Source organism: Carassius carassius, chromosome 22 (assembly GCF_963082965.1).
Source record: "Carassius carassius chromosome 22, fCarCar2.1, whole genome shotgun sequence".
Lineage (NCBI taxonomy): Eukaryota > Metazoa > Chordata > Actinopteri > Cypriniformes > Cyprinidae > Carassius > Carassius carassius.
The window spans coordinates 1,378,079-1,441,373 of record NC_081776.1 but is presented as its reverse complement, the minus strand read 5'-3'; the positions used below and the strand labels follow the sequence as shown (position 1 = coordinate 1,441,373).

At 36.1% G+C, this 63,295-nt stretch overlaps 3 protein-coding genes across 5 annotated transcripts; 2 read left to right on the top strand and 1 right to left on the bottom strand.

Annotated features, from left to right (window-relative positions):
• Nucleotides 1-2,999: 2,999 nt before the first annotated feature.
• Nucleotides 3,000-8,418, top strand: LOC132098303 (KRR1 small subunit processome component homolog). The gene is made up of 10 exons (XM_059504445.1): nt 3,000-3,145; nt 3,538-3,710; nt 3,806-3,940; nt 4,430-4,555; nt 5,349-5,432; nt 5,531-5,587; nt 6,194-6,364; nt 7,407-7,484; nt 7,582-7,675; nt 8,214-8,418. The coding sequence occupies exons 1-10, from the start codon at nt 3,076-3,078 to the stop codon at nt 8,351-8,353; spliced, it is 1,128 nt and encodes a 375-aa protein (XP_059360428.1). The 5' UTR covers nt 3,000-3,075; the 3' UTR covers nt 8,354-8,418.
• A 4,247-nt stretch (nt 8,419-12,665) lies between these two features.
• LOC132098643 (cytidine monophosphate-N-acetylneuraminic acid hydroxylase) lies at nt 12,666-46,126 on the bottom strand. 3 transcript variants are annotated; one of them, XM_059504718.1, is made up of 17 exons: nt 42,558-42,714; nt 31,822-31,976; nt 27,375-27,543; nt 26,790-27,007; nt 25,646-25,737; nt 24,891-25,003; nt 22,152-22,342; nt 21,990-22,070; nt 18,854-18,920; nt 18,697-18,778; nt 17,389-17,526; nt 17,132-17,267; nt 16,341-16,484; nt 15,343-15,517; nt 15,087-15,203; nt 14,897-15,012; nt 12,666-13,251 (listed from the first exon to the last, which is right to left on the bottom strand). In XM_059504718.1, exons 4-17 carry the CDS (start codon nt 26,993-26,995, stop codon nt 13,149-13,151), a joined length of 1,761 nt encoding a protein of 586 aa, XP_059360701.1. In that variant the 5' UTR covers nt 26,996-27,007; nt 27,375-27,543; nt 31,822-31,976; nt 42,558-42,714; the 3' UTR covers nt 12,666-13,148. The 3 variants fall into 3 exon arrangements, with proteins under 3 accessions (XP_059360701.1, XP_059360700.1, XP_059360699.1); XM_059504717.1 differs by lacking the exons at nt 31,822-31,976; nt 42,558-42,714 and adding an exon at nt 46,004-46,126; XM_059504716.1 differs by lacking the exon at nt 31,822-31,976 and having other exon boundaries at nt 42,558-42,715.
• A 7,160-nt stretch (nt 46,127-53,286) lies between these two features.
• On the top strand, nt 53,287-59,727 carry LOC132098642 (uncharacterized). The gene is made up of 6 exons (XM_059504715.1): nt 53,287-53,568; nt 53,859-54,091; nt 54,787-54,859; nt 54,950-55,040; nt 55,257-55,366; nt 57,732-59,727. Exons 1-6 carry the CDS (start codon nt 53,409-53,411, stop codon nt 58,052-58,054), a joined length of 990 nt encoding a protein of 329 aa, XP_059360698.1. The 5' UTR covers nt 53,287-53,408; the 3' UTR covers nt 58,055-59,727.
• Nucleotides 59,728-63,295: the final 3,568 nt, after the last annotated feature.

Sequence of the window (63,295 nt, the reverse complement as noted above, 5' to 3'; positions counted from 1 at the left end):
ATATACAACAATAAAATTTATTTAATCTTATAAAATAAAATCTTAGAAAGACAAATATTGTTTTGATTTGGAATAACATGCACTGGAAAAATATTAATGATTTTTAAATAATTTATATTATATTATTATTTGTTAATTAACTTGTTAATTAAATAAAATTGTTTTAAATAACTTATATTTATAATAATTTATATTGTTTATATTAATTATTATTATATTATTTATATTAATTATTTATTAATATTTAATTAATTAAATGCTCAATACATCATAATATTGGGTAACAAATGTTTTGAATAAACATAAAAAAATGCTTATATTATTATTATTTTTTTATAATAACTTACATCAATAAGATTTGTATTTTTTTTGGCACCAATATAGCAATGAATAATATTGGTTGCCCAACTTTTTATTTTATTTTACCTAAACGTTTAAATACATAAAATATATATGTTTTTTTAATAATAACTTATTATATATATTTTTTTAAATACATAGTAATATTAGTAATGTACCAATATAATAAATACATAGTTTTAACATTTATTATAATTTATATATATGTTTTAAATGCACCACTATAACAATACACAGTATGGCTAAAAAGTGTTTAACCAAAACATTTTAATGAATGGAAAAAAAAGATTAAATTTTTTATAATATTGTATAATCTATGTGTTAACTGTCTGATTTTATCTACTACTAATGTAACTATTAAATATGTAATGAAATTCATAAATGTACATAAATTAAATAAGTTATAAGATTCTTCTTTATATGCTGTGATCTGTGCGCAATAACAACAACAACAATAATAACAACAATACAAATAATAATAGTTATAATAAAAGTTATTAAAATAATAATAGTTAAATAATATTGTTTATTTGAAAAAGAAATCTTTATAGATTAGAAAATATAAATAAATTATACATTAAAACTAAATATAGAAATATGAAATAATTGTAAAACGTAATAAAAAAATCTATAAATAAACATACATTTTTAAAATATATACGAATAAATTCTATGACAGTGTATAAATAATACCAAAATATCACAGCTGGGTAAAAGGCTGAAGTATTTAAGGACGGCATTTATTTAAAATACTAAACTGTATAATTGATAAAATATTAATAAATGAGTAAATGTACATTCATTAAAAACTCAAATAATATTACAAATAATATTAAAAATATTAAATACATATTTAAAAATAACATATAAATCCATATAAATTTTTTAATGAATTTTAATAGTATATAAATAATGCTAAAATATCACTGCAGGATAAAATGCTGCAGCATTTAGTCTAGAGAGAGAAAGTCACTGTGAGTTTGTGTTTAAAGTGATCCACGTCTGTGTGTGTGTGATGAGTGTTTAGTAACCTGGTAACAGACAGAGATACTTAACCCCCAGCAACACGATGCAAAGCTCTAAGGTGGGTTGTGGTGACCTCTGACCTCTCGGTGAACTCTACAGAGTGGCAGTGAGTGAATACGTTTTTAATTGTGCCAGATGATAAATCTCAACACACACAGAGTGACAGCGCCGTCTTGTGGACAGAAGAGAAGCAGAATGATTTAAAGTCTGTGATGCAATAATAAATAAATGTTCTGAGTTTGTCACACCACAGACCAAACCCAGCCAAATTTAAATGATTAAAAAATCTGCCAAGTAAATAAAATAAGGTATCAAACTTTTGTATTTTATTGTATTTTTATTATCAATTATAATCATCATTAACATTAACTTTTTTTTTTTTTTTGGCAATTACTGTCACAATGCAAAAACTCAAAATTCCAGGAATAGCTTTATTTTTAAAGCAGATATGTAAAAATATATATCATTTTTTTGTTAATATGTTATAATTACTATTTTGCGTAAAGAAATAACTTTTTGCATTATAATTAAATGAGAATTATATGCAGGTAATAATCATAGTAATAATAAATATTGTATATAATAGGTATAGGTGATATATATATATGCAATATTTGAAAATAAATATAATTATAATATAATATAATTATATAAATATAAATATAATAACATAATTATATAATTAATAATAATGCATTATTAGGAGAAGATCTGAATTTGATCTCTGCAGTCATGAGAAAAAAAACACCAAAAAATTATTTATTGTTTGTTTGTAATTAAGTTGTTAACATTATTTTGTATGAGGAAAATGTGGATATTTTTTAACATTGTTTATATATATATATATATATATATATATATATATATATTACATTTTTACATTAAAGATGCTTAAAGCATGTTTTCAAAAATAAAATTCCTATTTAATATTATTATTTTTTTGTTTCATTGAAATTATTGAAAATTTGGGGAATGGAATAACTGAAGGAATATAAAATGTATTCATTAATTTATTATTTAGTTAACTTACCAGTTTATTTTTAATATTTTAATGTTTTAATCTTAATGTTTAAAATAATAACAATAATAAAGATAATATAATTAGAAGATATACATTAAATGAACATATAAATAAAATATTTGTTATTATATTATTTCATATATATATAAAATATTTTATAATAATAATAATAAGTTTTAAAATTATTTTAAAATGTATTTATTTTAATTATAATTTAATTTAAATATAATTATCATGTATTATTTCTTTAAAATTATAATTTAAAATAATAATAATTATTATTATTATTAATATACAAGTAAATTATGACATTAAAGATATTATTAATTGTAATCAAATTTTAAATAAAGTAAAAACCAAAATACATTAGTTATTGTATTATAATTCTACATTTGAAAAATATAATATTCGAATTTATTCGAATTTAAATGAATATTTATAATAGTAATAGTAATAACACATTTTAAGAAAAAAAAATATGACTTTTTGTGAAAGGGGATATCATGAAATGTTTTAAACAATAATTGTACTTTCAATTCATAGACTCAGTTAATTAATGCGGTTAATTGAGTTGTTTCATGTTTCCTCCACGCCACTAGGCGGCAAGACTCACGCTGTTCGCACATGACGAGTAGACGCAGCGTCTGACGTCACTGCCCACAGCAGCAATGGCGGCTCCCACAGAATCCACGAGTGAAACGCTAACAATCAAAAATCTGAAAAAGAGCAAAAACACAGGTACAGTTACACTTACAAACCATCAAATATGCTAAATGTGATCCTCAGGGATCAAAAATATCCGTGTTATTGACTTCAAACGAGATGTTTATGTTTGACGCCGCTGTTATGTTTCTTTTAGCAACAATGCTGCAGTTTTGTTTTACAATCTTTTAGAAATTAATTTATTGTGTATTTGTTGAATTGTCCAATTCTCCAAAACACACCAGAGTACTAAAAGATTAACATTATCATTATAATACAGTATTTAATTGGTACATATTTAGCAGATTTTAGTAATCACACACTGATGGTGAAGCTCAGGTTGAGAGGATTGTGTCTGTGTTATGTGTAACACTGCAAGTCATTTCAGATCAAATCCTAACTAAACTCTGTTTTTTTGTGTTAAACAGATGAGACTGAGCTGCAGACGGTTCCAGACGGCTGGAAGGAGCCTAAGTTCACTCGGGTGGACAATCCCAAAGGTCTTCTGGAGGAGAGCAGCTTCGCCACGCTTTTCCCCAAATACAGAGAGGTGTATCTGAAGGAGTGCTGGCCGCTGGTGCAGAAGGCTCTGGGAGACGTCGTGAGTGTGCTCAAACTCAAACTGCTTTCTGAACGCTCATCAGCTCTTTGAATTGGTTTGTGTGATTTCTTTAACTCTGTGCTGCTGCTCTGTAGTTCATCAATGCCACACTGGACTTGATTGAAGGCAGCATGACGGTGCACACGACGAAGAAAACATTCGACCCCTACGCCATCCTCCGAGCGAGGGATCTCATCAAGTTACTTGCGAGAAGTGTGCCTTTTGAACAGGTGTGGGCTCATCAGTGTTCATGTTTTATAAATTAATTATTTATAGATTTGAACGAGTTCAGTTATAATTAAATATTGTACTTCATTCATCGGTAAAATACATTTATTCAAAAATAGATTTTTTTTCAAATATTATTATAAATACAAAATATTGTATATATATATATATATATACATATACATGAATTTATATATGAATTATTAAATCATATAACTTTTATTAAAATACCAATTATATGTTAAAAAAAGTGGAAGATTCAGCTTTGCATCACAAGAATAATGTACATTTTACAATATATAGTTAAATAATAAACGGCTATTTTACATTTTAATTATATTTTATAAAACCATTTTTTACTGTTTTATTTTTATTAAATTAATTCAGCCTTTTTGAACATAAGAGAATTATTTAAAAAAAAAAATCTTATTCCAAATTTAATCTGTAAATTCAGCCTCAAATCTCCTGTTAAACTGTTTTATTGACTTCAGGCTGTGAGGATACTAGAAGACGACGTGGCATGTGACATCATTAAAATTGGGACGCTTGTCCGCAACCGCGAGCGTTTTGTGAAGAGACGACAGAGACTGATCGGCCCCAAGGGCTCCACGCTGAAGGTGAGCAAAGACAGCCTTCGCTCTTATTATAATCTACTTGTCATTGTGTTTTAATCACATGCAGCGAGCTCAAAAATTATGATGTGTACATAACATAAGAATTTAATCATATATCACATTTTATAATTGTAGTGATTTCTAAAAATGTAATTTTTTATTTATTTCTAAAGACTAAAAAAATAATTGATAAAACTAAAAAAAGGCACATTTAGACTTTGGGTCTATAGAGGGATTATTTTATTTTTTTGCTTTGCGAGATGAAGAAAGTTGTTTTAATGTTTGATGGCTCAGATTGTGATTTGATTTAGTTTTATATGTCAGGCGTGTCTTCATTTATTGATTCTTCTAAATATGCTGTATGTATTTAATTCAATTAATGAATGTTGTATCATATAAAATCTCAATATAATTTATATTTTTTATATCAAAGTATTAAAAATTTTGTTTGCAGTTGTTACTTTACTAATAACTAATAATTTTATTCAGCAAGGATGCATTAAATTGATTAAAAGTGACAGTAAAGACAAAAATTTTTAATTTATAAATTGTAAATAAAAATAATTTACAGTTTTTTTTTTATTTATAAACTAAAAAGTAATAATTTATAATAAAATAAAATAAAAACTAATAAATTTCACTGATGATCTTTAGGTTTCTAGAGAGACTTTATTCTTTTCTCTCATTTTGAAGAAGCTCTGTTGGAGTGTATGGTGTGTTTTGAGTTTGTTTCATTGCTTTCTGAGCTTGTCATCTGATGCTGTGATTAAATGTGATCTCTTCCACATTGTTTCAGGCTCTGGAGCTGCTGACCAGCTGTTATGTGATGGTTCAGGGAAACACTGTTTCTGCTCTCGGCCCGTACAGCGGTCTCAAGGAGGTGATGCCTTTAGCTGCTCGATGCCTTTAATAATCCAAACCCTGAAAAAAATGAGTGATGTAGAGGAATGAGCTGGTGTTTCTCGTTTGTTTCTGCAGGTACGGAAAGTGGTCTTGGACACAATGAAGAATATTCACCCCATTTACAACATAAAGGTACATAATGCTGTTGAAAATAAGACTGTCATTCTGTGTAAACGAACCACATTTCAGAAGCTTCTCATCGGTCAACGTTTTTATTTTTTGGAAGAATTAAAATATTAAACGTCATAATGCATATTAAAGTGAGTAATCCAAATAACAGTCGAGTCAAACTGGCTTGAGAACGACTGCAGCAGCATTGCTCGTAGGTCTTTTAGTAAAATCTGTTGACTTTAGCAATCTGTGTTGCATTATACAGTGACAGTTCAGAAATGGGGAAAGAGCACTTCAGGCTTTTTTTTTTTGCATGCCTGAAACTCAAGTGTGCACGCCTGAAACTCAAGTGTGCACGCCTGAAACTCAAGTGTGCACGCCTGAAACTCAAGAAGTATTAAAGATATCTTACTGTCCTTTTGTATTTTATTTCTTTCTTCGGGTATCTTAATTTTTTAGGACCTCTAACATTAATTTCCAGAGATGCATGGATTTCAGTATGGCTCCTTGAGTGAATTATACACATTATCAGTGGTCAAAAACCAAATATGGGTCACTTTGCATATGCATGATATTTAGTTTGTATTGTGGATGGTTAATTGTGTGTGTGATTCGATCTCTTTCTAGACGTTGATGATCAAGCGAGAGCTGGCGAGCGACCCCGAGCTGCGCACTCAGAGCTGGGAGAGATTCCTGCCCAACTTCAGACATAAGAGTCTCTCCAAACGCAAGCAGCCCAAGAAGAAGACTATGAAGAAGGAGTACACGCCGTTCCCCCCGCCGCAGCCCGAGAGCAAGGTACGAGTCCACAGATCAAGTGCTTTATGAGCAATGAGGCGCCACAGGGATTTGACCCCATAGACACAATGGACAATATCATAAAAGATACATATCGAATGTAAATAATTATTTAGCCAATAAAAAATATATTTTTTTATTTTTTTATGAAGCATATTTAATGTGCAAAACTCAATACAAGAGAAACATTCATTAAAATATTAGTCAGGTGTAAAAAAAAAAAAAATCTGGAAACTTGAGCTGAGCAACTGCTTAGTTAACTGTATTTATTTAATAATTATTTATAAAATTATTACATTTTATTAACATTTAATGTCGCATCATGAATCATAAATAATAAATTAATTTATGTGTGTATATATATGTATGTGTGTGTGTGTGTGTATAAATATATCAATTTGTTGATTTTATATTTATAAATATCAGTTTAGTATTTTACTTAATAAATTAAAATATTCAAATAACATTTAATATCTATAAGTCTATAAATTATAAATAAGTAATTTATATAATTATTAAATATCTTTTTTAATTCATATACTAAATATTTTAATCAAATTTAATATAAAATTTTACAGTAAATTTATTCTATTTTGAGGACATCCCTTGATGTGTAAATTACAAAAACAAGCAGGTATTTAAAAATAAATAAATTAATAGTTTTAAGTCATTGCTCGTGTGTAATGTTTTTCCGCACTGATTTATATTCATAAATTAAGTAAAATATTTAATTAACGTTCATATCAAATCTACAGATAATTAATATATTAAATATTATAATAGAATAGAATTATATAGTACAATAGAATATATTATACTAAATATATTTATATATTTTGATTAAATATTAATGAAATATATTACTTAATTTATAAATTAAAATATTTTATCAGTATAAAAACATTTATAGATTTTTAATGTATTTTTGAAAACATCCCTGAATTCATAATTTCCAAATATAATAATTTATTTAAAAAAAAAAAAAAGAATAAATCCACTTTTAACAGTCGACATTGTTCATGTGTAATATTTTTGTGCACAGATTGATAAGGAGCTGGCGACCGGTGAGTTCTTCCTGCGGGAGAGCGAGAAGAGACGCCAGAAGTTGAATGAAATTAAGGTATAATATAGTATATAATGGTTTTTATGAGTAGTTATGATGCATGATGGCACTCAGTTCACTCCTAACGGCTTGTGCTTTGTTTCCGGGGCTGAAGGCCAAACAGGCTGAAGCTTTATCCAAGAGACAAGAGCAGAGGAAGAAAGATTTCATTCCCCCTAAAGAGAAGCCGGCCGTTAAGAGCAAACCAGGTACAACAAACACCCAATACTTCACAATACAGTGTGCATCCAGACACATACAGCACGCTTTCAATATAGTGCTGTCATTACAACATTAGTCAGTATGTTTGAAACTGCAGCAAATGTGTGAGTGTGAAGAGTGTGAAGCTTATATTCAGTTATAAATAATAATAATAATACTGTTCCTGTGGCATTGCATTACCAGCGCAAAAAGCTTGTGGGTTCAATTACCAGGGAACACACACTAGTAAAAAAAAATTGTATAACCTGAATGCACTGTAAGTTGCTTTTTCGATAATAGCAGCATCTGCTAAATGCATAAATGTAAACGTAATATTACAAAAACAAAAATTATATATATTTTACATGTGCTTTTATCCAGAGCAACCATGCATTTTATTATGCATGTACTAATGAAAGTCATTCAGTCATTACTAGTAATATTGCATCCCTGCTAAAATGAGTTTAAATGAGTGTGCATACTTCAATTGAAAAAAGCATGCAAACTCATGAGGTTTTTTATTATTTAATATTCTCCTCCTCTTAGCAACAGCCGAAAACAAAATTGATATTCAAGCCCTTAAAGAAAAAGTGAAGAAGGCGAAAAGTAAAAAGCTGGGAGCTCCTCCTGTAAACCTCGAGAGGTCTTCAGCGAAAGACTGCAAGCGGAAGAAAGTCAAGAGCTGAAGGATCTGACTGTGATGCTGATCGCTGGTGTAATATTGTGTTTATTAGCCTGTGTGTTTATATTAAAGGTGTCTGCTTTCATACTTGTTCTGCATTATTAATCTCAGTCATTTATTAGACGTGGATAAAAACCCTGTGCTTAAATTCAGCGGAGAACACAAATGATTTAAACTAGTTTAGAGCAGTGCTGACAAACACTGAGCAACGATTCAATCAGGATGCTTTTCAGTCTTTTACCATGCTTTTACTCTAGTAACACTGACTGCACCATGCTATTGTGGAAGAAATGCGGGTTATTCATATTTTCACTTTCATTTTCACTAATAGAGTAATGAAATATAACTCATTACAGTATTTATCGGAATTGTGAATTTATACTTTTAGACATGCAAATAGTTTCGTTGCATTTTTACCATGGTAAAACTAGATCAGCTATCATGATCTAAATGTACGCTGCTGTGGAAGACCAATGGTTGATTTTAATAAAATTCAAACGTCAGAATAATTACATTTCACTGTTATAAAAATGAACTTTTTGCAATTTTTAGAAGATGTTTTTGATAATGAACATACATTTGCATCTGCATCTTAACTCAAGCTAAAAAAAAAAATATCAAAATATAATTCATATTCATTTCATACTTTCATACCAATTTCAAGTCTCTAAGCACGTTTCTCAATTTTTTTTTATTTAAAAATAAGTGTAACAATGCATAGTGGCATGAACTAAAAATTAGTAATGATAATAGTAAAAAATAATAAGTTACGATGACTTAGTTTCAATCACTTATGCAATTGTATTAATTAAACTCAAACACTGTAATATTACTATGCTCAAAATCATGAGGCACAAAACAAAAAAATTGTGGCAACTCCAATTATTTGAGTAGTGTCTTTTATTTACTTTTTCTACAGTATTTTCTTGTCCTATTCAATTTAACACAGAACAAATTAATATTTAAAAAATACAATATATTGTGGAACACACATGCTGTATTGCTGTTAAAAATTATATATGATAAGAGAATTTTAGTCACAGTAATGAGAATTTGTGGTAGAAATGTGCTTAATTTTAATCAAAATGACAAAAAAAAAATCCTTTGTTATTCTTTGCATAAAATGTGCATCAAAGCATTGCTGTTGGTGTCTGTCCCAGAGCAAGCGTGGCTTTGGCTGAATGTGGACTTTGACTGTTTTACGGTTGAGATCAGGATGTTTCACTCATGCAAATAGCTTATAACAGTTCTGCAGGCAAATATGAGCAGAACTGATATGAGTCTGATAATCACAATGAGGAGGACAGCGCAGGGTCCCAGTGAGTCCCTTTATAACATTCACACACACAGTTATTTATACTGTTATAGCTGTCTGCTGCTGAAGAGCCCCAAAACACTCGACAAGTTTGAATGTCATTGCATTTGCTGTTTCTCAGCTCATTTTGCTTCAGAACCAAGATTTTATGTTGTTGCATTGTATTAGCAGTGACCCAAAAAAGAGCCTGTTAATGTATAAAAATTGGAAAATATTTCAATGGAAGCTTATTTTCACCACCACGGAATAAAAATCTAAGAAGCGTAATTGTGATCACACAGTTCTTAGAAAAAAATGTGTTTACTAAAAAAGTTGCAATTACCATTCTTATTTTTTTATTCCGTGGTGGAGAAAAAAAAAAGAATTGCGAGATATCAACAAAGAATTTGCAGAAAGAAAAGTTAGAATTGCAAGGTAAAAAGATGCAACTACTTTTTTTTTTACTTTTTTTATTAATTCCATGGCGGAAACAAACAGAATTGCAAGATGTCAATTCCTAATTCACGGAAAAAAAGTAAAAACTGTGAGATATAAACTAATAATTTAAAGAAAAAAGTGAAAGTTCTTTGTTTTTTTTAACTGTGGCGGAAACAACAAACAAAAAAAAGAATTTTGTGATGTAAACTCGGAATTCTGAAAAAAAGTCAAAATTGCAATATTTAAACTCAAACAGAATCAGAATTGCAAGAGATAAAGGAAAAAGTTAGAATTGTGAGAAAAAAAGTTGCAATTATTTTTATTCTGGTGCAAAAAATAAAATTGGCGAAATGTAAACACTGAATACAGAGGAAAAAAAAAAGTCAAAACTGTGAGTGGGAAACTCTGAGTTTATAACTTGCAATTTCAAGGAAAAGTGTGAATTGCGAGATGCAAACTTAACAGTTGTAAGAAAAATGTTGCAATGACCTTTTGAGAGGAACACAATTCCAGAGGAACATGATTTACTGCAGTTTCAGTTCCTAATGTGAAAAATGTCATTCACTACACAAAGCAATGCATTTGTCATAAACGATGATCATCCTATTTAATGCTCATTTTTCTTATCTTGAGTAGTTTTGTTCGTGGTTTCATGCCACATAATTAGCTTTTGAAGAAAAAGAAAAGCTTGGCCTCAATATAAACTCAGTTTGAGAGATCAGGAGGAGGCTTACTCTGAGGTGCATCACGGGTGGAGTTTCCTGTGACAGGAAGTGACAGATGTGAAGTAAAGTGGTTTTTGTGGAAGTTTTTTTGTCTATTTTGTTATGAACACTTTGTTATGAGAGAGTTTTTCGTCACATGTGTCACGTTTGCAGATGCTGCAGGAGCCTCCTCTGAAAGGAGACACGCCTCGATAATTTCCTCTGTTGAAATTAAGCAGCAACACATTTACTGTGTGTATGAAGTATGAAATGATGCAGTTTCCTGCTGCTTCACACCAGCCAGTGAGGTTTAATCTTGTACACCATGAGAAAAACGTTTGTAGAAAACAGAAACGGTAGTAAACTGGACATGTCTTGTTAATTCATCTTAACACTGCAAACATTTCACTGATAGGATTGTGCAAAATTTAAATTGCAAGATGCAAATTCTGAGAAAAAAAGTGAGAATTGCATGATGTAAACTCACTTAAAAAAATCCCATTGTTAAAGGTAATTTCTAGATATAAATTCAGCATTAAAAAAAAAAGTTTGAACTGTCACATTTTGTTGCTTTGCATTCTGAATTGAAGACAGACAGTTGTACTTTCTCAGTGCATCTTATAACATCCAAGTGAAAGACAGAACACCATTGTCAGAAAAAATGACTTGTAAACTCAATCAGCTTCTCAATGCCACACAAAGACATTTGACTTTCACCTGAGATCATCTCAGCATGGAAAGAGCTTTCCTTGAGCATTTCAGTCCTTGGTAGTGCAAATGAAGCAAACAATCAACTACGGGCTGCAAGACACTGTCAAAAGATCTCCAGGATAAAGATCAATGCCTAGAAGCACAGTGAAGTCTATTATTAAGAAGTGGAAGAGACGCATGAAAAAAAAAAGAAAACGATAAAGTAATCCATTGCATTACACATTTTAGTTAACATAATCAGATTACTTTTGACCTAACACGATTTAAATAAGATTATCTTGCACCATATTGATATAAAAATACAAAGAGAGAGTAAAAATATATTCCAATAACAAGAGGTTTAAAGAATACAATAGGTCACAGGGTTCGTGAAGGAACTGCAGGAAGTTTTAAAGTTACATAATTTTGGAATCAGATTATGTAACCCAGATGACATGATATCAGTCACTACCCAGCACTGTTTACATCAGAGATGTTAACACCTCTGAATGGTGCCACATTGGTTGCATACCACACAGGGTTGTGGGTTAAACCACGTCAGCTCTTCAGCATTTAAACCCTGCTTGACAGGTTATCTCGGGTCAATGAAGCGAATGGAGACTATTATATCTCCTGCAATGATTTGCAATACTTTGCATATGTTATTTAGCATATGGAGCTTCATTAACTGCATGTACTGTGGTGTTTCTGTGGAAATTATTTATTGCTGATGTGTGAATGTTTGAGAGCAGGGATGCAGTGCAGGGAACCTGAAATGTTTCTGTTTGCAAAATGACTATCAGCGTTATTATTGTTAATTAAGACTATTAAAAATGTGTTATCAATGGAAAAAATGACAAAAGCACATGTAAAATTACTAAAACTGAAATGAAAATATTTTTTGTCATTACAAATTAAATTATACAAAATTTGAAAAGTGAAATACAAGTCTGAAATTGCCTTTTGTTTGTTAATACTTTTAAAACTCATATGTTTTTAGAAGTTAAATATTTTATTACATCCTACATGCACTTTTTAACTAAAGTGTATATAAAGTCTACTCAAATATAATAAGTTACGATGACTTAGTTTCAATCACTTATGCAATTGTATTAATTAAACTCAAACACTGTAATATTACTATGCTCAAAATCATGAGGCACAAAACAAAAAAATTGTGGCAACTCCAATTATTTGAGTAGTGTCTTTTATTTACTTTTTCTACAGTATTTTCTTGTCCTATTCAATTTAACACAGAACAAATTAATATTTAAAAAATACAATATATTGTGGAACACACATGCTGTTAAAAAAATAATAATAATTACATTTTCCACAATACCACAAAACATTTTCAACCCCATAATGTAAATTTCTAATCATAAAATTGATTGAATCTCATTCCAGTGTTTAATAACTCGACCAGATTATTCATTCATGAATTAGGATTCAAAGCACATAAAAATAAAAAATCTTACCGTTTACCATCATTATAGAAAATAATCATTATAGTCTTCCCTAGAAACATCATAAATAATAACCTCAGTGGGGTTATTAACAGGGGTTTTCCTTGTCTTAAGGTTATTAAGGCAGAAATGCTGGAGCAGCATCAGAATCATTTAGTGTTTTGACCCAGAAAAATAACGTGCATAATGTGCATATGTGTGTTTGAGTTAAGAAAGCGCACAGCCGTTACTGCTTACACAGGCCGTCTGAAGGAAAGCATCCCAGTCTGGTGCGGATAGAGGAAGTTCTGTCTGAAAATGATTCCAGAACCTGCCGATAAAACAACAAGAGATATTATTAGAGCCGGATAAAGTGCACACTTCCTTTACTTGAGTGAAAGATACTGCTGGTTATTACTGCATTACAAGTGGAAGCTGTAAAGACAGATGTAAAAGCACAGAAGTGCTTGCTTTTAAAAGCACTTAAGTACAAAAAGTATGTTTATTATTGTTGTGTGTAATACTCCCAATACCTTATGCCTCTGAAGCAACTCACAATACATTATACACTGACCAGCTTGGAATAAAGAGCTTTTAATGATATATATATACATATATATATATATAAACGTATTATTATTGAATTGTTGTAAATAAATGTCATATTTGCAACTGGTCAGTGTTTAAAAAAAAAAGTGGGAAATCACTTCACGTGAGCCTAAAGAGTGATTACAAAATAAAAGTCATGTTTTAGAGATTTTTTTTAAAATAAAAAACTTTAACTTTAAACTTTAACTTTTAAAGCTGCTCCATAGAAATGACTTTCTACTCGAGGGACTTTGATAGAAATGTAGTACGATACAGTAAAAGTACGATATTTGTCTTTCAAATGTAGTGTTTCCAGAAAAGATAGTACTTAAGTAAAGTACGCATACTCAAAAAGTGTACTTAAGTACAGTACTTAAGTATAAATGTACTTTGTTTTTTTATGTAAAAAAAACATTATTTTTAGGTACCTTGGGGTATCATGTAAATACTATGGTAAATTAATAAAATCACAGATTTATGTCTGAATGCAACATTAGATCTATATTCATTCAATATAATCATATATTATTGTTTTCAGACAGTATTGCCACTGTTGCAATTATTTTTATTATTTAGCTTAATTTTTTTTTTGTACTTTAGCACTAATTTACTTAAATTCAATTTTATGTAGTTTCAGGTTATTTTATTTTCTAATTTTATTTATTTATTTACGTTTTTCACTGAAAATGTATATTGTTCATTGTTCAATATTTCTAACTGATCTAGTTTAACAACAACTTCAACAACACTTACAGATATTTTGCATGACATGACAAACATTTCAAGTCAGAGACAAGATACTGTCTGAAAACAATAATATATGATTATATTGAATATTGAATGAATATAGATCTAATACACATGAACTTTCATCTGATTTAAAAACATGCTTTATGAATCTGTGTAATGTTTCTTTCGGTGTACTTTGTTTTAAAACATGCAACGTCAAAACCTTGTACCGTGAAGATACCGTGATACATGAATAAAATTCGTCTGACTGCAATTAGAAATATGTTTCATAATGTTGTTATTGTTTTAAAACTATTAAAAATAGTTCTTGTTTATTGAAATAAAGCTAAAATAAAATATAAATGTTCAGTGGAAGATCTAAGGTTGAGGAACTGAGAAAAATAAGGCTAAATTGAAGTACTAAAAACTAATATATATATATATATATGAATAAAAGCTAAATATAAATCTAGAGGCAAATCTATCTGAAAATGATTCTGCCAATAAAAAAAATGCATGATATGAAATTAATATTATAGGCCTAATACACATGCACGTGACATGAATTTGCATCAGATTTCCATTACAGATTTTGCCATGATATTTCCATTTGATGCACTTGTTTCATATTGTGTTGATGTTGTTTGCATGTATATTACTTGTGGTGATAAACATCAGGATCTCGACTCATTCTGTTACTGAAGCCGATGTACAGGTCGTCCCACAGCCGGCCGTTCAAAACCACGTGTCTCATCACATTAACTCGATTCTTGATCTGAAACACACACACATTTTACTCATTCGGTTGAATTTGACTTCAGCGTGCATCTCAATCTGCTCTGTTTATACCTCCTCAAATGCGTGATCTCTCTCCGGACGCATGTCTGGGAAAGAAAGATCCAGAAAGTCCACTAGATAATCGTAACCTCTCTTCAGAGGCATGAAATCATCATCCGTTTCAATGACCTGAGAGTTAGAGTTTGAAGATTAATTCAGTGCCACTCAGAGTTAGAGTTTAATGCATCTGTTGATGGGATTGTTTGTGCATGAAGTAGCTTTATGTGTTAAATCCACCAGAAGCTTGACTATAATGTGTATGATTTACCCGAATGACCAGATTGTAGCCTTTAAATCCTGCCCAGTTATAATAGTACTGGATCCAGCTTTTGTATTTAAAGATTTCAGCTGAAATCGAAGCATTCAGTTCGTCCAAATATAAGTCAAAGTCCCAACTGTCCTTAAAGATCTTTGTGTCTTTGGGTGGTTCAGTGATAGGACTCCTATGGTTATGATATTAAAACCAGAAAAGAAAAAGGGGAAGAAATAACAGAGACACATGTGACATGCTCATTCACTCATGCATATGATCATAACAACATAATTCTGACATGCAACATGCTAAGAAACAGGCTGATGTGCAGTCAATTTCATTCAACAGTTCATGTGAAATGGAAATTGAACAGATGCAAAAAGAATAAAAATAAAAAAGAGACTACATAAAATAGTTTACATATAATCACATGAATTTATAAAATGCATAATTATTCAGCCTATGTTTTGTAACAGGATTGTTATACTGTATTAAGTAAAACTAAACTAAAACCCAAACTATATAAAGCTTTTCTGACAAAAATAAAAAAGTAATAAAAAAAATTAATTAAACATTTATTAAACAATATTAATATTTTTTTTGTCAGGATACTTTTATTAATATAAAGTTATTATTATTAATAATAATACAATTAAAAAATATTATATTAATTAATAAAAATGGAAATAATAATTATTTTAACTGTAATAATCATATTAATATTAATATAAAAAAAATGAAATATAAAAAATATTTTCCTTTAGTTTAACGTGACCTAAAACGAATGCAAAATAAATAAAACAAAATAAAATAACAATAAATAATACAAAAAATTATAAATACACTATTAACCAATTAATAATAATAATCTCAGTGGTACTAATATAACACGTCTGTCATGTTAGGGTTTTTTTAATACATTTCATGCACTCAGGATACATCAGCATGCTCAAATGCTACACATTAATGATTTATCCTTTTGGGATGTATAATAAAAAAGCATGTGAATGCACCTGTTGGATGGGTCATGTAGTGCGAGGGCCAAATCCAGGACTGATCCGGGTAAAGGAGTCCAGGTTAAGATGTTCGGACAGCTCTTCCTTATCGATTCATTCAGATCTGCTGCGCTGTTCTTGAGGTTTGTCTCCTTTATGTACCTGTTAGTCATGTTCGTACATTTCATACTTTGATGGCTGTACATATACACACTACAGTCAAAAGATTGACATAATTGACATAATTTTTTTACATATTGTTTCAATTTAAAATATCCGTTTTCTATATGAATATCTGTGTAATGTAATTTATTCCTGTGATGCACAACTGTATTTTCAGCATCATTCCTCCAGTCTTCAGTGTCACATGATCTTCAGAAATCATTCTAATATACTGATTTGTGGCTCTAGAAACATTTCTGATTATTATCAATGTTGCTGCTTCATAGTTTTTTGGAATTCGGGATGCATTTTATTTTTCAGGATTCTTTATTGAACAAAAAGTTCAAAAGAACAGTTTTTATTAGCAATATAAATACTACTACTACTACTACTACTACTAATTATTATTAATACATTTAAAATATCTTAAAATAAATAGTTAAAAATAGTGATATTAATACAAAAATATTATATATTTTTATAAATAACTATTAACAATGATACAATTAAAAATATCTTAATAGTAATAATAATGATGTTATATACTGTAGCACTGATGTTTTCAGTGTGTTGCTTCATGCAGTAGTTAAATGTTGACTAGCTGGATGAGTTTCTGTGATAAAGCTGATTGTAAGAGAAGTGTTCACCTGTCAGAAGGATGTGCTTCGGTGAAGTACCCCGCAAACGGACAGTAGATCTTGGGCTGCAGTGATCTCACCAGCTGCGTCTTATAGTTTAACAGCTTCTTCCTCTCGTTCTTGATGAAACCTGCCTTCCAGCTTTCTGTCAGTCGAAAAGACAACAACAGCATTGTTTGTTTCTGTGCCATTATGCATTTCCTGACTGTACTAAAAGGTCGGCAGTTCCCATAATGCACCTGTTTAAAGCTGCACGTGTGACTCACCGGTGTATTTCCCGCCGTGGAAGGTCATGGGAAAACCGGAGGCACCGCCGGCGAAGTCGCTCATCATCACATCAACGCCGTGAGGAAGACGTCCATTGTTTGGTCTGGTGCAGTCCACTGTGTTCAGGATCATGTGACCTATTTTTTGAGTTCATACAAACTTTTTTACCAACACAGAGTTTCACCGTTAATTTCATCATTTCACCATTTCAACATAATCTTACTGTAACACTGTTCAGAAGTTTGGGGCCACTTTACATGCAGCACAAAACCAGTCGTAAGCAATAGCTATAAATACATTGTATGAGTCAAAATTATAGATTTTTCTTTTATGCCAAATATCAGTAGGACATTAAGTAAAGATTATGTTCCATGAAGATATTTTGTACATTTCCTAAAACGTAATGTTTGATTAGTAACATGCATTGCTAAGAACTTAATTTGGACAACTTTAAAGGCGATTTACTCAGTATTTCGATTTTTTTGCACCTTCAGATTCCAGATTTTCAAATAGTTGTATCTCGGCCAAATATTGTCTGATTCTAACAAACCATATATCAGTGGAAAGTTTATTCAGCTTTCAGATGAAGAATACATCTCAATTTCGAAAAAAATGTATACTTATGACTGGTTTTGTGGTCCAGGGTTACATTTATAGAATTTTTGTTGACAGATGTTGTCAGCTTTTTATCAGATTTGTGTCAAATTAACACACTCGCTGACAACATAAAAACTTGAGGGTGTAAAAAAACTGAAGAATTTAGAAACTTATTAGTATTGTAAATTGTAGTGTCAATTAAAATAACAATCGTGTCTTTAATGTAATTTTAAATTACACTTATATTATTAAAAATCTTAATTTTATATAAGTAGAACATTTTTTAAATAATATAAAATGTAATAAATTATAAAAACGTAAGCCAGTTTTTATTTATATATTTATTTATTGAAAAAGAGAATAATTTTACTCAGCAAGGATGCATTCAATTGATCAATAGTGACAATAAAGGCATTTATAATGTTATAAAAGATTTCTATTTCAAATAAATGCTGTTCTTTGGAACTTTATTCATCAAATGTATCTCTGTTTCTACGAAAATATGAAGCAGCACAACTGGTTTCAATGTTGATAATAATCAGAAATGTTTCTAGAGCAGAAAATCAGTATATAAGAATGATTTCTGAAGATCATGTGACACTGAAGACTGGAGTACTAATGATGCTGTAAATATAATATAATATAATATTTCACATTTCATTCTGTATTTTTGTAAATTTTTGTATTTGTGTAAATGAGCGTGAAAATACCTTTATACTCCACGATCAAGCAGGTGTCCATCTCCGGATGAACTCCGTCCATCAGAATCATAAATCGCAGGTGCTCATCAACCTTCAAATTATGGAAAAGCCAAAATGAAGAAAAATATAACGTGAAACAGAGTAAAAGAAAAGTAAAGAAACATACATTCTGCCACACGCCGAACGGCACCACATTGACGTTTGTTAAATTCACTCCACTTTTCTCAAGATACCTGCAATGAAATGAAAACACACCGTTGTCAGCCAAAACCCTTAGACGTAAAATATTACTAGAAATTTTAAGTTAATATTTTAGTTTAACAAAACCTAAGTATGTTTATAGTTCTCTGATGGTAAGTAAACAGATAAAATGCTGTAAAATGTGTTTTATTTTCAATGTTTTTATTTAAAAATTATGTATAGGGCTGTTCAACCCCAAAATAATATTTTGATTGTTTTCATATATTACGATTTGTTGTTCAAAAGTAGAACTGTTGAAGTTAACTCATTATAGTTAATATTGAGGTGGCTTTGGCAGTAACAGATTTTCCCGCCTTTTTGTTGTTCAAACTGTTAACAGAGACAGAGCAACACAACCTCATAATCTGAAAACCACAGCAACTGCCAGTAACCCTCTTGAATTGACTTTGTATTGTGGGAAGCTGCCTCTTAGTCATTTCTTTCTTGTAGCAAAAAACAGAACAATGTCTAAAAGCTGCTGAGTGACATACAGCAAGCAATCTAAACTACAAAAAAACCCCTAAATTTTTAAGCGGTTGACCTAAAAAAATAAAATAAAAGTGCATTTAAGGTTTTCATATATAACGGTTTGTTGTTCAGATGTACAACTGTGGAAGTCAACTCAAGGTTGATTTTTGAGGTGGCAGTTACAGATTTTCCCGCCTTTTTGTTGTTCAAACTGTTAAAAGACACTGGACGACAACAGTGGCAACACACATTCTTTATTTTTAACCAAATCAAAAGATGAGAGATATATTGAGAAACCACATTTTATTTTGAATGTTTCCTGATGCTGATGTTTGATGACATTGTTCAGTTTTTTTGCTATAAGTCAGAAATGACAAGGAGGAAGCTTCCCACAATAGAAAGTCAATGGAGAGGGTTAGATTGTTCAAGTGGGGGCGTGCCCTAAATGCGCTCTGTCTCTATGCCAAAACCACCTCATTACTGGCAGTTACAGATTTGAAAAACAATAAGGGTGGGAAAAATTTAGATTAAAGAACCCTAAACTCTGAAGCTGAACCATCCAGCAGACTATCAGCAAACTCTCAACAGGTATATTTCTTTTTTTAAATGTCTAAAAAATGTAACTTTCAAATTGGAAATTCGTCATTTCGTATGAATACGTTTCATATGGCTACTCTTAAAACGTCCCAACACAAAGAACAAAGACTACTGCTGATGCTCAAGGTTGCTCAAACTTTAAGGCTAAAAGAATCTCGAAAACTGAGATACGGACAATACAAGCAGTGATTTAACATTCAGGCATCAGTTCCCATACCCTATTAAAACAACTTTCACTTTCTCGTTCACATTTGTTCTTTCTTCTCACTATTACCTGAGTTCATTCAAAATGTTTATGCAAACACATTTTATGTGAATTCGAGTGTTTTTCACAGTCATGTTTGGTGTCATTTGAAATGTCTCAGTGCAATTAGTACAAAGGTCTCGTTTCCAAATATGCAATCCTAATCAAGATTTAAGAGTATTGGGTTACTTTGGGTGTTTATACTCTAAATGACCTAAACAGGATGTGAACTCTCCAAATTTAATCTCACGGTCAATCCACAGACCCGGTTGGGGAATGTTTATCTTGGTCTCAGTACATGGGAAATGTTATTGCAAAGAGCACTTCTATGGCCAGATCAGCACATAATCATTCTCTCTCTCTTAAAGAAAAGATGGATATAGAACCATTTTTGGTTCCTAAATAATTTTTCTGTGAACAAATCTTAAAATAACTTCAGTTTGAAGAACAATCAAAAAATCTAAAGAAACTTTTGGGGAAATGGATAAGTTCTTTAGATGTTAAAGGTTCTTTCCAGAACCACAGATTTCAATTAAATATGTTGTCCTGAAGAACCCTTTTATGCTGAAATTATTCTTTGTGTTAGAGATTAGGGACTGTTTATTCCCACTGTTTTGTTTTTTAAATCTGTAACAGTTGAAGTCACATCATTATAGGTAATAGTGAGGTGTAACTGACAGTTACAGTTATTTCCCGCCATTTTGTTGTTCAAATCAGTAACTGACAGGGGTGGGGGTGGGGGGCTGCCAAGTGGTGCCAGTACCATAAGCCCCAAGAAACTCAGAACGCGGCTCAACCAATCAGAATCAAGGACCGGAACTATCCGTTTTATAATTAGTAACATACAAAGTTTTCTATTAATTTCAGATTAAATACAAAATCAGTCTTGTTAAAAATATTGTATGCCGTGACACCCTCAATCTGGTACTTAAGTAAAAAGAAGGGTTTTTATCTGGAATTACACTATTAGGCTACTTTGTCCATCGCCCGTTAAAGATCAACTAACATAATCTGTAAAGGTTTAAAATGCATATACTTACACATATTTAATAATCAAGATATTTCAATGCTATCTCAAGACCAATTCGTACGTATTAATTCGTATGAATTTGTCCGACCTCGTACGATTTTGTGCGATTTGTCTAGACCCCAGTGATGGTAGGTTTAGGGGCGGAGTTAGGTGTAGGTCATTATGCAATTTCTAAAATACATACGATTTAGCACAAATCAAAATTCATTTATACGAATGAGGTCTTACAATTCATATGAATTAGCCACCTTGTAAAATATGTACAAATTGCCGTCACATCAGGCTGGATTTTTCATGATTTAGTTAACACATTTGGGAATATTTTGAATAAAAAGGAAAAATAAACCTATATCAGTTAAGTATTCCATACACTCATCATTCTGTATCGCTTTGATGTTTGATATAGGTTTATCTTGGAGAATTTGATGTTTTGAATTGAGTATTTCTGAGATGATAATGTAATTTCCATTCTATGCATTTTTCAAGAGGCTAACCAGAATAATCATTATAATAACATTTAGCCTAAATGATGATCAGAAATCCCATCTAAATTTGAGGTCGTATAAACTTGGAGTGTATTATTAATTAAGTATGTTATATATACAGAAATAAGTAGAAGTGATAGCCAAAACATCAGTGCAATTTAATATCACTATTTCTGTTTTAATTAGATTAATTGTGCATCCTTTTAATGCAGCAAACTGCTTTAGATTTTAGTCTCACCAAAACACTGGCCGTGAAGTGTCTCCGACGTAAATGGGAATATCTGGACGCTTCATGGAAAGACGTTGCAAAGTCGGGTAGCTGATAGAAAAAGTAAGATTTAAAATGTGCAGTTTTATGGCATAAAACAATACAATACAATATGGTGGATCAGACCCTAACCTCAGGTGATCTGAATGCATATGGCTGATGTAAATGAGATCGGCCTGACTGAGTCTGTCCATGGCTTCAGACGGAGGTTCGTGAAGGAGCCACCAGCCTCTCGCAAACGCTGGTCCTGTGAGCCACGGGTCGAACATCATCCGCTTGTTCCCCGCTTTCAGCTCCATACATGCATGTGTGAAATAGGTCAACTGGAACACACAGGATTCTTCGATGAACAGGACATTTGGAAAAATAAATCGGTAACACTTTCTATGAAGCCCATTTTTATAATGAATGCATAATGCATTATATATATAAAAAAAAGTATAATAATAATATGTTGTTTCATCTCAAATAACAACATAACAACATAACATTATAACAATTTTACTAAAACTTTTGAGTATGATTATTTATAACATGCAATAAACACCATGTTAAATCCACTTAATTTATAATGGAAAATAAATCATACTTTATCCTGACGTTATTTGTGACCATGGACCACAAAACAAAAAATAAGTGTAAATTTTTATGAAAATCTGTGGTCAAAAAGATCTAAATATTGAGAAAATTGCCTTTAAAGTTGACTAAATGAAGTTCTTAGCAATGCATATTACCAATTAAAAATTCAGTTTTGATATATTTACGGTAAGAAAAATGTACAAAATATCTTCATGGAACATGATCTTTACTTAATGTCCTAATGCACTGTATTTTACATATTAACTGTGTTTTATGTAAAATCATTTTTCTATTTTTAACTGTTTTAAATTCATTTTTAATAAGTAATAATTTTTTTAATAATTTCCAATGTTTTAAAATTGCTTGTTTTTATTCTTGTATTATTATTTCTTCATGACTATTTTACTTTCTTTTATGTTAAGCACTTTGAATTTCCATTGTGTACGAAATGTGCTATATAAATAAACTTGCCTTGCCTAATGATTTTTTTTGGCATAAAAGAACTATAAATAATTTTGACCCATACAATGTTTTTTGGCTATTGCTACAAATATACCCCAGCGACTTCAAGTTTCAAGTTTACTTTATTTATATAGCACATTTAAAACAGCCACAAGACTAACCAAAGTGCTTCACAAATGAAGCAGCATCATAAGAACAAAATAAAAAAATTATAAAATAAAATAAAACACAAATAGAAAGTTGGGTTTTTAAAAGAGACTCTGTCATTTCTGGTCACCAGATCTTCAGATCGTGTAAAGATTTAAAAACAAATAATATGATTTTAAAATGTATTCTACATTGAACAGGCAACCAATGAAGGGGCTTTCAAAGCGTAGTGGCGTGATCCCTTTTTGCTGTTTTAAAATAAATCTAGAGGCAGGATTGGACTTTAAATTTTGGACTAGTTGAAGATGAGAAATTTGAGCTTTTGAAATGCCACAGTATAATGAGTTACAGTAATGGAGACTTGACGTAATAAAACCATGCACCGCCATCTCCAGAGTCTTATCAGTGAAGAAATATTTCATTTTTGGCATCATCGGCATTAAAGTGAAACTACACTTCATGTTTTCTAAAAATAGATCCCAGAGGTAGCATTTATAATGAAAAAAGGGATTGTAAAAAGCCACAGGGGAGAGAAGCAGCCGAAGATAAAACTTCTTCTAGCCTAAACACGTATTTCCTGTCAGATAAAAATAACTGGAGCCACTTTAGAGAGACCCACCCACGATTTCAGTCTATTGATTGATACAGAATGGTTAATAGTCTCAAAAGCAGCTGATACATCTAAGAGAACGAGAACCACAGAGTCGTTTAACACTCTTAAAAGAGCAGATTTAGCCTTAAAACCAGATTGAAAGTGCTCAAACAGAGTTGGTCTTTTCCAAAAACCTTGGAGTTAAATTGTAAAACAGAGATAAGGCGATCATTTTTTAAAACTGACAGATCGAGTGAAGGCATAAGAAATATGAGAGTTATAATACATTATAAATATGGGAAATATAATTCAGTGTACGTTAAGTGGATGCATTGTGTTCATTGTGTATTATAAATCAACATAATCTTAAAAGTTATATCCACGGATAAGTTAATATTTGAATGCATTAGAACTTGTTATGATTACTCATGAGATGTTATAAAGTTATTTTTTTTTTTTATAATACGTTATGCATTCATTGTAATGCCTTGAGCATACTCTTATAATGTATTATAAATAAATACAGGCTTCATTAAAAGTGTTACCAAGAATTCTTCTATAAACATCACTTTTGAAAGTTTAATGCATCCATCCTTGCTGGATAAAAGTCTTAATTTCTTTCAAAAACTAAACAAGCAAAAACCTAAACCGTCATAACCCTAACTTAGGAGCAGTATTCATTTGTGCTTAAGTGACATCAGCTCCATATTGATTTTTCTTTGGTATTTCATTACAGTTTAGACAAATATTAAAGGTATGTTCCGGGATGCAAATCAAGCTTCTGTAGTTTTCTTTGACCAGGAAGGAATCCAATGGTAATTGGTGCAGTGTTTACACTAAGGTGTGGATGTGTGAGACAAGACTTATAATTAGTCAACAATGATGTACATGCTTTAAGTTCTGTTCAAGCAGTTGGTTTACATCAGAAATACATGTTTGTGTAGCAAACGTTTTGTACGTATTTACACTAAAACTTTTCTATGGCATCGCTTGAAGATCTTTTTGAAGCACCATTATTTTTAAGAGTGTTATTGCTGTGTTCGAGCAACGAATGAGATGTTAATGAGATCTCATTTGGGTGTTGATCCTACCGTAATCTCTCCGGCGTGTAGCTCTTGTGCTTCTCGGGGTTCTGCGGTCCAGGGGTCTGGAGGATTCAACTCTAGCAGCTCTAAACTACCGTCAGTATCTGACAGCACTGCCTCTACAGTAAGACAATAACACAGAGATCGCTTCCAACAGCTATACAATCAATATCCATCAAGAATTTATATGTGACCCTGGAGCGCAAAAGCAGTCTGAAGTCTCTGGGGTATATTAGTAGCAACAGCTATTGTTACTATTGTTACACATTGTATGGGTCAGAATTATAGATTTTTCTTTTATGGCAAAACTCATTAGGATATTAAGTAAAGATCATGTTCCATGAAGATATTTTGTAAATTTCCTACTGTGTATATATCAAAACTTAATTTTTGATTAGTGATATGCATTGCTTAGAAATTCATTTGAACAACTTTAAAGGTGATTTTTTTTTAAATATTTAGATTTTTTTGTGTGCAAATTTTCAAATAATTGTATCTCGTCCAAATAGTGTCCGATCCTAACAAACCATACATTTTGGTTTTGTGGTCCAAGGTCACATTTATATATTACAATCATTAAAATAAAGGTTCCAAAACCATTTTTGTTTCCCCTTTCAGTAGAATTGTCTTAGTGTAAAGAACAAATGCAATGGAAATGTTAATTGGATGTTAAAGGTTCTTTATAGAACCACTGATGCCAATAAAGATCAAGAGTTTATGAAATTGTTTTCACAGCCCTCTTACTAAATAACTAACATTACCGAGTTCGTCTTGCATGAAGCTGTCTGGAGGGTTGACGTACTCCATAGTGGCCACGTTAAGTTTCCAGTAGTGTTTGGTGCAGCGCACTGTTCTATTACACACACACACACACACAAGTGCACATATTTAATTATTCATTCGTAATCAATATTTGGTAACACTTTACAACAATTTTTCAGTTATCTACTTTACATAACATGAACTAAGCATGAACAATACGTCAACAGCATTTAGTTCATGTTAATGCATTATTAAAATCAAAAGTTAAGCTTGGTAACATTAATTAATGCACTGTGAATTAACATGGACTAAGAATGAATCGACTGTATTTTCATTAAATAACATGAAAAATGGATACTGTAATAAATGTGTTGTTAATTGTTTGTTCATGTTAGTTAATATATTAACTAATGGAACATTATTGTAAAGTGTTACCAAATATTTATAAAGGATTTAATTAGATTTTTAAATGTATTTTTTCTTTTTAAAGAAGTCTTTTCTGCTCACCAAAGCTTCATTTATTTGAATAAAAATACAGTGATAACTGTAATATATTCAAATATTATTATAATTTATATTATAATTTAAAATAACTGTTTTCAGTGTGAGTATACTATAACAATGTAAATGATTCCCTTTGATTAAATATGATTTTTTTTATAATATTATATTATTAATAATGTTAAATATTTTTACAATTCAAAATAGCTTTTTCTTGCATGAATATACTGTAAAATGTAATTTGTTCCTGTGATCAAACCTGAATTTTCAGCATCACATGATCTTCAGAAATCATAATATGCTGTTTGCTGCACAAGAAACATTTCTTATGATCATCAACGTTGAAAACAGTTGTGCTGCTGAATATTTTTGTGTGAATTAAAAAGTTCAAAGGAACATCATTTATTTGAAATAGAAATGTTTGTAACATTATAAATGTTACTTTTGAGCAATTTATGCAAAAATATGAAGCAATGCAACTGTTTTCAACATTGATAGTAATAAAAAATGTTTCTTGAGCAGCAGCTCAGCATATTAGAGTGATTTTTGCACTGTAAAAAATACCAACTTCTGTATTTCAACTCACATTTTTTTTTCACATTTAAAGCATATTTTATTGTCAGTGTTCTGTTGTTCACCCACCGGCCGTCCAAGTCCTCTATATCTTTAATGAAGAGTCCTCCCTGGTGTTTGCACTGGTTCCTACACGCTCGAATTTTGTCTTTGCTTTTGTAAATGATGTAACATTTACCATCCTCTGGATGTTTCTTAAAATTAATTCCATCTTTCAGTGTCTGGACGTCTTCAGCCTCCAGTCGCAGGACCGTCTTTGAGACCTGAGATGTCATCGTGCTTCAGATCTAGAGACAAGGGACTCCACAGTTCACCTTCAGCACGGTCAGATCGGATCACTTTCATAGTTTCAGTTCTTAAGACGGATTGCTCTGTTTGCAGTCTTAAATACACATCATTCTAATGCATTGTTGCAGCTAGAAATGCATCATTACATATGACTGTTTTTTTACTCCTGTTTTTCTTAACGCCTAAAAAAACCTCAAATTTGAGTAAAACATGCAAAACCGAATAACCGTGTTATGTTTGTAGAGTAAAATAAAATAAATTCCCAGTCAAGTAATGTTGAAGTTATGACAAGTAACTTTTAAATCACATTGATTTCTAATAATTTCCCAGTTGTTATATAGAGTTATATAGAGAAAGCGACATTACCTTCGCTGGGGGCTGATTTCTGATGTAAATGTGAGCAGGAAGAAGCTCGTTTGAGTTCACAGAGTGAGAGGGTGTGTGTGTGTTGAAACCCACGTGTCAAGCTGAAAGTTAAGTTGCTGTCTGCTTATCAAATGCTCACAGAACCGTCAGGGTGTAACCTTCGTTTCCACTGAAAAAAAAGTTTCTGATATTACTCCAGTGGTGCATGCACACTTCCTAAAGATAAACACAGTTTAGCTGAATTTGTAGTTATAGCTGTTCAAATGGAGTGCACTGTCAAGATGTTTATTGGAGCATGAAAATACTTCAGTCACGTAATTCAGTGTTCTTAAAATCTGTGTTTTTGAGTACATTTAAAAGAGTTTTAGTGTTTAAAGTTAATTTATGTTGTATATCTGTAATACTAAAAGCGCATAGGTAATAAGTAACTGACATTTCCACAGAAATCTATTACTGAGTAGAGCAACATATCACGTCACCCACAACCTGACCATAAGACAAAAAAAAAAAATTGTATATTTAACTATTGTGAATGTCACGGAAACTTTAGACAATTACTGGATGTAAACTTAGGCCTCTGAAGAATAAGGGGGAAATCCAAAGTTAAACATGCAATTATGCATCTTTTATAAACACACAGCTTCTATTTAATGTTTAAATCAAACTAGATGACAGATCACCAGTTTAAAACTAGATAAAAAGGTTTGCACAACATCGGCCAAAAGTTCACCCCAAAAAAAAAAGAAGGCGGCGTAACTTTGATTCACGCTGTTGCTGTTTCATTGTAAAAGCGTAACTGCTTTGTTTGGCCTTCCGAAAGAAGACACAACTAGAAATCAGTGGTTAAGTTGTATCTACAACACTGTTCCAGAACAGTTCAACCCAAATATTTAGATTTTTTAGGAGGATGAGGACTGTTTCCTTCAGAGAGTAGCCTACAATGTCGGTGTCTGTTTCTATAAAGCGGGGCAATTACAACTTTGCAAGGACAGTCTGGTGCTTCTGACTCACAGTCTGTAAGTACGTTTACATATGTAAAAGCAGTGTAGATTAGCGCTTGTTGTTTCACCCATCACTAATGCAGACATGGTTTTATGATTACGTGGCGTGATGCAATGCAACAATTAAAAACACAGTACAAGTCTTTATAATCAGTAATTATATCCCCACTGGATGCAACAACTACCTTGTTTGTAATGGGTTTTATTTGTTTTGTCTCGTCGTGCCGAGACATATGCATCATGGTGTTAAGGGGCGTAACATTTTCCGTCCCACGCTTGAGGCATTCAGCCAATCACAACACATTGGATAGCTGGCCAATCAGAGCACACCTCGCGTTTCAGAAAGCGGGGCATGTAAGAGAATCAATAATGCACAGTATGTGGAAAATAATGTGTTTTTTGAAACTTAAAACGCATAAATATGTTGCATTACACCAAATACACAATGTTCATTTTGGCAACATCATATGACCCCTTTAACACATCTGATGTAGATAATAAATACATTTATAGTATAAAATAGTTTCTATGATATGCTTAGGGAAACGCAGCCGAGGCCATTTAAGGAGATTTCCATGCTCATGCAAAAAAAGCAGCATGATAATTTACATATTATTTACGTTAGATTCGTTTCCCTTATAACCCATCCTTTCTGGGAGACTGTTCTATATAGTATCAGTATAATCATCAGCCATTAATCAGGAATGTTTGTTGCTCGGTTCTGTACGTTAAATCCCGAATGGATTAACCATCTTGTTTATGCTACTAAAATCACCTATTGTAGGATGTATGAATATGATGTGTCATTCCCCCACAAAAAAAAGATAATCCTCATTGTGACAAAAATCTAAGGACATTCAAATAAATGTAAGGACATTCATACAAACCGTTGTACTGGTCCAAATGCGCCACCTGCTGTCAATTTGATGTTTTTTGTTTAGAACAATGAAAATTGGTATTGTGCCTTCAAAATCCAAACAATTTACAAGTAAGGGTGTCCTGAGTATTAGGCATTAGGTGCGTTCGACTTCACACAGCACTGTGCAAACCGATTGCAATCTGACCTCAAGCAGTGCATACCGGTTAGAAGTTTTGTCCAACTTGAGACTGTGCCGATGCCACATGACCGTCACGCGTGGCATCAAGTACCGTGAGAGTGTTTTGAGAGCAGCCGGCTTATTCAACCGCTACAGTTTCTCCAGAGTGACTGCAGGAGCGCTGATGACGACACAGCTGTTCACGATTGGCCAAAATCACCACACGACAATGATCACGTGTGTTCGGGGTTTATTCAACATTTGCAGTTCAAATAATGGCCACAAATCTATCACTCAAGCGAGGGACGAACACACCTCAAAAAAAAAAGAACAAAAAAGGGACTGCTGTTTTGTCCCGCTAGGGAGATCACCCTTTGCTGCTATAACTGTAGGGGACTGCTGTTCTATCCCTCAAGTGAGGGACGAACACCCCTCAAAAGAAAAAGGGACTGCTGTTTTCTCCAGTTTGAGAGAACACCATTTGCTGCTATAGCTGCAGGGGACTGCTGTTCATCCCTCAGCAGGGGATGAACACCCCTGCTACTTAAATTAAAAAGGGAACTGCTATTCTCTCCGTCACATTTAGAGGGGAGAATACCCCTCTTCTAGCCATAGGCTGCATTAAGGACATCTCAATAACATTATCTTTCTCTTTTGCAGGAATCGAACAAGGAAAATTTCGGGGGGTCTTCACGCTACTCTCCTACCCCTCATACCAAGCTCAGGGACATGTTGCTTTTTCTTGTGGTTCTCCCGCTGGAGAGAATACCCTTGGCTGCTATTACTCTCTACTTTAATTAAAGAAAGGCACGCTATTCTCTGCCTCATTAGAGGGGAGAATACCCCTTTTGCTAGCCAGTAGGCTATATTAAAAATAACTCAATAACACTGTCTTTTCTCTTTTGCAAGAATGGAACAAGGTTGGTTTTGGGGGGTTCTTCTTCAGGCAGTAATTCCTTTCATTATGTTTGGTGGGGTTAATGTTTAAAGCTCTTGTATGTTCAGTTACTCTGGGAGCAAGAATCCCCATAAGGAACCATAAAGCCAAAGATTAATTGTGTACAATAAACTCCAGTAACTTGCCAAAGTGGTCGTGTCTTAACTAATAATTACTCATTGGAAGAGTGTGATCAGTTCAATTCAAAGAAAGAATTCCCTTTCTAAGGGAAACTGGAGTTTGCTTTTCATGCTTGTGTACTGAGCACAAGAGCAAGGATTGTAAAGGGTGCCTGAAATGCAAACTTTGTCATCAAGCTCAACCTACAGTGCTTTGCATCAAAAGGCAATCAGCAGCAGTGAACCAGTCATCATCTGATAACAAGTTAGGGTTTTCCAAAACATGTGGGCATACAGGGGTTGGTACTGATGGGCATTGTTCATTCTCCCAGTACAAGTTAAATCCATCAAAGGAAACAAAAAGTCATAAAAAAATATGTTTTTTTGGATCTGGGTAGTTCAGCTACATTCTGATCAGAACAGATTAGACAGAAGCTGAATATTTCAGGTAAACAGGTCACATTCCGGCTTAGTACAATGGGACATCAAGCCATGGTTCCAGCTTACTCCTTGACTGGCTTGGAAGTATCTAGTCTGAATGGCAATAACTTCTGTCAGCTTCCTGAGGTACTCACACAGCAGAAAATGCCAGTTAGTACTGACAACTTGATAACATCTTGATAAGATTTGGCTAAGTTTCCATACCTATCAAAAGTATGGAGTACCAAATATAAAAGCAAATGTTGACTTGCTGATTGGTAGCAATGCTTCAAGGATATTGGAACATTTGGAGATTGTCAACAGCTGTGGGACTGGCCCATATGCTGTTAAGACAGTGTTGGGATGTGTTGTTAATGGTCCACTGAATGGAAACAGTGGTGCATTAGGAATGGAGATTCCTACTGTTACAGTGAACCAGATTACTGTGTGCAGATTGTAGGAAATTTTAATCAATCAGTACAATCATGACTTCAATGAAAACATAGTAAAGAAAGAAATGTTGAGGGAGCACATCAGGTTCATGGAAATCGTGGAGCAGTCAGCGGTACTACAAGATGGGAACTACAGTTTTAGGTTTCCCTATAAGTCCAAAGAAGTCCATCTACCTAACAACTTTGCTGGGTTTGCAATCCAAGGACCCAAGCAATGGGTCCTTGGATTGAAGAAAAAGTTCCTCAACCAGCATGATTTTCATCCTAAATATGTGGGATACATGAATGATGTCATCAGCAAGGGCTATGCAAAACAAGCATCTCAAGAACAGCTGCACTGTGAAATTGGGAAAGTATGGTACTTCCATCATCACGGTGTCAACCATCCAAGAAAGGGATCTATTCGTGTGGAGTCCAACTGTGGAGCTACATTTCAAGTAACATCGTTAAAAAACAAACTTCTGCAGGGCTCTAACCTTACCAGCTCTTTGCTTGGAGTTCTCACACGCTTCAGAAAGGTACCCATCACTTTTAAGGGTGACATTCAGGCCATGTTCCATCAAGTTAAGGTGGCTGAAGAAGACAGAAAATTTCTTTGCTTTCTTTGGTGGCCAGATGGAAACATCTCTGAGAAACCTGTGGAATATAAAATGACTGTACGTTCATTTGGTGCAGTTTACTCTGAGAGCTGTTCAAGTTATTCAATGAGGAAAACTGCAGATGACAATCAGTTTGAGTTTCCAGATCATGTGAATAAATCTGTCAAGCAAAATTTCAAAGTGGATGATTGTTTGAAGAGCTCATCTATGAAAAAAGAAGCTTTAAAGAGGATGAAGGCTCTCATTGCTTTGTGTCAGAAAGGGGGATTTATTTTGGATAATTTATTTTGCCTGATCCTTGTGGGAATTAATAATAATAATAATAATTCATTACATTTATATAGTGCTTTTCTAAGCACTCAAAGCACTTACATTGTCAGCACTTACAAAGCACTTACAGGGGGTATCTCCTCATCCACCACCCGTGTGCAGCATCCACCTGGATGATGCGACGGCAGCCATAGTGCGCCAGAACGCCCACCACACACCAGCTTACTGGTGGAGAGGAGACAGAGTGATGAGGCCAATCAACAGATATGGGGATTGTTAGGAGGCCATGATGTTCAGAGGCCAATGGGCGAATTTAGCCAGGATACCAAAGTCACACCTCTACTTTTCGAAAGACTTCCTGGGATTTTTAATGACCACAGAGAGTCAGGACCTCGTTTTAACGTCTCATCCGAAGGACGGTGCTTGTTGACAGTATAGTGTCCCCATCACTACACTGGGGCGCTAGGACCCACACAGACCACCACAGGGTGAGCACCCCCTGCTGGCCTCACTAGCACCTCTTCCAGCAGCAACCTAGTTTTCTCAGGAGGTCTCCCATCCAGGTACTGACCAGGCTCAGCCCTGCTTAGCTTCAGTGGGAAACTGGCCTTGGGCTCCAGGGTGATATGGCTGCCGGCCAAAATTAAGTGTTTGATCAGAGTGTGTACGGCTCTCAGGAGAGATAGCCATGTTGCAAGATGTGATTGCATTGAGAATGCCACGATTCCTTTAAGAATTTAGCGCCTCTCATCCGTATTTCGGTCTCGCGGTACACATGGGAGTTGACAGCAGCTGTGCTTGCTACCAAGGTGGATGCAATGCTGAATGTTGACTGGAGAAGTTATAGTTGTTGTTGGCGGCTGTACTGCGTTTGAGCTCCGTCACTATATTCTTTTCATTGACTATTTTTAACCCAAAAATCAATTTTATACATCATCGTTTCCGTTTATATAACGTGTGAATATATCCTCTATTGTATTCTACAACAAAAACAATCAGAGCGCCTTGCTATCACTAGTTTTATTTTGACCTCCCGGGTCCGCTATTAGCTTTTAGCCCGTTAGCATCAGCGGCGTGGTTGCGCTAACATTGCTAATACTCTGTTCACACACATTACCACTGCTGTACTCACTGTTACTTGCTTTAATGGCAGATGAATGTCTCCACTCTGTGCAGCTCGAGCTCGAGGCCGTGGGAAAGCAGATTCGCGACCTGGAGGTGAGGCAAGCCCAGCTGAGAGAGCGGAGAACCGCGCTGGAATCATCCCGGGCTGACGCTCACAAGTCCGGGGTAAGTATACAGCGATCTGCTAACAGTCCCACCACGTCTACTCCGTGTGTTTCTCTGCACAGGCCCGGTGCACCCAGGACGCGATCTTCCCAGATGTCCTTCACTGCGACGCCGGGACACCACGGACCCTGGGTGCATCCACAGCGGAGGACGCGAGCCGGGTCCCGGGCGACGACTTCTCCCCCTCCTGCCTTCGACATCTCCATCCGGAACCGCTTCGCTCCCCTCCGAGAGACAGGACGCGACGCTGTGATCATCGGAGACTCCATCGTCCGACACGTAAGTGCTACTTTAGCCGAAGGTAAAGAGCACACTCATTGTTTGCCTGGTGCTCGTGTTCTCGATGTTTCTGCGCAGATACCCGCAATCCTGAAGGTCGACGAGAGCCCCAGAGCGGTCGTGCTTCACGCCGGGGTTAACGACACCACGCTGCGGCAGACGGAGACGCTGAAGAGGGACTTCAGCAGCCTGATCGAGACGGTTCGCAGCACGACGCCCGCGGCGACGATCGTCGTGTCAGGACCACTGCCCACGTATCGACGAGGACACGAAAGGTTCAGTAGACTTTTTGCTTTAAATGAATGGCTGTTGTCATGGTGTAAAGAACAGAAACTGCTATTTGTTAATAACTGGAATCTTTTCTGGGAGCGTCCTAGGCTGTTTTGCGCTGATGGATTACACCCCAGCAGAATCTCCAGGACACTTCGCTCCATGTGACTAGTAAGAAAATTCTCTAATAACTATTATGATGAGTTTTGTTCCACCCGCTTAAATGATAAAAGTACTTGTGCTGTAAAAACTATTAAGACTGTGTCTGTTCCCCGAATAGTGAGGTCAAAATATAATGTAGGATCTAGAAAAAATCTTATCGTAATTAAACCAGAAAAATGTAAAGTAAATGAACAAAAACAATTTTTAAAGTTTGGGCTCATAAATATTAGATCACTCACACCCAAAGCAGTTATTGTAAATGAAATGATCACAGAAAATAGTTTAGATGTACTCTGCTTGACTGAAACCTGGCTAAAACCAAATGATTATTTTGGTCTAAATGAGTCTACTCCACCAAACTACTGTTATAAGCATGAGCCCCGTCAGACTGGTCGTGGAGGAAGTGTTGCAACAATATATAGTGATATTCTCAATGTTACCCAGAAAACAGGATACAGGTTTAACTCTTTTGAAATACTTCCGCTAAATGTTACACTGTCAGACATGCAAAAGAAGTCTAATGTATCTCTTGCTCTGGCTACTGTGTATAGACCACCAGGGCCGTATACAGAATTCCTAAAAGAATTTGCAGATTTCCTCTCAGACCTTCTAGTTACAGTTGATAAGGCACTAATCATGGGAGATTTTAATATTCACGTTGATAATGCAAATGATACATTAGGACTTGCGTTTACTGACCTAATAAACTCCTTTGGAGTCAAGCAAAATGTCACCGGGCCCACTCATCGTTTTAATCATACACTAGATCTAATTATATCGCATGGAATCGATCTTACTGCTATAGATATTGTACCCCAATGTGATGATATTACAGACCATTTCCTTGTATCGTGCATGCTGCGTATAACTGATATTAACTATATGTCTCAGCGTTACCGTCTGGGCAGAACTATTGTTCCAGCCACCAAAGACAGATTCGCAAATAACCTGCCTGATCTATCTCAACTGCTATTTGTACCCAAAAATACACATGAATTAGACGAAATTACTGACAACATGGGCACTATTTTCTCTAATACATTAGAAGCTGTTGCCCCCATCAAATTGAAAAAGGTTAGAGAAAAATGTACTGTGCCATGGTATAACAGTAATACTCACTCTCTCAAGAAAGTAACTCGTAGTCTTGAACGCAAATGGAGAAAAACTAACTTGGAAGTTTTTAAAATTGCATGGAAAAACAGTATGTCCAGGTATAGACAGGCTCTAAAAACTGCTAGGGCAGAGCATATCCACAAACTCATTGAAAATAACCAAAACAATCCAAGGTTTTTATTTAGCACAGTGGCTAAATTAACAAATTACCAGACGCCACCTGATTCAAATATTCCACCAACGTTAAATAGTAATGACTTTATGAATTTCTTCACTGATAAAATAGATAACATTAGAAATACAATAGCGAATGTAGATTCTACAGCGTCTAACACTTCAGTTTCATCCATCGCACCCAAAGATAAACTGCAGTGCTTTACAAATATAGGACAGGAAGAGCTAAATAAACTTATCACTGTATCTAAACCAACAACATGTTTATTAGATCCTGTACCCACTAAATTACTAAAAGAGCTGTTACCTGTAGCCGAAGAACTGCTTCTCAATATCATTAACTCGTCGTTATCTTTAGGTCACGTCCCAAAACCATTCAAGCTGGCGGTTATCAAGCCTCTTATTAAGAAACCAAAACTAGATCCTAGTGTACTGGCAAATTATAGGCCTATTTCAAATCTTCCATTTATGTCTAAAATTTTAGAAAAAGTTGTGTCTGCTCAATTGAGCACCTTCCTGCATAAAAATGATCTGTATGAAGAATTTCAGTCAGGTTTTAGGCCCCACCATAGCACAGAAACTGCACTTGTTAAAATTACAAATGACCTGCTTCTTGCGTCAGATCAAGGCTGCATCTCATTTCTAGTCTTACTTGATCTTAGTGCTGCGTTCGACACCATAGATCATGACATACTCATAGATCGATTACAAAACTATACAGGTATTCAAGGGCAGGCTCTAAGATGGTTTAGATCCTACCTGTCCGATCGCTACCATTTTGTTTACTTAAATGGGGTGTCATCTCATTTATCATCAGTAAAATATGGAGTGCCACAAGGATCCGTCCTAGGTCCCCTTCTATTTTCAATATACATGTTGCCCCTTGGTAATATTATTAGAAAATACGGAATTAGCTTCCACTGTTATGCTGATGATACTCAGCTATATATTTCAACGAGACCAGATGAAACTTCCCAATTATCTAAGCTAACAGAGTGTGTTAAAAATGTAAAAGATTGGATGACAAATAATTTTCTCCAATTAAATTCGGATAAGACAGAGATATTAATTATTGGACCAAAAAACACCACACAGAATCTTGTAGATTACAATCTGCAACTAGACGGATGTACTGTTACTTCCTCTACAGTCAGAAATCTGGGTGTTATATTGGACAGCAATTTGTCTTTTGAAAATCATATTTCCAATGTTACAAAAACCGCATTCTTCCATCTTAGAAACATTGCCAAGCTACGAAACATGTTATCTGTTTCTGATGCAGAAAAGCTAGTTCATGCTTTCATGACCTCTAGACTGGACTATTGTAATGGACTTCTAGGTGGTTGTCCTGCTTCGTCAATAAACAAGCTACAGGTCGTCCAAAATGCAGCAGCTAGAGTCCTTACCAGGTCAAGAAAATATGATCATATTACCCCTATTTTACAGTCTCTGCACTGGCTACCTATTAAGTTCCGTATCAGTTACAAATTATCATTACTTACCTATAAGGCCCTAAATGGTTTAGCTCCTGCGTACCTAACTAGCCTTCTACCACGCTACAACCCATCACGCACCCTAAGGTCACAAAACGCTGGACTTTTGGTAGTTCCTAGGATAGCAAAGTCCACTAAAGGAGGTAGAGCTTTTTCACATTTGGCTCCCAAACTCTGGAATAGCCTTCCTGATAATGTTCGGGGTTCAGACACATTCTCTCTGTTTAAATCTAGATTAAAAACGCATCTCTTTCGCCAAGCATTCGAATAATGTATCTCTTAAATTGTGAGTGTAGTTGCATCTGCATTTTTATTCTTTAGCTTGGGTTAAACTAATTTTACTTTGTTGGATCAACAGCTATGCTAATGATGTCTCTATTTTGTTTCTATGTTTTGCCACGGGATTTACATCCCGTGGTAACTAGGATTTACACAAGCTCCAGTCTGGATCCAGAACACCTGAGAAGAGATGATGCTGACCCTCAGAGGACCCCAGATGATGCTAACCTTGAATCAACAAACAGAACTAACAATTATTGCTACATGTGTGACTGCATCCTATAATTACTATTAATTAATAATATTGATAGTTCATCATCTAGCTGACTACGTCTTGTATTATTATAATTATTATTTTTATTTTTATAAAATCCTATCAAACGTGCACAAACTACTAGCTACTACTAAATATTGTAGAAACATAATTTTCTGTAAAGTTGCTTTGTAACGATTTGTATTGTAAAAAGCGCTATACAAATAAACTTGAATTGAATTGAATTGAATTGAATGAAGAATTGAATATCCAGTTACAAGATTCAGTCTTCTGGACTGACAGTACAATAGTACTGAAGTACTGTACCTCAACAACGCACATAAGCGTTTCCATACATTCATAGTTAACAGTATCTCAGTCATTAGAGAAACAGTTGAACCCTCACAAAGAATGTCTCAGTTAGGGAACATGAAGGAGGGAACGGAGACGTTATGTCATTGAGTTATGAATTGGGATCTCGCTAGAGACGAATCACCTTCGAGTGTTAACAAAACAAGCCAATGAATGTTGGCATGTGATGTTGGCATGTTGGCATGGAATCTGCCGCCACTCGTGCCCCGGACCGAAGAGAGGAAGGGAGCGCATGCTGCCGCCGGACTCCGCCCCTTACCTGGACCCTTCCTCCATGAACACTGCCCGACCCACACGAACCCCTCAGCACGACGAGGACACCAGATCCCCCATTTGTTTTGGAAACTCTCCCCCTTTGGCCACCTTTATCCTCTGTTTTGTTTGATTTTCTGTTAATAAAAGCCTCTCCAAGGCTGCTCCTCCCATCACAATACATAACCGAGAAGTTACCTTTCAGTCGGTCACTTTCAACGTTACGTCAGTGACTGACAAACTAGGATCTGTATGGAAAATGCCACTATTGCTGACCCCCTCCAGTGCCCTGCGAAATTCGGCAAGTCCCCTTACACCAGTTGGGTTTCCAACACTGGGAAAGCATACCCAAGTAGGGGAACGCTACAGAATCACGTCCTGCTCAGAGGAAGTAACATGTGGAAATTACACATATGGACTGGCTATAAGGCAGTGCTACATATGGAAGTCCCTGTGGTAGACTCAGTCTGCCTGGGGTGAGATCACTACACAGCAGATACGGCAGAGAAATCTGTGCCAGGGAAAGACATTGACTTACCGTGAGGGAAGCCATACCATGGACGAATACACATGTGGGATCACCCAAAGGGGGAATCACTACACACAGGCACCTAGCCCAGACAAAGGGCTGACCTTGGGTAAACAAGTGCTGGACCTGGTGTCTGGCGCTCCACCATGGCTGACTGCCGAGGGTGCAGAAGGAACTTCAACTGAGTTTGCAAAGAGGGAAACTGAACTGAGAAGCACTTATCCGCACATATCCAGTCCGTAGAGGGGAATGGCGCAGCAAGCACGATTGACATCAAGCCGGTTCAGCATTACAGGCCATCTGAGGTGAGTACACGAGAGGACACAGGCTCTACACAGATATTATAGAATCTCGCAAATGTGTTAGGTGTCACCCTGCTGGCAGCTCTACAGATGTCTGCTATCGAGGTGCCCTGTGCCAAAGCCCAGGAGGAACCCACAGCTCTTATAGAATTCGCTATCACTCCAAGGGGGCACGGTAAACAATAAGCCTGATATGTCAAGATTATAGCCTCCACTATCCAGTGTGCAAGTCTTTGTTTGGAGACAGCTTTTCCCTTCTGCTCTCCTCCGAAGCAGACAAAGTGGTCTGAGTAGTCTGATGTCCTTAAGCTCTGTGGACGGTCCATGTAAATGTGCAAGGCACGAATGGGACAGAGCGGAGCGATGGCTGGGTCTGCCTCCTCCCAGGGCAGTGTTTGCAACTTCACCATCTGATCCATGGGATGAAGGTTTGGCGGCAAGACGGGGTAACCAAGACCCGGTGTGTGCCGTGTTGCCATGCCCATCTCAGGACTTGATCATGAAGCCAACGCTGAAGCAGTGTCATATGAAGCAATCCGAGTGGCGTGACAGCGGCAGTGGATACCCTATGCCCCAGGAGCCTCTGAAACAGTTTCAGTGGAAATGTCCTCCTGCCTCGCAATGATTCCAGGCAGTTCAGCATCGACTGAGCCCGCTCTGTCGAGAGAACCGTATCACCTTAGCTGTGCAAAGTCCCTTCATGCTTCAATTGCTCCACCATAATCCCCATCCCAAAGAAATCCAAAATTACAGGACTAAAGTATTTTGAAAAACTGATGCTGGCCCACCTGAAGGACATTACTGGACCCTTGCTGGATCATCTTCAGTTTGCCAACATGGGGCTGTATTAAGTTCTGCAACATCTAGACAGACCAGGGACTTATGTGAGGATCCTGTTTGTGGACTTCAACTTGGCCTTTAACACAATAATTCCAAACTTCCTCTTGCCCAAACTAACTCAGCTCTCTGTACCCACCTTCGTCTGTCAGTGGATAAACAGCTTCCTGACAGAGAGGCAGCAGCTAGTGAGGCTGGGAAAACTCACATCCAGCAATCGTATGATTCAGCACTGGAGCTCGTCATGGTTGTGTTCTCTCCCAACTGTTCTTCTTCCTGTATACTAATGACTGCACATCTAAAGACTCTTCTGTATAGCTCCTGAAGTTTGCAGACAACACCACACTCATCTGTCTCATTCAGGAAGGCGACGAGTCTGCTTACAGACAGGAAGTCAAAGAGCTGGCTGTCTGGGGCAGTCTTAACAACGAACAGTGGAGATGATCGTGGACTTCAGGAGAAAGCCCCCTGCACTCCCCTCACTCACCATCATGCACAGCACTGTGACTACAGTGGAGTCATTCAGGTTCCTGGACACCACTATCTCTCAGGACCTGAAATGGGACATTCACATTGACTCCATTGTTAAAAAGGTCCAGTAGAGGTTGTACTTCATTTGTCAGCTGAGGAAGTTTAACTTGCCATGGGAACAGTTGAAACAGTTCTGCTCTGCCATCATTGAATCCATCCTCTGCCCTTCAATAACTGTCTGGTTCAGCTCAGCTACCAAATCTGAAGACAGCAGACTACAGAAGACTACAGAGGATAGTCCGGACTGCTGAGCGAATCATTGGTACAACCCTCCCCACTCTCCAAGAACACTCATAAAATTATTTATGTAACACACACACTTAGCCTACAAATTTGCCCATAATTTACCTGGACTTACAAAACTGTCTATTGGAATACACCTGTTTCATGTTACAATTTCATGATAAAATTCAAGGAGTGTTGTCACAAGATGGAATTCATTGGAGCTTTAATCCACCAGTGGGTTCACACCATGGTGGTGTATGGGAAAGAATGATACGCTCAGTTAAAAAGGTTCTCAGCTCTGTTCTACATCAACAAAATTTATATGATGATGGACTTTACACAGTTTTCTATGAAGTAGAATCTATTTTGAATGACAGACTATTTACCAAGCTATCGGACAATCCTATTGACCTGGAGCCTCTCTTGCTTAATCATCATTATCTTTTGAAAGGGAAACCAGCTTTACCACCTGGTGTGTTTGAACCTCATGACCAGTTTGCAAGAAGACGATGGAGACAGGTGCAATATCTTTCAGATCTGTTCTGGAAAAGATGGCTATGGGAGTACCTGCCTTTGCTTCAAGAGAGGCAAATGTGGAATCAGAAGAAAACAAGTTTGGTTGCTGGAGACATTGTAGTAATTATGGACTCGTTGGCTCCTTGTGGTTCCTGGGCTGAGGTTTTTCCCAGATAAGCATGGTCTGGTTCATTCTGGGAGGTTGCAGACCAAAACCAGCATCATTGAAAGACCAATAAAAAAACTTTCTCTTTTGTCAGATGCCCTTCCCATAGGTGGATCTCTCCACTCTATGTTTCAGAGAACCGAGGTTATGAACAGTAACCTATTATTTTCAAACCTGTCCTGCAAGCATCACTAGCACTTCATTTACACCTCATCTGCTAATGAGTTAATGAGAGTCGAATCAAGTGTGATAGAAGACATAAAAATGTGCAGTGCTGCGGGTGCTTGCAGAACCAGTTTGAAAAACCTTGTTTGCCTATAATAGCCTGCTTTGTCTATATGTAGCAACAGCCCTAGGCATATAGGTGGACAAGTAAATTACTAGAAGAATAACAAGTGTATACACTGTAAAAATGTTTGTGGTACAAACTGTGCGGCTTAACGACCGAGAAAGCTGCAACTGAAGAAAACACATGCAAATAGAAAAAGCACCAGCAACATCTTCATCAGTTTGCCAACATGTGACCATCATTCTCGATGACGTAATGATGTAAAGTCGTAAAGTATATCGTGCCCCCTTAGAGGTAGAGTTTTTTTTTTTTTACTTTTTTTAGATTTTGTAGACTAGCCTATATTGCTTCGACCGCATATTTAGACAATAAAACTGTTAAATCTATTGATCAGATTTTATAAAATTTTTAATGGAAGAATCGTGTGCACTGCATTCGTAAATCTGTTGTCATAAATTATTTTAAAAACGGTGGACTTGACTTTCTAGATTCCTCTACTTTACAGATAAACTGCAAGTCTTGGCAAGAAATTGCAACCATTGTGGGAAAGGAAGTAAGTGTTTGTTAATCTTTCTTTCTTTCTTTCTTTTTTTGGTTAAGTTTCAAACTCATGCGTGTAAATTTAGTAAAAAAAAAAACATTTTACAGTTTTACAAATAGTTGGAAAATTACATTTCTGCTATTCAAAAGGCAATCAAAACTGTCAGAAATGTAAAGGTCATGCATGTCTGTGATTCAATTTCTGTTGCATTGTTCTGTATCTGTCTATAAAGTCTATCTTCCCCAGCCCAGGATGAAAATATCATAACTTCAGTCAGTTAGAACATCGTAGTCATGATCTGAAAAGTTTACAATTAAGTTTTTCAACTAAGCACACAAATACAGTAACATGCAATGAGGTCTATATACGAGGATTGAAGATATAAAGTAAATAAATTAACCTATAGTTGTCATCAGGACAGAAACCATAACTATATATATCCCAGTGCGATTTATTTGTTATTAAATACGCTTACGTTTTGTCAGATTGTCCTTCATTCAAGTCCTCGGTTTATACCCGCACTCATAACATTAGCACAGAGTCAGTTGTCCTAGAAGCAGTTCTGTTCAGACGTGCTGTGTCAGTCGTAGCAAGCAATCATGTACTGTTCGATATCTTTGCTCTGAATCATGCATCATCAGCTCATCGGTTCTTATATCGGACGTGTCCGAAAGAAACAAATGCAACCGGTTTCTCGACTCGAGAATGAGAAATGCTCTAACTTGCACAGGGCAGGATTTACCTGTTTTAAAAGACAGGCAAAACTAATTGTTGGGCCCCCCTTCGCTTTTACAGATAATATTCCCCCCTTCCCTTTATGATCGCTTAGACACAATTTTAAAAACAAGGCTCATTTTATAAAAGCACTTCACACAATTAACACATTCACACACACAAGAATCGGAACATCTCAGATCGTTTGCAAAACGACGCACTTCATTCAAAACTTTACAATAATTTAACAAAACCCAATTTTGGAACCATGTGGCACACACATGGTTCATACAGTTGGTTTCTGTTTGAACCACTTAGACACTGCTGGGTACAATATGAAAGTGAAGTGAAAGTCCTGACATTTGCCAAGTATGGTAACCCTTTTATTTTACACAGTTGCAGTATTACAGTCACACCAGTTCATAGGTGTGTATGTGTGTGTACAAGTGTGTGTCCATGCATGTGTGAGTTGGTGTGTTGATTTTGCACTCTAGATGTTTTAAAGTTTCACCCCTTAATTTCTGTGCAATTGTTTTGCATTGTTGGGGATTTGTAGGTTATACACATAAACATGTTCTGTATTTATTCTTTCCCCATTTCAAGTACATTTCAGGTCATTTTTAACCGAAGACCATGAGTGTGACTTTTTTTTATTACCATTTAGCTTTTCCGAATGATGCCCTCAGGCATGAGGAGGGGCCTCATGTTAGGCCCCTCCTAAAAACCATAGATCTGTGGTTTTCAAACCAGTCCTGCAAGCATCACTAGCACCACGTATTTTGTATGTCACATCTGACACACCAACTTTAGATGTGCAGTGCTTGGCGTTCTCTCAGAACCGGCTTGAAAAACCCTGCTGACCTTAACTGCCTGCTTTGTCTATATCTAGCGTCGGACCTATAGGCATAAATGTAGACAGTGAAGAATAACAAGTGCAGTAAACTGTTAAAATGCGGGTTAACAATCGAGAGAGCTGCAACTGAAGCATGCAAATAGAAAAAGCACCAGCAAATAAGGAAAACATTTTCATCAGTTTAACAACATGTGACATCATTCTCGATGAAATAATGATGTGAAGTCGTAAAGTATATCATGCCCCCTTAGAGGTAGAGTTTTCTGTCAAAAGCAGAAGGAATTGGACTTGACTTTCTGGATTTAACTAATACTCTCAAAATGAATTGGTTAAAATTTTGTTTGAATAAACCATCTTTGTGGAATTTTATTCCTAAGATTATTTTGGACCAACTTTGGGGTCTTTTTTTTTTTTTTTTTTACTAATTTGTGATTACAAGATTGAGAAAGGGCCAGTGAAGCAATCTGCAATCTTATGCTTTTTTTGGCTTGGAAACTGAACACGTTTTTTCTCTCCAGCGCTATTTTCTTTGGAACAACCATTGTATTTTGTATAAACACAAACATATTTTTTTAATAGCTGGTTTGTGACACCCAAGGAATTTTCTCATTTTCTCTGCAATTAATTCTGGTATTGCTTTCTTATTTAGAAATGTGATATTGGTTTATATGCCCATAGTCAGTCTAACTGATACGATATGTATAAAGGTAAATCAGTAGCTAAACTCGAGAGGTTGAAGATCTGAATGTGAGAACTTGTCATATTAATATTTGTATTTGTAAGTTAAAATTTACACTCACAGCTCTGATGTGAAAAGCTGAATCTTTCAATTTGCACACACAGACAATGATCAAAACACCCGTGTTTTGAATTGGAAGTTGTAGATAAATAGTCACAAATGTGTAGAATGACATATAAAATATGTTGCATTATTTGTCTACTAGATAATACCTGAATGGCAAAATGAATGCAGTGTCTTAAAATCCTGTCAAAGCTAAGGATATTCAGTGAAAACAATTGGCGTTGTTCATTGGTCGGGCATCGACCAATAAAATGTCTTCATTCGCACCAAAGCCCCGCCCCCAGCTCTGCTCTCTCACATCTGCATATACAAGTGCACAAGTGAGTTTTGCAACAGAAAACTGCAAAAAGAGTAGCAAAAGTCAGAGCGCTAGGATTTGAACTTGTACTTCCAGATCTGAGAGGTTGTAAGTGCCGACTTGACGTTGTGCAGCGAAACTGAAGTAAAGTGCAAAAGTAAATATGTCGTAAAAATGTGTGTATTTCATTTTCTTTGTGTGAATGTCATTCTACACATTTGTGACTATTAATCTACAACTTCCAATTCAAAACACGAGTGTTTTGATCATTGTCTATGTGTGCAAATTGAAAGATTCAGCTTTTCACATCAGAGCTGTGAGTGTAAATTTTAACTTACAAATACAAATATTAATATGACAAGTTCTCACATTCAGATCTTCAACCTCTCGAGTTTAGCTACTGATTTACCTCCATAGATATATGGTCAGTTTTGTTTTTCACAGACTAAAAATAACATATCTATTAGTTCTCTAGTGGGAAAGTGTTTGGCTATTACCTCGTATACGTTTTTGTAACAAACAATGTAAAATAAATCTATTTCATAATAATCAATAAATTCTATCCTGTTAAATATAATCTCAGTAAGTTTAAGAAGGATATTGATGTTAATTGCTCTTTTTGCTCTTTGGATTTGGAAAATTTGGTGAAATTTTAATTTTGAAAATTTAGTTTTTGGATATTTTAATGTGAATAACAATGTTTTTGTTATTAATCTATTTATTTTGTTGGTTCAGTTTCATATTCATGCGTGTAAATTTACTAAAAAAGAAAAAAAAACTGTTTTACAGTTTTATAAAGAGTTGGAAAATTACTTTTCTGCTATTCAACATAGAAATGCAATTAAAAACGTCAGTTTGTGAGTAATGTAAAGACCATGCATGTCTGTGATTTAATTTCTTTTCTTTTCTTTTTTTTATCCTTTGTTCTCCTGGCTTTATAATGTCTGTTGTATTGTTCTATATCTGTCGTTTAAAGCATTAAAAAAAAGTCTATCGTCCTCAGCCCGGGATGAAAATACACATTTAAATATATAAAGTCAGTAATCATAACTTCAGTCAGTTAGAACATCGTAGTCATGATCTGAAAAGTTTACAAGTTTTTCAACTAAGCACACAAATACAGTAACATGCAGTGATGTGCATATACGAGGATTTAAAATATAAAGTAAATAAATTTACCTATAGTTGTCGTCAGTGCAGAAACCATAACTATACATATTCCATTACGATTTATTTGTTATTAAATAAGCTTACGTTTTGCCAGATTGCCCTTCATCCAAGTCCTCGATTTATACTCATAACATTAGCACAGAGTCAGTTGTCCTAGAAGCAGTTCTGTTCAGACGTGCTGTGTCAGTCGTAGCAAGCAATCATGTACTGTTTGATACTGTACCTTTGCTCTGAATCATGCATCATCAGCTCATCGGTTCTTATATCGGACGTGTCCGAAAGAAACCAATGCAACCGGTTCTCGACTCGAGAATGAGAAATGCTCTAACTTGCACAGGGCAGGATTTACCTGTTTTCAATACACAGGCAAAACAAATTGTTGTTTTTTTACAGATAATATTCCCCCCTTCCCTTTATGATCGCTTAGACACAATTTTAAAAACAAGGCTCATTTTGTCAAAGCACTACACACAATTAACACATTCACACACGAGTATCAGAACATCTCAGATCGTTTGCAAAACGACACACTTCATTCAAAACTTTACAATAATTTAACAAAACCCAATTTTGGGACCATGTGGCACACACATGGTTCATTCAGTTTGAATCTGTTTGAACCACTTAGACACTTCTGGGCACAATCTTAAACACTTTTAACATTTCTATGTTTTATGCAGTTTTTTATTTTTAGTACATGAGCTCTCTGGCCAAAGATGTTTCTCCCTATTCCTCTGCACCACTGCCTTTCATTTTTGCTGAAGACAAACATTTTTTTCACCTGTTAACTTTTTATAGTTCTTACACCTTGATTGTTGAGTTTACAGTTAAGCGTCAAAGTGTCTGCACACCAGATGGCCGTGTTTGATCAATAGGTTCATATGTGTAGTATTTTGGAAAGCATTGTCTTGAAATGGCAAAGAAGTAACATTATGTTAATTTTCTGTTTCTAATGTAGAGAAGTGTGTTTAGTGTTTCGCAAAACAATGTGTGTAGTGTTTTGAAAAAAGTGTGAGGCTGAGAATGTGCTTATAGTTGTGCAGATCTGGGCTGAGATTTTACTCTTTGAGTGTAAGGTTTCACTAGCTGTGTGTTAGTTTTAATTTTAGTGTGTAAGCAATCATAAAAAACTGTAACTAAAACCCACCAATTTCTCAACATCTCAACAAATTAGAATATGATGACATGCCAATCAGCTAATCAACTAAAAACACCTGCAAAGGTTTCTTGAGCCTTCAAAATAGTCTCAGTTTGGTTCACTAGGCTACACAATCATGAGGAAGACTGCTGATCTGACAGTTGTCCAGAAGACAATCATTGACACCCTTCACAAGGAGGGTAAGCCACAAACATTCATTGCCAAAGAAGCTGGCTGTTCACAGAGTGCTGTATCCAAGCATGTTAACAGAAAGTTGAGTGGAAGGAAAAAGTGTGGAAGAAAAAGATGCACAACCAACTGAGAGAACCACAGCCTTATAAGGATTGTCAAGTCAAATCTATTCAAGAATTTGAGTGAACTTCACAAGTAATGGACTGAGGCTGATTAAAAAAAATGTATTTACATGCATCTTAAGGATCCCTAACTGTGAATGTGAGGTGGGGGCAGCATGATCGTGCTCTGCCTTGAGCGGCATTTGAGCTTGCGCCGGACCTGGTTAGAACCCACAAACATTCATCAACAATTCACCTGCTTAGTAGGCCTTATGAAAGCCAGGGCTTGCTTCAATAAGTGAATTGAACAAATGAGTTACCCTCAGAAGAGTTTCAGGCGACGAGTGTTGCTACTGAACCGAGTACTGTGTCCTTCCATTCGCTTGTGCATTTGCTAGCATTCGCAAAAGAAGGGCCAGCTCGGCTCTCAGACCGTGGTACTGGTGGTCGTGGCCAGAGTATCCAAGTCTGCTGATTGACGAGGCTGCGGAGGTCTAATCCATTTTTGTAAATCCATAATCCAGGATGGCCGCCGGCCCAGCGCCACTGCCCAAAATGGCCACCGGTCCAGCGCCACGGCCCAAGATGGCCGCCGGTCCAGAGTTATGGCACAAGATGGCTGCTTGTCCAGCGCCTCTGCACAGAATGACAGCCACAGTTGACCCTCTAGAGTCGAGTCAGGTGCTCGTGGACCTTCCAGAGTTTAGTCATGTTACCGTTGACCCTCCCGAGTCTAGTCAGGTTCCCGTGGACCCTCCAGAGTCAGGGTTAGTCACCGTTGACACTCCGGAGCCAAGCCAAGTCACCGGTGAAATTCATGGACAAAGGCAAGTCACCAATGATCTTCATGGGCAAGGTCAAGTCACAAGTGTTCTTCATGGGCAAGGTCAAGTCACCGACTATTTTCATGGGCAAAGGCAAGTCACCATTGATCTTCATGAACAAATGCAAGTCACCAATGATCTTCATGAGCAGAGTCAAGTCAGCATTGATCTTCTGGAATCCAGTCTAAAAACCATTGGATTACCAGAGTCTCTCCACGTCTCTGTGGAACTTCCATAGCCGCGTCACGTCACATCCGAACTCTCTGAGCGCTCGACTGATCCTGTCGTGGCCACCGAGGCTACCCTTAAGTTGTTCATGTTCTCTGTTTCAGACTTGCCTAACCAGACTTGCTCTTCTGTTAATTTGATCCCACTGTGGTGGTCTTCTGCTCCGCCCTGTTGGGCTTCTGTCTCGACCGCAGAGATGTGGTGGTCTTCTGCTCCGCCCTGTTGGGCTTCTGTCTCGACCACACGGATGTGGTGGTCTTCTGCTCCGCCTGGGGGGCTTCTGTCTCGACCGCACGGAGGTGGTGGTCTTCTGCTCCGCCTGGGGGGCTTCTGTATCGACCGCACGGTGGTGGTGGTCTTCTGCTCCGCCTGGGTGGGCTTCTGTCTCGACCGCAGAGATGTGGTGGTCTTCTGCTCCGCCCTGTTGGGCTTCTGTCTCGACCACATGGATGTGGTGGTCTTCTGCTCCGCCTGGGGGGCTTCTGTCTCGACCGCACGGAGGTGGTGGTCTTCTGCTCTGCCCTGTTGGGCTTCTGTCTCGACCACATGGATGTGGTGGTCTTCTGCTCCGCCTGGGGGGCTTCTGTCTTGACCGCACGGAGGTCATGGTCTTCTGCTCCGCCCTGGGGGGCTTCTGTCTCGACCGCACGGAGGTGGTGGTCTTCTGCGCCGCCCTGGGGGGCTTCTGTCTCGACCGCACGGAGGTCATGGTCTTCTGCTCCGCCCTGGGGGGCTTCTGTCTCGACCGCACGGAGGTCATGGTCTTCTGCTCCGCCCTGGGGGGCTTCTGTCTCGACCGCACGGAGGTCGTGGTCTTCTGCTCCGCCCTGGGGGGCTTCTGTCTCGACCGCACGGAGGTCGTGGTCTTCTGCTCCGCCCTGGGGGGCTTCTGTCTCGACCGCACGGAGGTGGTGGTCTTCTGTGCCGCCCTGGGGGGCTTCTGTCTCGACCGCACGGAGGTCATGGTCTTCTGCTCCGCCCTGGGGGGCTTCTGTCTCGACCGCACGGAGGTCATGGTCTTCTGCTCCGCCCTGGGGGGCTTCTGTCTCGACCGCACGGAGGTCATGGTCTTCTGCTCCGCCCTGGGGGGCTTCTGTCTCGACCGCACGGAGGTGGTGGTCTTCTGTGCCGCCCTGGGGGGCTTCTGTCTCGACCGCACGGAGGTGGTGGTCTTCTGCTCCGCCCTGGGGGGCTTCTGTCTCGACCGCACGGAGGTGGTGGTCTTTTGCTCCGCCCTAGGGGGCTTCTGTCTCGACCGCACGGAGGTCATGGTCTTCTGCTCCGCCCTGGGGGGCTTCTGTCTCGACCGCACGGAGGTCGTGGTCTTCTGCTCCGCCCTGGGGGGCTTCTGTCTCGACCGCACGGAGGTGGTGGTCTTCTGTGCCGCCCTGGGGGGCTTCTGTCTCGACCGCACGGAGGTGGTGGTCTTCTGCTCCGCCCTGGGGGGCTTCTGTCTTGACCGCACGGAGGTGGTGGTCTTCTGTGCCGCCCTGGGTGGGCTTCTGTCTCGACCGCACGGAGGTGGTGGTCTTCTGCTCCGCCCTGGGGGGCTTCTGTCTTGACCGCACGGAGGTGGTGGTCTTCTGCGCCGCCCTGGGGGGCTTCTGTCTCAACCGCACAGAGGTCAAGGTCTTCTGCTCCGCCCTGGGGGGCTTCTGTCTCGACCGCACGGAGGTGGTGGTCTTCGGCGCCGCCCTGGGGGGCTTCTGTCTTGACCGCACGGATGCGGTGGTCTTCTGCGCCGCCTGGGTGGGCTTCTGTCCCGACCGCACGGATGCGGTGGTCTTCTGCGCCGCCTGGGTGGGCTTCTGTCCCGACCGCACGGATGCGGTGGTCTTCGGCTCCGCCCTAGTGGGCTTCACGTTATGTCCTTCCTGGACTTGTGTTTGTTGTTTTGTTTTCGTTTTTGTTTCTCTTCTGTCTGTTTCCATCTATGGACCTGGCCCTCTGTCCCTCCCCCTGAACCTCCGCCGGTCCACCTCCCTCCTGGGTTCCTTGTCTTTGTTTTTCTCTCTGTTTCTCTCTAAGTACCTGGCCCTCCGTCCCTCCAACTGATCCTCCGCCGGTCCACCTCCCTCCTGGGCTCCTTGTTTTTGTGTTTGCACTTCTTGTCTCTGTTTCCCCATTTTACCTGGTCCTCTTGTCTATGTTTCCCCATTTTACCTGGCCCTCCGTCCCTCCCTCCCCCTGGTGCTCCGCCGCTCCACCTCCCTCCTGGTCTCTTTGTGTCTTTGGTTTCTTCTTGGGTTCGGGTGGAGCATCTGGTAGCTGCTCCGTGGAGGAAGGAGACACCCTTTGCTGCAGACTGTAGCGCGGTGACGTCACGTACGTACGTCATGTATGTACGTCACGTATGTGTTTACCGCGCATGCGCTTGTAATTTGCATTGCGTGATGACGTTAGTTGTTTTCGGGTCGTGCGTGCATTAAAACGATGCGCATACTTAAAAGAAAACTCTAATAAAATGTTAAAGTATTAAAGAACATTAAGGTGTAAAAAAGACGGGAAAAACCATGTTTAACCATGTTTCATCTGAGGTAAAATTATACGGAATTAAAGTTTATTCTGTAATATCTGTGTAGTATCTTACAATATATTAACATTCTGTTGCACTTTACTTCACTGTGTATATTGTAATATTACACTTTAATGGCACCTTATATTTCTTATTGAGCTAGTCAAAATTACAACAGATAAAGTACAGTCGTCGGCTCTAATAGTGCAGATGGTAAAACGTGTGTTCACAATATGATGCAATCGATCCGGTCCGAATCTGCCTTTTTTTCCCCCTACCTTTTCAAATTTCAAATCACATCAGAAAAGCATTTATTTTAAATAAAAACGAAGGAAATAATCAAACAGTTTTGAAGGAGGGCTTTATTGTCCTAATATGCTGGCATCCATTTAATAATTTGAATTAAAATTATAATTTACACTCATTATTGCATACTCTTTTATAATGTACTACAATACTGAGGTGCAAATAATTGCCACTATTTGCAATAAGTAATATAAATAGCAGAAAATCCTGCTATTTTAACATAGTATAAATAGAATCTATAGCCATTTGCTCTAAGTGTAAATAGCCACTGCCTTTCTTATTTTAATCTTTCTTTTGCTTTGGTTCTTGTTTATCTATTTTTTTACTATAAATTTGTACATTTTTCTTTTGCTTTAACAATACTGCATGTGAAACATTTAAGCAGATAAAGTAGTTTTAAGTTCAGTTGACTAAATACAGTATATTTTCAGTGTCTGCACCCCATTTTATGCAAGGTGCCTCCAAAAAAACCAAACTGATGACAGTGATCTTTTTTTATTTATTTCAAAGAACAAAACAGAAAATATAATTGTATATACAAATATAGATTAAGACTATAGACATGACACAAGAAAAAAAAAATCTGAAATTCACCTCCATCACTGATAAAACAATAAGTCAAGCAGTAGCCCTCAAATTCTTTGAGTGGATAAAACCCACACAGGACTCTCCTCCTGCGACTCCTCACACACAGGTGGACAGTCTTTAAATATCTCACTGCACCGAAGGCACTGGGTCAGAGAACATGACGCCCGGACACTCGGGTTGTATTGTTCAGACAATGCACTCCAGTTCACGACACCTAATTTACATAAAAGAACAAACAACACTAAAGCAATATTAAGTCATTTTGAAGAAAGGCAGATGAGCATACAAGGAAAATATTTTAAATGTATTTTTAAATATATTATAGCATGGTGTTAGCTTTTGCTTTGTCTGTAAACTACCTAAGAGATTTAATTTATAACCAGCATTAACATCAACTAAATTAATACATTTTCTCAATTCAAAATTTAGGTTGGCTTGGCTTGAGAAAGCATGGCCTGAAAGTTTGAAGTTTTTTTCAATTTGAAAATTTTACAGTTGAGGGCTATACAGTCTGTCAGAGAAAGAAAAACAGATAATTACAGGACTCTAGCCACATGAAGTGAGTCTCTTCTCTGAATTTCTTCTCACTGACAATGTCCCCAAAAAGTCATATTAAGACATTTGAAGGTCAATTTAAGAGGTAAATAGTGGCAACACAATGATATCACAGCTAATAACTTGTGCAAAGTGTAAATTTTATAAATGATGCATCCAGGTTTGTGGAACTCAATGCCCTGAATCTCCACAATCTAATGTTGTTACTGTGCCATCCAATTTGAATGTGACAGGAAACTGGTGTCCGAAAAGAACACATGTATATATTATACAATCTACATGTATGTATTATATATAATAATCTGGGGGCATCAAATTGGCTAGAAACGGCCCTGATCTTCTCAGAAGTCCACACTCTCCTTCTGATATCTGAGCTGAGCCAAACCAGACTGGCGCTTTTGTATGGGATTAGACTCAAAATGATTCATAGATGCATGCAAAATAATTACATTAATGTGCAGCATTTTGTTCAAGTAGAGACATATTTGTGAATACAAATGTTATAGTTTGTATCAAATTGTCATAGTGATTCAAATGTGCATTTGTGGATCAAGCATTCATTCACACCTCTTCAGCAATTTATGATACATTAATGCAGAACAATTCTACACCGAATTCTACAGACTCAAATTGAAAGGCATTTGTTTGTGGTTAGTAAAATACATCTATAAAATGTATGCAGTAGGCCTACATGGATAGTTTTTTGTGCATCTCATTTGGAGTCTAATTTCCTCCCATACTTTTGCATGTGTTTTCCTAAGCTGCAGCGCGTTGAGCTCTCGGCCACCGTACACTATTGATACTAATATGATAACAAACACCAGTTTGTAATCTCAAACAGCATAACGGACTGTTGTGAACAGTACGGGTAAAATAAATGAAAGCGAATCAAACGCCGCGCTCGAGCGTCAAGTAAGCGCTGAGCTGTAATTCCACCCCAGTCCTGTAGAGGGCAGTAATCTCGCGAGATTTCCCCTGTCCCTCAAACGCACAAACCGAGGAAGACGTTTGATCAACGGTGAAGGGGGACTCGCCCTCGTTTATGCGATTGAACCGAATTAATTCTCGAGCAGACATGGTGCTGTCGTCCTCGCAGCAGCTCGTCATGGCGTTCACCGCGGTGCTGCTGGTGTTCGTGCTGTTCCCGCGCATGTTCGGCGGCAGAGACGGTCAATCGTTCGAGCCGCGGTCCAGCAGGAGAGGTGCGGACCCGAGCGGACCAACCTCGGCTGTGTTTGTTTACTCTCTGGCTCTGGGTTTACCTGTATATTGTGTTTTTTTTATATGTTTTTGTCATTGTGTGTGTTTGTCATTTCATGCAGCCATTGCATACATAATTTTCATGCTCAAAACTGTTTAAGTAGGTGTGCAGATCAAGCTGTCATTGTTTTTATCCATAGAGATGAGCATTATAAACATTAGTTCTGCAGTGACCCCAGGCAGAACCCCAGGATGCGTGTTTAAAGGCTGATGGGTCTGTGTGGTTCTGCAGGTCCTGGTCCCGGGGTCGGTCCTGGAAGTGTGAAGAGTCAGCATCAGTTTCACAGGAGTGCAGCACCACAGATGTCTCAGAGCGTGGAGAACATGCAGCAGATGAAGAAACTCATGGAGCAGGAGCTGAAAAGTGACAAATTCAAATCTAACAGCAATAAGGGCTACGTCTTCACCCTCATGCCCATCTACGCCATCGGTGTTGGGCTCTTCGCCGCGTATAAGTTTCTAAAGGTGCTGACTTTTGTTGTTATGCATTTGAAAATGTTTGGTGTCTAAATAATTTTCACTCAGAAATTGTTAGTAAACTTCACACATGATAACAAAGTAATCTAGTTAACTGAAAAACTCCAGGAATTTGTTTTGCAAATTTGAAAAATATATATTTTTACATTTTACATACTATTTTATATTTTAGAAAAAACATATTGAAGCTTTATAAATGTACAAATAATTTAACAAATCGAAAGAAAAACAGCAGATGTTAACAAATTGAATTAAATATGAAAAAAGAGAAAGACTAAAATAGTATTTCCTTGTAAAATATAATCTAATGCTTTATTACGACAAAAATATTTTCAAACTAATTTATTTAAAAAACTTTTTTTATTTTTTATTAAAAGCATGTGAAGTAGAATGTAATGTGCAATTATTAATGTTTGAAATGTTATAAAAATTGCTATTAAATTTCACACAAAAAAGGCAAGTAACCCTTTTAATTAAATGTGAAATTTTGAAGAAAGACTGAAATAGTGTTTTCTTGTAAAACATACAGTAAGTATTTTTTCCCCCTTAATAGTAATGATTTGGATGGGAAATGTACTTGATAGTGATACAAATAAAGGCACAATTCATGAAAAAATACACTTCATTATACAGTGTGTTAAAAAAAAATCATAGTTGTTATATCTTCATTTTTGTGTTTGCAGATTAAATCTTCAAGCGATTCTGAAGCTCAGAAAGCCAAAACAGCTCAAGGAGTGAAGAAATCAGCGGAGACCGGTGTGTGTGTGTGCATCAATGAGGATGCTTTTTTTCACCATTTATATATTCAGAGAGAGACTTCTCTGATGGATTTGTCATCTTCCACAGAGAGTCAGCTGAACGAGCTGGAGCAGAGACTCACTCAAACCGAGAAGATGCTCAACTCCATCCTGACACAGCTGGACCCGCTCACCAACTGGTGAGAGCAGACATGCACATGAAAATCATGCAAACCTCTTTGTTTTAAATAAATGTTGTTTGTTGAGTCGTGCAACTATGCATTTGGTTAAAGCACATTCATATTTTTGGTTATGCAGAAAGAAACATGCGGATTGAAATACACTCTGGTTGTGTGTGGTTTGTTGTTCACGTTCAGCGTGTGGGTTTGTTGTTTTGCCTGCTGTTTATTCTGCAGTGTGAAGTCTGTTGCAATGGAGCAGAAGAACGAGATCATGTCGCAGCTGCACTGCATTCGGCAGATAATGAAGAAGAGAGGCATGGAGTGTCCGAGCATCAGGATAGAAGGTAAACACATCTGCTCACCTACACAATTAACACAGCACTGCACAAGCACCTCACTCTCGCCGCTGGGCTTTAACAATGACACCATTGCTCCGAGTCATGGGAACAAGTGTCACGCACAGTTAAATCAGTAAATCACAGGTTCATTAAAAAACATCCATTTTAGCCAAAAGAGCTAAGATGAATTGAATAAATGAATGATTGAATGGCTTGCATTTTTACTTTATTTTTATGGCAATTAAATACAGTTTCCCTTACATTCTCAGCACCAGAATGCATTTGGAATTTTTTTTTTATTGTCGGTGTTGATGCTTCTTGTAAATAATTTGTATACTTATATACTAATATAATATTTTTAATTGCAGTATACAATTACTGTGGTATAATGTTTTTTAAATCATTGTGCCACTTTTACTGAAAATTTGTTTTGTTTTAAGTAATTTTTAGGGCCCGAGCACCGATGGTGTGAGGACCCTATTGTATCTGCTCTGTTTCTTATTATTATTCTTCCGCTTCTCCAAAATGAATCGCATTTTTGAGGGCTTAAACATGCTCAAAAAGTCATGAAACTTTGCACACGCGTCAAACCTGGTGAACATTTTCGTCTGATATAGGATTCAGAAGAGGGTGTGGCAAAATGGCTCGACAGCGCCACCTATACTAAGAAAATCAACAGCCTTCCAGCTATGTTTCACATACATGCACGAAAATTGGCACACATATGTAACACACCAATACCTACAAAAAAGATTCTTGGAGCAAAATTCTAATCCAAACAGGAAGTCGGTTATTTTTAATATTATGAGAAAATTTTGTGTAATTTTGGTCATTTCCATGTGTTGTATTTTAACAAACTCCTCCTAGAGATTTATTAAGATCAACACCAAATTTGGTATGCCTAATCTAAAGGCCTTTGCGATGTTAAATTGCGAAGATCTTGAGTTTTCGTCGAAGGGCGTGTCCGTGGCGGCCTGGCGAATTTAGATGATTCGCCATGAAAAATAAAGTTGCTATAACTCAGACATACAATGTCCAATCTGCCCCAAACTTCACATGTTTGATCAGACTCTGAACCTGAACAGATTGACATGCCCATATTCAGTTACAGTCATAGCGCCACCTATTGGCAACAGGAAGTGACGAACTACTCCTAGAAATTTTATGACATCAATGTCTTTTTTGTGGTCAGTCTAATCTAAAGGACTCTTCATTTGTGAAGATCTTGATGTGGGCCATGGGAATAAAAGATGTTATAACTCAGCCATAAAATGTTCAATCTTCCCCAAACTTGACATGTTCAATAAGAGTCATGGCCTGAACACATCTGAAAGCCAATAATCCATTATAATGATAGCGCCACCTGCTGGCAACAGGAAGATTGGAACATATATGGAATATACTTTGATATATTTCACTTATATTTATGACTTTAAATGCATATTTCTCACCATTCACCATTTACTAAAGCAATTATATATTGTCTATCTATCTAATGTATATATATATATATATATATATATATATATATACACACACACACACACACACACACACACACACATATATATATATATATATATATATATATATATATATATATATATATATATATATATATATATACACACTTTATGGAAATATTTTTTTCATTTTAAATCAGCAATTAGGCAATTTAAAAGTACAACAAATCATTAAATAATTAATCAATTATTAATTGGCTGTTTGTATTATTATTTATCCCTATTTATCGTTTTTTAATTTAAATAATTTCTTAAAAATTGAAACAAAATTTTGGCAATTTGAAAGTACAACAGATCCTTAGATGATATATCTATTTATCATTTATCCATTTTATTATTAATTGATATTTTTTATTTATTTATCCAAACTATTGTTTTAAGATTTATTTAATTCGGGTTTTTTTTTCAATTGTATTCAATTGAGAAGTACAACAAATACTTAGGTAATAGATATAATATTTTTTGTCCATATTTATGTATATTTATCAATTTAATTAATACTTAAGTTTGCATTCATGTCAGTGACAAGTTTTATTTTACACATATCTAATGCAGACGAATGCAGTCAATGAAGCAGCTCACAGATCTTTAAAAATAACATATTGTAAACAAATTAGTGGGATGAACGAAGTAGCTCTGAATTGGCCAACATCAGGTAGGTCACGCAGCCATGCTACAGTAAACTTGTGAATATGTGCATGTAGGAAACTTGAGATTTAAGTGACACCTGCTCTTATGTTTTATTTCATATGTTATGCTCTTGACATTCACTCATTTTTAAGTGACTGGATGCGCTGTTGTAGCATTGTGGTGTCTGGTGATGCAAATCACTTGGTTATTTCTTTTAGAGCCGACATGTGAGCGCAATCTAGACGAACTCATCGAGACTTTGGCCGCATCCGAAAGGCTTCCAGAAACTCGTCAGGAATCACAAACACAAGCTGAAATACAGCCACGTGATCCCCGAGAGCTCACGCCTGAGTCTGATGGAGAGGAAGAGCTGGAGGAAGACGAGGATGAGGAGAACAAGTTCACAGAGGGAAGCGAGAGTGACTCTAGTATGCCGTCCCTCGAGGACTCGGCCGACGTCAGTGGAGATGATGTTACAGTCGCTCAGAAACTTCCAGAAGATCTGACGGCTGGATTACGAAAACGCAACAGGCCTGAGTAACGGTGGCACGAATCCGACGCAAATCTATTGATGTATTTATTTATTTATTTCATTGTAATGAACACTACGCCAGCGTCTACATATTATACTGTTAACATGACATCACATTTACACTAAAAATGCCAAATGTTCTCTTATATATATTTTATTCGATCAAAAATACTATAAAAATAGTGAAATATTAATACAGTTTAAAATAGCTGTTTTCCATGTGAATGTATTCTGAAATGTATTTTATTCCTGTGACGCAAAGCTGAATTTTCATCATCATTACTCCTTCAGTCTTCAGTTTCCTTGATGTTTTTTTTGTGGAAACTTATGTATTTTATTTTTTCGATAGAACAGCATTTATTTGAAATATAATTTTTATAACATTAGAAAACTCTTTACTGTCACTTTAGAACTATTTAATGCATTAATGCAATACTTTCGCATGGTTGCGTATCACAGTTTACCCACGAATATTAATCAGCAGAAATTCAGCTTTATTATCAGCGTAATAAATTACAGTTTAAAATCTATTCAAACTGAAACCTGTTATTTTACATTCTAAAAATATTTCAGATTATTACCGTTTTTACTGCATTTCTATATCAAATTATTAATGAGTGACATTAATTTAAAGAAGATGTAATAACTTGCTCCGCCTCTAAAACGAGGTTTCTTTTTACTGACATCATCGAGGCCAGCTGGATGGGGAAAATAGCATCCACAAACTGTTTAGTCATTGCTTTAGGAATCAGCCTTTCTGAACTCTTTACATCAGTTAACACAAATGTAATGTTAGGTTAATGCACTGATAGCAAATAATAATGTGTGAAAATGTCACTATGGAATATCGTTTCGCTTTGACTTTTAAGCGTTCTCTGGATTTCTTTTAGTTTGAGTCAGTCATAATCACATGTATGTCAGTGTGTATCTGCAGAAGTGGCTTCCTTTCCCTCGATGATGCAGTGAGGCTAAAGGAATGGATCCAAGGCAGCTCGTGATGTTTTGTGGATGGTTTGTCATTTGCATGTTTGCTGTGGCCTGCGGAGGAGGTTTCGCACAGCTGCATGTGTCTGGTTTGACAATCACATGCTTTAAAGCTTTCCAAATGTGAGGACCTGAAACAGGATGTTCTTAGAGAGACGTTACAGCTCTGAGCTTTATTTATTACATTTTTTTTTTACTTGAATCGAATACCAAACCCTAAATGTGAGAAGACGTTTATGCACGTTGTTGCTCTCTGTGCCACATTTCAGATCGAATGTTTTTATAAATCTGCTTTTCAAAGCTTCATTTTAGAGATTTGTGTTACGTCTTTTATGATACGTTTTCATTATTTTGCCAATCATATTCTGAGAATAATTCAAGAAAAAAAAATAGTAGTTGTGATTCCTAAATCAAAACGTTATCAGTTATATTTAGTGACTACTATTGCTGCTGTGTTTCGGGCATCATTTTAAAAACATGCAACTGGTCCTATTAGAGAAATATTTTTTGTTGCATGTCCTTTGAATGATGTGATTTAGCATTGGAAGATGTGGTATGAAATTGGCATGTAATCAGACTCTATACTTCCTGTGTTCATTGTTTTTGCCTTGTATGTGGTGTGCAGTTTAGATGAATATATTATGAACAACTGTTGAAAGCCTTAAATAAATTCCAAATACATGTTGTACATGTTATAATTGCACTTCTGTGATTTATTAGTCTCTAACTGATCAATTTGAATCCTTATTATGTGTCAAACATCATTTTATTAGATCCTGTAGCCACTAAATTATTGAAAGAATTACGCTAAGTTACTGAAAGAGTTGTTACCTGTAGAAGAATAACCGCTTCTCAATATTAACTCATCGTTATCTTTAGGTCACATCTCAAAACCTTTCAAGCTGGAAGTTATTAAGCCTCTGATTAAGAAACCACAACTAGATCCGAATGAACTGGCAAATTGGATACAGACCCATTTCAAATCTTCCGTTTGTCAAAAAGTTTTAGAAAAAGTTTTCTGCTCAACTATACTACTTTCTGCAACAACAACAACAAAAAAAAGAGTACTGTATGAAGATTTTCAGGTAGAGAAGGTTTCACTCCCCACCATAGCACAGAAACTGCACTTGTTAAAATTACAAATGACTTGCGTCAGATCAAGGTTGCATCTCATTGCTAGTTTTACTTGATCTAAGTGCTGCGTTCGACACCATAGATCATGACATACTCATAGAGCGATTACAAAACTATACAGCTATTCAAGAAGGCTCTAAGATGGTTTAGATCCTACCTGACCAATCGCTACCATTTTGTTTATATAGTAAAATATGGAGTGCCACAAGGATCCGTCCTAGGTCCTCTGCTATTTTTATTTTATTTTTCTTGGTAATACTATTAGAAAATACAGGCTTAGTTTCCATTGTTTTGCAGATGATACTCAACTATATATCTCGACAAGACAAGATAAAACTTCTAAATTATCTAAGCTAACAGAGTGTGTTAAAATTGAACCTAAAAACAGTACACAGAATCTAGTAGACTAGAGTTTGCAACTAGACGGATGCACTGTTACTTCCTCTACAGTCAAAAATCTTATATTAGACAGCAACTTCATATTTCCCATGTTAAAAAAAACAGCATTCTTCCATCTTAGAAACATTGCCAAGCTACTTAATGTTATCCGTTTCTGATGCAGAAAAGCTAGTTCATGCATTCATGACCTCTAGAGTGGACTATTGTAATGCACTTCTAGGTGGTTGTCCTGCTTCTTCAATAAACAAGTTACAGGTAGTCCAAAATGCAGCAGCTAGAGTCCTTACCAGGTCAAGAAAATATGATCATATTACCCCAATTTTTCAGTCTCTGCACTGGCTACCTATTAAAAATTATCATTACTTACCTATAAGGCCCTAAAATCAATCCATCACGCTCCCTAAGGTCACAAAAAGTCCACTAAAGGAGGTAGAGCTTTTATTTCACATTTAGCTCCCAAACTCTGGAATAGCCTTCCTGATAATGTTCTGGGTCCAGACACACTCTCTCTGTTCAAATCTAGATTAAAAACACATCTCTGTTGATCAAGCATTCAAATAATGCATCTCATAATTTGTGACTGCAGTTATATGTGATCAAATAACATTATTATTCCTTGAGTTAAACAAATTAATTTCACTTGGTTGGAACAGCAGCTCCTCTGGGATCTTCGCCCTCAGAAGTCTCAAGAGTTTATAGCAGATGGTGTGAGAAAACAGAGAGGTGTTGCTTGGATGCACTACAGCAGCTGAGGTCTTCACATTACTGTCAGCTAAGAAAAGCGAGGCTGCTGTTTCATCCCCTTATTACAAAAGTTATATTGCACATAAAATTGGCTACATTGGCTGGTTTATAAACAATCTCTGGCAGTCAAGATGCACAGGTCATATTTAAAAACTGATCAGTTAAGCACTTTAAAGAGAGAGACCAATTTCAGACTAGATTTGAGTAAGTTTTCTCCATCAGATCACTTCTCCGATTCCAGTTTATTTATTTATTTATTTATTTTTTGTGGTTTGAACTGTGACTGGCTGCAGTTATATGTTGTTGTGACACTCTTTCCAACTGAAAGATTTCTAAACTAACACATGTAACCACAAACTTGGCACCCAGAGTCCTGAAAATTGTAATTTGTCCAGTGACCAACAGAGGACGCTACAGTCTAATGAATCAAACCTGTTACCAGCTTCCATCTGTACTGTAAATCTTAGACTCTGAGCACTGTGTCATGCATAACTTGTTTAATGTTGTGTTTTTATTGGAGTCTGACTGGCAGCATGAACATGGGTTCCTTGTGAAGTAATGAGAGATGGAGATAAATGCTGTGAGATTTCACCTTCCAGACTGAGTCCATTGGGGCCGGATGTCCCAGAATAATCTGCTCCCATCAATTAGAGCCACGTTCAGCTTTAATCAAGTGCATTTACACACCTAATGGGATGTGCTAACCACATTTGCCCTCATACCTGGGCCTGTCTCTTTCTGTGAATAGATTTTTAATTAATGTGACTGCAGACGGGGGCTTTAATGCGACGGGAGACAGTTTTTCATTATGTCTTCTGATTGTGATTGCTGCTAGAATTATTTCATTTGTCAGCAAATGGATCTCTATTGGTTTTGCTTCAAGAGCCTGAATTTGGTAACCAAACACTATAGCAATGTTCTTTATTATGCAAAGGTAAATAATGTTCTTTACCATGGTATTCTTCAATTTGGCGTCAGAGACACACTTATGTAGTCAAAACAGACCGAGACAATTTTAGTTAACTAAAATTAAAAACCATCTGAATCTTTTAGTTCTTAAAATAAAGTAGATGGTAACTGACGTAAAAAAATTATATATATATGTTTACTTCATTATTTTAATTAAGTTTAGCTTAGAGTGTACTAAAATAAATAAAACTAAATAAGAAATAGATATTTATTTCAAATAAAAACTACTACTAATTAATACAAAAAACCGTATTAAAAAAGATTCAAAATAAGAATCAAGACTAATAATTTTTTGTCAATACAAAAATAATACTAAATACAAAAAGCATAACTTTTTCTGTTTGTTTTTTTAAATGAACTGAATGTATTATATTGTTTCAATAATATTCTTTAATATTTTGAATTTTGAGGGGACATTATGGTACTACACTATTCATTAAATTACACGCTATTTATTTTTATATACAAATATTAAAAACAATGCAAATATTACAAAAACATATTTTCACTTAATACGATTAGAATATTTCACATACATATGTATATTTAAAATGTTTTTCTTTGCATTTTAAATTTGAATATATATTTAGACATTATCAAGGACTTAATTCATTTGAATTTTATTTATTTATTTATTTTTTTAAGACCATTTAAACTTTTCTAATCATGTTAAAATTTTGTATGTGTGTTTATATAATGTGCTGTAGAAGTCAAAATTTTCATACTATTCCAATGAAGTAAAAATGTTAATTCAAAATGTAACATCTTTCAGTCTAGGATCAAAATTTGCATTAATCTTTGTTTTTTTCGTCCTGTCCAGATGTCCTCAGAACAGACCTGCGACCCACCGGCTGAGATCCAGTGCTCAGAGTCTAAAATAACCACAGACAGTTGTGGGAGGATGAATTACACGACTAACCTACAGCTGAATCAAGGTCAGTTTTGGATATGTGAGCTCTGTGCTTCCTGAACAACAGTGTGGTGCATCAGTGACCAAAATATGCTTTATTTGTGGACGTC

What these genes read in the sequence shown, in the direction of transcription:
- LOC132098303 (XM_059504445.1), top strand. Translation starts at nt 3,076, where the DNA reads ATGGCGGCTCCCACAGAATCCACGAGTGAAACGCTAACAATCAAAAAT. An exon ending in CGTACAGCGGTCTCAAGGAG is followed by an intron (nt 5,433 to 5,530) that starts GTGATGCCTTTA and finishes TTGTTTCTGCAG; the next exon opens with GTACGGAAAGTGGTCTTGGA. An exon ending in CGCCGCAGCCCGAGAGCAAG is followed by an intron (nt 6,365 to 7,406) that starts GTACGAGTCCAC and finishes TTTTGTGCACAG; the next exon opens with ATTGATAAGGAGCTGGCGAC.
- LOC132098642 (XM_059504715.1), top strand. Translation starts at nt 53,409, where the DNA reads ATGCGATTGAACCGAATTAATTCTCGAGCAGACATGGTGCTGTCGTCC. An exon ending in GCCGCGGTCCAGCAGGAGAG is followed by an intron (nt 53,569 to 53,858) that starts GTGCGGACCCGA and finishes GTGGTTCTGCAG; the next exon opens with GTCCTGGTCCCGGGGTCGGT. An exon ending in TCCGAGCATCAGGATAGAAG is followed by an intron (nt 55,367 to 57,731) that starts GTAAACACATCT and finishes TATTTCTTTTAG; the next exon opens with AGCCGACATGTGAGCGCAAT.
- LOC132098643 (XM_059504717.1), bottom strand. Translation starts at nt 26,995, where the DNA reads ATGACATCTCAGGTCTCAAAGACGGTCCTGCGACTGGAGGCTGAAGAC. An exon ending in CTACATGACCCATCCAACAG is followed by an intron (nt 15,518 to 16,340) that starts GTGCATTCACAT and finishes TCATAACCATAG; the next exon opens with GAGTCCTATCACTGAACCAC. An exon ending in GCTACAATCTGGTCATTCGG is followed by an intron (nt 15,204 to 15,342) that starts GTAAATCATACA and finishes TCTAACTCTCAG; the next exon opens with GTCATTGAAACGGATGATGA.